Source organism: Rutilus rutilus, assembly GCF_951802725.1.
Source record: "Rutilus rutilus genome assembly, chromosome: 15".
Lineage (NCBI taxonomy): Eukaryota > Metazoa > Chordata > Actinopteri > Cypriniformes > Leuciscidae > Rutilus > Rutilus rutilus.
In genome coordinates, this window is record NC_140220.1 from 26318540 (window position 1) to 26390628 (window position 72089).

A 72089-nucleotide genomic window follows, 5' to 3' on the forward strand; every position below is an offset into this window, starting at 1 on the left:
TGATTTTTTAACTATTTATTTGTATGATACAGCTGCAAATAAGTATTTGACCACCTGAGAAAATCAATGTTAATATTTGGTACAGTAGCCTTTGTTTGCAATTACAGAGGTCAAACGTTTCCTGTAGTTTTTCACCAGGTTTGCACACACTGCAGGAGGGATTTTGGCCCACTCCTCCACACAGATCTTCTCTAGATCAATCAGGTTTCTGGGCTGTCGTTGAGAAACACGGAGTTTGAGCTCCCTCCAAAGATTCTCTATTGGGTTTAGGTCTGGAGACTGGCTAGGCCACGCCAGAACCTTGATATGCTTCTTACAGAGCCACTCCTTGGTTATCCTGGCTGTGTGCTTCGGGTCATTGTCATGTTGGAAGACCCAGCCTCGACCCATCTTCAATGCTCTAACTGAGGGAAGGAGGTTGTTCCCCAAAATCTCGCAATACATGGCCCCGGTCATCCTCTCCTTAATACAGTGCAGTCGCCCTGTCCCATGTGCAGAAAAACACCCCCAAAGCATGATGCTACCACCCCCATGCTTCACAGTAGGGATGGTGTTCTTGGGATGGTACTCATCATTCTTCTTCCTCCAAACACGTTTAGTGGAATTATGACCAAAAAGTTCTATTTTGGTCTCATCTGACCACATGACTTTCTCCCATGACTCCTCTGGATCATCCAAATGGTCATTGGCAAACTTAAGACGGGCCTTGACATGTGCTGGTTTAAGCAGGGGAACCTTCCGTGCCATGCATGATTTCAAACCATGACGTCTTAGTGTATTACCAACAGTAACCTTGGAAACGGTGGTCCCAGCTCTTTTCAGGTCATTGACCAGCTCCTCCCGTGTAGTTCTGGGCTGATTTCTCACCTTTCTTAGGATCATTGAGACCCCACGAGGTGAGATCTTGCATGAAGCCCCAGTCAGAGGGAGATTGACAGTCATGTTTAGCTTCTTCTATTTTCTAATGATTGCTCCAACAGTGGACCTTTTTTCACCAAGCTGCTTGGCAATTTCCCCGTAGCCCTTTCCAGCCTTGTGGAGGTGTACAATTTTGTCTGTAGTGTCTTTGGACAGCTCTTTGGTCTTGGCCATGTTAGTAGTTGGATTCTTACTGATTGTATGGGGTGGACAGGTGTCTTTATGCAGCTAACGACCTCAAACAGGTGCATCTAATTTAGGATAATAAATGGAGTGGAGGTGGACATTTTAAAGGCAGACTAACAGGTCTTTGAGGGTCAGAATTCTAGCTGATAGACAGGTGTCCAAATACTTATTTGCAGCTATCACACAAATAAATAGTTAAAAAATCATATATTGTGATTTCTGGATTTTTTTTTTTTGATTATGTCTCTCACAGTGGACATGCACCTACGATGACAATTTCAGACCCCTCCATGATTTCCAAGTGGGAGAACTTGCAAAATAGCAGGGTGTTCAAATACTTATTTTCCTCACTGTAATACAAATTATTATATCTGGATTCTTAGCATCAAGCTCTAACTGTTGAGCTGCAGGAGTGAACTGAGAAACAATTGAATCCCCAGTGTAAGCAAATACATACAAAACACGCAAGTAAAAAAAAAAAAAAAAAAAAAAAGCCTTAAACAATAACTATTAGCATTAAGCTGGTGCTGATTTACTTTCATTCTTTTATAGTAAAGGACCCATCTCGTTACAAGTGATTTATTCTTTTCATGACACACTCATTAGATTTTGTTGAAGATTTCGACCCTGATTCTGTCACAAACTGAGATAGATTACTCTATAAAACCTTGTATCTGTACTGACACTTAAAAGATGACCAGTAAAAATTATAGAAAACTCTGAAAATGCCCTTGAAAATGCAATAAGTGAAAATGGAGTTACCAGAGAGCATTGAGTATTGTGACTTTCACTGTTGGAAGAGGTGAAGATTACTTTATTGCAGTTGTAAAAGTCATGTTACATGCAATCAGGGAGCTGATTGGTCAAAATAAATCATCCTGGATTCCTCATTAATTTTCCCATATAGGGACAGTAAAACAGCTTCATTCTATCACTTACTTGATGAGGATGAATTAAAGGCATGCTTGAATGTGTGAAATCAATGGCACTTTAACAGCATGTAGCATGAAGCAATTAGGCAGTATGCAACACAAATGACAACACCTGCAGTACAGCATTGAAAAACAGCCTGTCTATATCTTCACAGTGTGTGTGCATAGTGTCAAGAAATCAAAAACAGATTGCTTGGTGATAAATATACATCAGTATAACTTAAACATTAACATGAAGTTCACTTTCATGTTCAGGTCCATATCCTTGACTCAGATCAGCTCAACCTGTCAATCAATGAAGCCTGTCAAGCATAGTCATGCACACTGCAAAAAGCCAAAACAGTGTGTTGGTGTTTAATTTGATACTCATTTAGACAGTGTAGCATAAATTGGAATATTATTTGCCATTTTCCGACCGTGTGTGTGTGTGTGTGTGTGTGTGTGTGTGTGTGTGTGTGTGTAATGAATATCCATTTTTCATACACATATATAATGTTGTGATGCTTAAATTATTAAACATGTAGCATTTTACATAATTCATTTTAGATTTTAGTGTTTGATTTTAAATGTAATTAGACAGTATACAGACCCTTTCCAAAAAATTAGAATATCATGGAAAAGTTTATTTATTTCCATAATTCCATTCAAAACGTTAAACTTCCATAGATTATAGAATCAGGGCCCACAACTTAAACGATTTCAAGTATTTAGTTGTTTATTTGTACATCATTTGGGCTTCCAGCTCATAAAACCCACGAAAACAGGATTGCAAAAAATTTGAATATTACATGAAATCACACAGTAATTACACAGTGATACCATGGTCATTGAACCAGGTTTTGGTTATTTTGGCAGTGTGGGCAGGTGCAAATCCTGCTGGAAAATGATGGAAGCATGAAGTGCTCTGAAAATGTCCTGCAGACGGCTGCGTTGACTCTGGATTTAATAAAGCACAGTGGACCAAAGTCCTCTTTTCTGATGAGAGCAAATTTTGCATCTCATTTGGAAACCAAGGTCCCAGAGTCTGGAGGAAGAATGGAGAGGCACACAATCCAAGATGCTTGAAGTCCAGTGTGAAGTTTCCACAGTCTGTGTTGGTTTGGGGAGCCATGTCATCGGCTGGTGTTGGTCCACTGTGCTGTCCACTCAACGCAGCCGTCTACCAGGACATTTTCAGAGCACTTCATGCTTCCTTCAGCAGACAAGCTTTATGGAGATGCTGACTTCATTTTCCAGCAGGATTTGCACCTGCCCACACTGCCAAACACTGTAATATCGGTAGCCTACATCCCTAATTTTTATTTTATTTGAATAAAACCAGTTAATTTAGATGTTACCAAATAAAGCAAATTTTTAGGTTACGTGACAACATTTTCCTACTTTATGACCTTACAATCGTCACAAAACGAGATGCCATGTTTGCATAAGTGATGCCTCTCTTTTAGAGCTGGATGCCAACAGTAGCGGTCTAATGCTCATGAGCAGCAGCTTGCCTACCCCATTAATCTTGGACTTCATTGTCTGGCAATAAAAAGGTGTGTCTGAACATAAAAGATCCCTCCTATCCATCAGTCTTAGTGCCACTCAATAAATGGCCACAGATTTAAACAAAGTACGGTGCCGTGATAAAACCTTGTTTGTAGTCTGTCTTTCCAATTGACAAGGCCAGATAACCATCTAAAGCTTTTTAAACCTGTGGGCTCTGTAAGGTTACCACAGCACACAATAAGATGGTGACAAATTTCAAACTTATCCGCAGTGACATATATGTCTGATGTTAAGAGGTTTCAGGGGGAAATTGAACAAACAATCTGTTGATCCTATATACCTCCGGATATACAAAGAAAATCAATATAAAACCAAATGAGATCTACTGCATTATATAACACTTTAAGGTAGCAACGTTACAGATTGGCTATGACTTTGGAGAGGATTAATTGCATTGGCGTTCCCATAAAGCATAGCAATGAGTGATTGAACCCAGCTGTGTCAATCAAATCATGGTCATCCATCACCACCAACAACTGAACAACTCAAACTTGTTTTAGACACAACAATGTCATAAAATCACAAGAAAAACTACAAAAATACACATTATGGCATGGTTTGTCAAAGGCAGACACAAATATCAAACTCATAGTTGTACATTTTCAGCGTTCATGTCTGGGACGGCATTTGATGCCTTTGCCAGCGTCCAGTATAAACGGAGGAGCGGCAATCAGCCTAATGTACTCGAGTGTGTCCAGCGCACAAAGCCTTCTCACTGAAGCATTAGCTCAGCAATCTCCCAAAGTGAAACACTCCTCATTAACATGAACGACCAGAATTTATCATCATCAATAGATTGTGTTCTTTGTAGACATTTCCACAATAACAAAAACAGGTGAGGGCAAGGGTGAATTCTCCTTCAGTCTAACTATATGATTGATCTGTCTACTGTACTAAAAGCAGGCTCACTATGTTTGCTCCAGTTTTGTCCGGAATGTAAATGTAAATGTAAAATATCTAAAAGCCAATTTCTCTCTATTTATATCTTAATGTTCTTACATCAGGCACAAAGCAAAGCCACATTGATGATACATGTTATAAATGTGTGTGTGCAAAATGGCTTTTAATGAAATCAAATGAAATATATATCAAGCGCAGCTCTATAGTTCTGAGATATATTTAGGGAGATTAATAATGTCCCCATTTAATCCTTTCAGTTGAATTAAACGTGATATGGCGATAGCTGTTTGACTGTGAGCAGATCCCTACCATCAGCTAGTTTAGCATCCAAGCATAGTAATGTGAGATGCTTCTATAGACAGCATTGTTCTCTTCTGAACCCATGACACTTTCATTTACAGCGCAGGTGCAGTCTGATAATGGCTGAGCAGACCACACATCCCAAGGTGAACAAGGAGACTGTCTGGACATTTACCCTATTGACACTGTGCAGACAAAATGCTAAACATAGAAAGTAGAGGACAAGGTCTGTTGTAGCACCAAATTGCTGTGACAGCACAGTACAAAATACACCGGAGGTGAAGCGGACTTGCATAAGATCTGTAAGCCAGTATTTATTACAGCAGACACAAGACAGCACAATTGAGAATTTTGCTGAGAATTCTGGGAATTCTCCATGGCCTGCTGACTTAGAAAACTGTTTTATGATACTGTTGATCCGCTGAGAGGAAACCATGAAGATATTATGTTCAGGCTGAGCAGCTGCTTCTCCAGTTGCCATGGCACTTTAACACACAATTAATATTAAGAATCCATTTCGATCCCTTGTAGATAAAATACCATGTTCTGTCATGAAAGAGATGGTGCAGGCTAATAAGTCTTTTAACTCAACCTGCTCGTAATCACATCATAGGGCACAGCTGATTGGTTCCTGCTGTATCAGTAGCCAATGAGCTTGCATGCTCAACCTTCAACTACTTGGGTAGCATTTGCCTTAGCAGTGCAGCGCACTTCAGAAACCCTCCACCTTCCCCAGCTCCACCTGTATAGATCTGCTACGGGTAATTCATGTATGCTATATTGTACAGCAGCGTGTCGTGTATGTATTGGCAGTAGCAAGTCCCGTACTCGCTCTGCAGCAGCAGCGTAGCAGATCTATTACGCCAAGACCAAACATACAACATTGTCATACTGTATCTATTACCATGTCAAACACTCCGAGAGTTCTCATGACAGAACTGATCTCTATGTGACCTGTGTGAAGTATTTTTAAACTAAACTAAATTTGAACACTCAAAAAACAAGTAATATATTATGTCAAGAGTGTTTTAACACTATAACTATAATATACTGTACTAATACAATATAATACAGTGTACTAATTTAATACAATATAATACTAATATTACTATAACATTACATCATGCAAAATTGCACACTACACAAAATGCTCCCAAAAGTATTGATACTCATGTAAATCTAGAGGAAGAGCTCAAGGCCAGAACAGTGTAAAATAAAATAAAATAAGTCAAAAAGTCACCAATAAGTCAAGTGATCCACAGGGTTTTTATGGATTATTGAAGAATCAACTATGAAGGACCCATCCACTCACAGCAAAAAAGCCAGTGTACATTTAACTCAATTTGAGTCAAATTTAACACTCCTGAAATGTATATATGACTCCCTCCATTTTGGAGTTAAAATAACACTTTTGAAAGTGTGAAATATATACATTACTCATGGAGTACATTTGAACTCTTACAGTGTTTAAAATGTACTCCGTGAGTAATGTGCATATTTCACACTTTCAAAAGTGTTATTTTAACTCCAAAATGGAGGGAGTCATATATACATTTCAGGAGTGTTAAATTTGACTCAAATTGAGTTTGTATTTATGAGATGTGCTTTTTGACAAAAGGAATCTTTTCAGAAATAAAAGCAAAGCATTTAACCTATTGATAACATTGAATGCACATCAAAACAATCCAGAAAGTTAGAATTCGGTTCATTGTAAAGTTAAAAATAAAGGCAAAATGCAAACAGTTGTTTTAACAAACTAGTTTTTATTAACGAACAAGTCCCTTTACATATGTTAACTTTTAAAATAAATGAAGGCAAAATATAGGCATTTCTGTCATCAGAATTATGTGAAAGCTGCTCATCAAATGGTCTGTATCTCTGTAATACTTCAAATCCTGTACATGTCAGTGAATGTAAGTCCTGTGTCAGTGAAGTTGAGTCAATACCTTCGACTTTGCAACAGTACAGCAACAACATTCAACAGATGAAAAACAGTTGCAGGATATGAGTGGATCAGTTGTGTCCAGTTGCTAACAGTAAAGTTCAGTGCATAGCCTAGTTGTTTCACAGAGCAGGAAAGGCTGTGCAGATCCAACTTTCTCAAAATCCTGGAGTGCTGGTTCCCTAGAGTAGACAACACAAAACCAGACCATTTACAATTAATACTATTTGTGTTTTATAAATACAGCAAGGTGACTCAAACAATAAACTATTTTAAACTATTAATAAACTGATTTCCAAGTAAATTAAAGACTTAATTCATCCAAAAATGTAAATTCTGTCATTATTCACCCTTATGTTGTTCCAAACCAGTAAGAGTTTTGCTCATCTTCGGAACACTTAAAGGGATAGTTCGGCCAAAAATGATATTTAACCCAATATTTACTCGCCCTCAAGCCGTTTGAGATGCATGTCGATCTTTTTTCAGACGAACACATTTTCAGTTATTTTAGAAAATGTCTTAGATCTTTCAGTGGTTATAGTGTGAAGCTATGGGGTCCACCTCCTTCAAGTCCAAAAATGTGCACGCATCCTTCACAAAAGTAATCCATCCGGCTCCAGGGGGATAAACGAAGGCCTTCTGAGGGTAATCCGTGCGGTTTAGTTTAATAAAATGTATGTTAAACCACTGGAGTCGCATGGAGTACTTTAATGATGTACCTTTACACCTTTCTGGGGCTTGAACATGGTATTTGCGTGGACTGTCAATGGAGGGACGGGAAACTCTCAGATTTAATTAAAAATATCCTAATTTGTGTTGTGAAGATGAAATAAAGTCTTGCATGTTTGGAACGAGATGAGGGTAAGTAATGACATAATTTCCATTTGTAGGTGAACTAACCCTTTAGGAATAAATTTAGACACGCACCTTAAGAAATCTCTCTAAATAGTCAGCTGACGGAAGAATCTTTGTTCCCTTCTTGTGGCTTTGTGATGTTGGAGGCAGGTGATGGGCAGAGATTTCCCAATCAGTTGAGTCTAAAATTAAAAACCAAGAAAACATCTACCTATCAAATCATGAAAACAATTGGTTTGAAAACTAATTTTATTTAAGGAAAAGGAAAAGTAACTTTTGTAAAGTAATTTGACTGGACAAATTCAAAATGACTGTTATGAAACACAAAAAATCTAGTTATACCAAATAGCAACAAAGCTAGAATTTTTTATTTATGTTTATGCACATGATTATCTCATGTTATCTGTAAAATCTGACCCTCACCAGGTTCTAGTCTGTAACGTTACAGCCTTTAAAGACCAAGCCTGGTTAGCCTTAGCCACTTGGTGCAGCATGGAAATACTCCTAGCAAACACAAATAACACAATCAATACATTTAAACATGAAAGCATATTCAAATATCAACCAAAATTGAATCTGATAAATACATTTTCATAAACATAATCTTAAAGAATTACTTACACATTCTAAGAAAGTTTGTTTTTCAGATAAAATGAAAGTAAAAGATAGTTTGAGGATAAATACATTATGATATTTGCACATCACAAATATTGTCATAAAACAAAATAACATTATAAAATACGTATTGTACGTTAAATGAGTTAAAACACTTACTCTGTGTTCTCACCGTTAAAAGCAAACCCCGCGTCTGCACTGCGTCACGAGCCAAAGAAGATGCAGGGCATAATGTTAGTCTGTGAGAAAGGTTTAGGCGCACATCACATAAATATCGTTATAAAACATTATAATGCCATGAAATACATGTTGTAAATTAGGTTAAAAACACTTACTTTGGGTGTTTTCCCTGTTGACGTTACAAGCAAACCTTCTCGTCGTCAGCTCCGTATTGAGTCAAAGATGTCGCCTTTGAGAAAGGTTTCGGCTCGTTTAAGCACGCAGAGCATTTAAATTTCTCTATAAATCAATATGTTATAAAATACATATTGTAAATTAGATAAAACACTTACTTTCGTCGTTTCTCTGTTTAAAAGCAACCTCATCCTGGTCTGCTCCGCATCGCGCGTCAACGAAAATGCCTTTCTGAGAACGATTTAGCCGTTCACACAGCACATACATATTGTAATAAAACAATATGATGTAATAAAAGTTTATAAAATGCATATATAAATGCGATAAAACACTTCATATCTGCGTTTTCCCTCCTCGTATGCCTTGCATCGCGAGTCAAAGAAAATGGCGTCTGTGAAAAAAGTTTCAGGTGGTTTCGTCGCGCCCAGCGCGTAAATGTCCCGGATGTAACTAATAACACTCTCTCGGTGTAAATTTAGTAACTCTACATATTTACACCAGCCAGAGGGTGCGGTTTACACTAGCAGTGTTAATCCCTTGAAATTCAACACCAGAAATTTAACTCTTTACTCTAAGAGTCCTTAACACCAGGATTTCAACACTGGAGATTTTTTCACGGGATGGATTATTTTTTATTCTTTGTTTGTGTTCCACAGAAGAAAGTAAGTCATACATCTGGGATGCATGAGAGAATTTTCATTTTTGGATGGAGTATCCCTTTAACTTATTGTTAACTGTTGAATAAAATGCATCCACGTGATGTTGCCAACATCTCTGAAATGCTTGAAGAGACACATGATATATTAAAGAGATATTGAAGAGATCTCATTTGTGATTTTTCTTGCTTTTGTGTTCTACTATATATATTAGATGTTCAGCTAGGCCAATCCGTTGACCAATCCTGGATATCGAATATACCATAAAATGTTTCCAATCTCAGCAAAAGGTTTTACAGCTTAGCCAAAGGCAACTAGTTGTCCTTGAGGAGAAGACTGACAGAAGCAAAGTGGTTTAGTGGTTTATAAGAGCCTGTATTTCACTGGTCATTTCATGTTACAAATGTTACACAGCATCTTCCTCCTTTTGCAATGATTTAGGGAGGACATAAATCACTGGCTAATAAGTTTTATTTCTTTTCCTTGGCCGAGATTTTTTGCCATATGCAGTGGTTTCATCATGTGAATAACACACCGTTGTATCCTGTCAGCGGCGCTCTTTAGGATACTCAGCCATTTATTGATCCAAAAGATTATGATCCGAGTAAAAGATTTAGTTTGGAGCACTACTTACAACAGCACTTGGGAATTTTAAATGGTTTTCTTCTCTTTTAAACATCTTTGATCCTGAACTGCGAGGGGGCCAAGGGTAAAAGCAATTAATTTGTGTTTACAAAATGAGATCGGATTACCTAACTGTTTGCACAATCAAGCTCCCATTCAATTTTGCCCACAACACACTTGTTCTCAATTGTACTGAATTTCAGGTTGAATTAGTAATGTGGGCTTCTTTAGGCTGTGAGATGTAAGAGGAACGTCACGTAAAAACAGACTGAAAAGGAAATAAATAAATACAATTATTCTTAATGGATAGAGAGAAGCAGCCATGAAATCATGAACAGAAGCCAATCAGCCCATTCAATCTCTTGTGGTTTATGAGCCGTGCAAGTTTTTAGCACTCTGCGCAATGAAGTGGGACACAATTAGCATGCCAGCAATTAGATATGAAGTTCTTACACTGCATTTAAGCAGCCAACTCTTTGCTTTAAGGGATTTGGTGAGGTGGTTTGCAGCATAATTGGTTTCAAAAGTGTATCACATCAACGTACATGCTTGGTTTGGTCATATTTTCTGCTGCTTGTTAGCTGTCTTTGAGAACCTCTGTTTGATTTAGGACTGTCAATTTAACGTGTTCATTTAATTAAATGGATGGATTTATGTGGACTGCAGGTTTATGTTCAGTGAAATGGAAATAAAACAAAAGCACTTTTTTTCAATGGTTTCACCCATGCTGCCATAACGTAATTGCAGAATTATCTTTAGGAGCTTTTATTTGCAAACATTTATATACAGTATGTGATTAATTTCGGCTAATTAATCATAACTCAAACTGTCAATTGATTAATCAAAACAATTCATGTAATAAATTAAATTAACATATTTATTTAATTACTATTTACATTTTATTTGAATTGGCAGCCCTGGGTTAAGTGTTTTCTTTACCACTGGTGAATTTGAATTACCATTTACCAGTACTTTGTTTAGAGTGCATGCACGCAAGGACAATTGTATAGTGAACATGTGACTTGTAAAAAACAACCTATCTCAGTTTCATAATGCAAATGTGAATCAAATCTGACGCAGTACTTTAATAGATCCTGTCTGGCTCATGTTCCACCCCCTTTATGTTCACTGACCTCAGCATTAGAGGAAAGGATGCTGACTGGGACGCCCTTTGACTTTGACAGCCGGGGATGTGACACCCATATGTGTCCATTTAACAATGCTGACCCACTGGATTTTTTTACACAACAGGGCAGAAGTATGTACTATTCTGGGGTGAACTGTCTATTTATAAGCGACTTAAGAGACATGTTGCCATCACCTGACGGCATCAGTTGCACAAGACATTCATCGTAAGACAAAACTTCATGTGTGATCTTTTTAGCCCAACAATCTACAGTAGCAATTCTACATTTTAATTTATTTCTTAAATTCATTTTAATTCACATCAATATTTTTTTTCTATTTGATTATATATTGTTTATTACTTGCAGCACAGTTATTCCAGCCGCTGCAAAACACTACACTGCAGGTGAGTAACATTTCACATCACACAGAGAGTAGATATGAGATGGTTTAAATATTAGCTACGGAAATCATGCACAATTAATTCAGTAGGAAATAAACACAGGAAATGGTTCTAGATAGAGAAAATATGATGAGTCAAACATCCTGTGAGCACTCAGGACCACCAGCCCAATTATAGCTCTCCACTGGCCGCTCAACTGCTTAGTGGTCCAAACTATTATTTCCCAGACAGAGAACAGTGATCCCAGCTGAAATATATGAGGTTTTCAAATCGAATTTGGAGATTGACTAAATTAAATCCTTTTATCTACCTATTTTTTTTCTTTCAGCCAATTCCAAAACCCTTCTGTTCCAAACGAGTGTCAAAATGATATCTTTATTACAGAAAGATCAGAAATGTATACATTTATGATAGAATTAGAATCACAAAGCTACTTTTACATCTATTTGGCTTAATACAGGTATAATGACAATTAGAAGCATTGCATACAACAGATCTATAAATCGGAAAACATCTGGTTTGTGTAGTCTGCTTCTTAGTTGCACCCCTCTGAGGCAAATGGCAAGTAAATTCAATAAAATCTGATTTACAAGGAGTTTTAAAATTGAGTTTAGATAACTGAGTGCAGATGGACTGGCTCCTAAATAAATAAAGCCAACAAACACACAATAGAGTATGTCTGTATAAAAGAAAAATCCGGTCACTTAAATTATATATATTCAAGTCAGTTGCCTTATACAGAACATCAGAATAGTAAGCATAACAATTAAACAGACCTTTTTTTGTTGTGTGTGTGTGTGTGTGTGTGAGTGTGTGTGTGTGTGTGTTTTGTTATTCATTTATTTTAAAAAGCTAGTTTCGCAGTGAATATTGAATGTTTAGGCATACAATTTACCTTACCTCATCTCATAAAACCATGTCACTTTTTTTATTTGCTCTCCAAAGATGACCAGAGGTCCACGATTGTGGAAGACACTGAATAATTCATCTTGATTAAAAAAAGTGTATATTCTTGTATCCTTCCAGGTTACACTTTTAGCCATTGTTATTGCTTCATCGCTGCAATCTACAGCTGAATTGTGCCGTTAACAAACAAAGTTACAGTTTACAGTCAAAGTCTTAAGTGTGGGTTGGCAAAAAGCATATTCTCATTCATCTAACATGCGTCCTGTTTTTGACCTACATTAATTGTGTTAAAAGAATGTAGTTTATAGAATATAGTTTCAGTTGTTTAATTCTCTGTGCTGAGAACATTACAGTATTTAATGACATTCACGTACATTTCTCATCCAAAATCTAAAGCACATTGGCAAGTTTACACAATGAATAAACAGTGTCCATCTGAAACTGCCTGAACAACTTTGCAATCAGAGTGATGACAAAATATAAACAATGAGGAGAAGAGGAACATGATTCTATCCTGTTTCCATCCTGCATTGGCCCAGGGAGCTAGTTAATCAAAATAAATCAATTATTTTTAATATACTTTCAAACTTGTTCTTTTGTGTCTCTGTATGAACTGTACAATGTTTGCAGGTAGGTTTGGCATGTCCATCATTGTTTTTGGCAGTAAACGCCATCATGTCTTTTTAAAATTGCTGTTTTCAATTTAGGAGTGAAATAAGTCTGCGATTAACATTACTTTAAGAGACTTTCACGTGTTTGACTTTCCCTTTTCATGTGTTTGACAAATTGTTCCTTTATTTTTCAAAGAAGTCTCTTATGCTCACAAAGGCTGCAATTATTTGATCAAAATTACAATAAAGACAATAATATTGTGAACGTCTCGGCTACTGATGTAACCCTCGTACCCTAAAGGAGGGAACGGGGACGTTACGTCGATGCTGACGTATTGGGGTCCCTGTGTTACGAGTGTCGGAGACGCAGATGCTTGCAAGCCGTAGCGTGCCTTTTGGCCACACAGTTGTAACCTACCCAGCGCCCCATGTAAGCCCAAGGAGAGTAGTCCTCCATACCAAAGGGATGGAAGGGACAGGGCTTACTCTGGAGACGGTCGTAGCTGCTGTTCATCTTATCGTGATACTTCAAGGGGAAGTGCTTTCGGATCTCGATTCCCATCATTTTCAGCCATGAAAATGCGTTGTTAACGCTGGGGAAGCATGCCTAGTCCTACGAAGGCCATACCCTACCAAAAGGGAAGTAGATTGTGGTGGATACACATATGGACAGACCCGTGGGGCAGTATTACATATGGAAGATCTCTCCTGCCTAGCCAGGGAGGAGCTACTACCAATGCAGAGCAGAACTGCCCAGGAAAAGACATGGGTTTACCGACAGGGAAACCGTATCATGGACAGTACTTAAATGGGATTACCCAAGGGGAATCACAGCATATGGGCATCTAGCCCAGGGCTGACCGGTTGGGCAAAGAGCTGCTCTGAGCTTCTGAAGCTCTGCGTGTGGTCCATGTAAACACTCAATGCGGAAAAAAGGACACAGCAACACGAGGGCTGGGTCTGCCTCCTCCGGGGGCATTGCTTGCAAGTTCACCACCTGGTCCATGAAAGGAGTGGTGGGAACTTTGGGCACGTGTCCGGGACGCGGTCTCAGGTCCGTGGGGACTGACCCGGCGGAAGAGCTCCCACTGTAACCCTCAGTTCTCCCAAAGTGTTGACCAGACCGCGGCTCCGCTATGAGAAGTGGCGGCAGACAAGGTAACTGCAGAGGGGACTCGTGCCTCTGTGAAGAAGGAAAGTCATGGCCGCAATGCAAACATGCACATGCACACCTCGCAGTGAGAGCATGAACCGTTAACAAACACATGTGAGACAGCGATCATGGCGGTCAGATGAAGCCAGGATACGAGAGCATCCAGAAACACACGGACAGAACTGCACTTCTCCGTGCACAGCTCTCTCAAGAGGCGAATCACTGCTGGATGCGCCCTCAGACCGGCAGGAGAGATCTCCACAGGATAAGCTCTCTAAAGCAATTTAAATCGCTGTTTCTCTGCCACAGGAATCCACTCAGATGAGGGATGACTGGAATGAGCGATCGCTGCCACAACCGATCGGCTCCGAAGCAAAGTATGAATGAGTGAGCGTGTGCCGGCCGGCCGTATTTATTGAGTGGTACTAACTGCAGAGTCAAATGACGTCCAGCTCCACCTCTCTGGATGTCTGATGGTAGGGGAATAGTCCAGCTGTAAAAAAAGATGGACGACGACCCTTCACTCTCTTCCATTGGTGAAAAGTGAAGCTGCCAAAGTCCTAATATGACGCTGACATCTTTACGCTGAGTCTGCGCAGTAGTGAGCGTGAAGTGGAGCTGCGATATCAAGTCCGCACTCTACAGAAACGGTTAGTGCAGTTTACTGCAGAGCAACTCATTGTGAAATAAACAGTTATGGACATGTAGAAATTAAAGTTGAAGCTCCAATCTCCTACTACTTTGTTCAGAGAAGCTGTCAATCACAACTGTCAATCATGACATCACATTCTTGTTTTTATAGCATCAAATGACTAACTAAGACCAAACGTATTTCAAAAAACGAACACTTAAACTTACATTAGCGTGATTAAAACTACCAAACATCTTTAGAAATTATTTTTTTTAAGTGAAATTTGATTGTTTAGTTTCCATCGCCCATTAGACTGCATGGGGAGGGCGGGGTTTATGATCTATACTGGGACCAACCACCTGGGGGCGATCGAGACGCTTTGGCTTCACTTTTCAGGACTTGTGCGGCACACTTGGTCCACCTCTTCGGAGTCGGACGTCTAATTGGGTGGAGGGATAGAGTTGTAGATAGGGATAGTGTGTGGTTGAATATTCTAGCTCCACCCATTAGGCCCAAATTACATTCGCTCCTCCTCGCTGGACATTTAGTGAGGGGGAGCTAGACGTATAGATATCGCTATCAATAGAGTTGTACAGCCATATATACATAAAAACATTTATAAAAATAAAAATACAAAAAGCCAACCATGTGTCATAAATAATCTGTGAGTAAATATACAACTGAAACAAAGTAATTGTTATAGGATTGTACGTTTAAATGCATTTAATTTTAGGGTTGCTTATCTGACTGACATTGGCTGACCGAGTAAGCGTTAAATCCCTTCAGTTGTTGCAAAGAGAGCTTTATGTTCTTATCTTTTAACAGGTAATGATGGATAAACTTTGTGTTTGAAAAGCTCATGTGATGTTTTTATAACTGGTTTTCACCCTTGTGAAGTTGGGGGGAAATGTATTGTGGAGTTCAGAGCCAAAATATCTTTTTGTGTTTTTAGCAGCTTTCATTGACTCATATCTCAACATTCTCACTATTAAAATGAATGGCTGAGTGAAAATCCGGCATGGTCATGAAAAGACTTTTCCCTATTTCTACGAAACTCTCGTACTTTATCAGACATCAGGGCACAGATGTGAACTAGATTACCACACACTCCCCCTAATATTCTTTTCCTGCACTCTCTCTCTCTCTCTCTCTCTCTCCCTCACTCACTCTCCTGACCACAAAAGAAAGAAATCATTGAGTTTCACCCTTTTTATAAACACTCCCTCCCCTTCCAGTAGTCTCCAAATAGGGGCACAGACTTTCAGGTTCCCAAACTTTGTTGGAAGAAGTGAAAATAGGTTTAAGGCAGGCTGATTATGTGCTCCACTTCTCTGCCTTTGAATGGCAAAGTAAAGAATGGAGCTTTGAACATTTGACCAGACACATGGCTCTAACTTGTGACATGGCAGAAGATTCTGGTGAGTTCTGTCAGTTTTTGGCTTTGTGAATTTGATTTTATTCTTGTTTCTACCTTGAAAAACAAGACATGTCTTGATGAATATGGCAGAGCTATGCAGTTTTTCTGCATTCTGCGAAACTGACCACTGACTGATTGCATGGTTCATTGATTTAGTGATTTGTGTAAATATATCCAGTTTTAAATATATCCTGTTACTCTGTTTCTACTTTTTTTTGGTGTGTTTACTTTTTGCTTTCGGCACACGTGATGAGTTGTTATGGGTAATTACAAAAATGCTCTTTCATTTCATAAGTTTACATTAAGCCAAAAACTGTAAAAGCAACTTTTGTACTTTCCATTCAAAGAGACTTGTGGCTTATTTGCATAGTCTTCCAATAGTGCAATTTTGCAAATGTTTCATCTGCTCTGATGGATGAGTTTCAGCACAAGGGTAAACATGAAAACTTCCAGACACTTGGCATTAATACTGAAGGTTAATTGTGCCCTTTTTATTTGGACTGAGCATTAGACTTTGTTATCATTAAAAATATACTGCATTTCCTCTGCTTTGAACTGGTTTGGCATTTATTTTTGGAATGAAACAATGATACTATTAAAGATTCCTGAAGGAATCATAAAGGTTAAAAGTGCTGTTTAAATGGGCTTTTATTGTTCCAATAGTATCATTTAAGTGTCTAAAATGTTTAATTGTTTTCTCCGTTGTAAAAAATTACAAGCTCTGGATTGGCAGTGCGGGGAGTTGTGTGTGATAAAAATGGAGCTGCTAATCAAATCAAGGCATTTGTGCACATTGTTGATCACTACATCTAAAAATGATGTCTGCACATGACTGCATTTGGTTTACGAATAATATGCATCATTCAAAGATATGAAAAACAGTTTTAATATTTCTCATCTCAATACATTTTACACATTAAGTGAGAGGCACTGAAAGTGAGAGGTGAGAGGCACAGATGCTCCTGATGATACTCGTTTACTAAAAGAGCTTGATAAACACTGATAGTGTCTTTGTTCATTTTAAATGTAAAAAAAAAAAAAAAAAAAGGATTATAGGATTTGATAGGATAGGTAACCATTGACTTAAAATTAAATAAAAAAAATGTTTTATTTGTCCGACTGCAGCAGAACCTGATTTCACCAACATCTTTGTTGATCCTGGAACAACATTCCAATCAAACAAACAGGATTTGAGGAACAAGTTTACAGTTTATATTAAATTTAAGCTTACAACCAGGGTTAGGTGCTTCTACATCTGTGTTAATCACCTATCATTTCCCTCTGATCTTAGGAATAAATTATGGATTGGGATAGGGATATGGTTAGGATTAAATTAGGGAGATGACCCCCAGAGAAAAAAGACGACTGCAGATTTGATATTCTACACTAATGCAATATATATCCATATTTTTTCTGAACTTTGCTATACCGCAGAAGCCAAAGCTCACTTTGTGGAAAAGAGCTGCTTTCTACCCTTGAAGACAGATATCGCATTTCACATGTTTCCAGATGTTGAGAGGAGTGTTGGGATACCCTGGAGTAGACAGGACACTGAAAGAAATTGTGTGTGTTCAGTTCAGTCACATCTGGAGACATGAGGGATGAGGAGATGAGTCCTCCCTACATCAGAAAGCAGGAGCTATAATAACTTCACTACATTTTTGCTGCAAAAATAACTAAACATCCTAAGCTTTACTTAAGATGCAAAATTGATAAGACTTGTTTTCAGAGAACATAGCCCATATATATATATAAGATTTTTTTTTTAACACAAACCTCTCTAAATGTTCTTTGCAACTACATATCTGCAGTTTTGCTTGTTTTCGTGAGTATTTGCTCTAAATACTCACAAAAACAACGGTCAACATTATATTTATGTATTTAACTTTTTTAGATTATAAAACCATTGTAAAAACGTTTTGGTGACATAGTGGTGGCCACTGTCCACTACGCATTGTAGAATCAGTATTAACAAGAGCCTGTGTGATTGTATTATCTAAAATGGGACTCACACTTTTTCTTTGAAAGAGCGAAGAATGAGAGAGCGAGAGCAGTAGAGAGCACTCATCCTTGCACATGCAAGACTAAACAAACAGCACTCCCTTTCTCAGAGGGTCATGTGCTACACCTCAGGGCCCTCACATAAATGAATGTGCTCACTACAAACACCAGCAGGAAGCCCCCCACCACATGCTCCGGAAAACCCTGTAAAAATGACTGGTTGATTTCACTTTCACAGTAGGCTACAGTTGGCAGACAGTATAGTTTCACAAATAAATAAACTTCTTTCATCCCCTGACCTCTCAATTATCTGTAACATTTTAACATACATTACAGGAAATTATTGGAAGATATGTGTATTTTTCTTTTTAGTCAGTTTGGTACCTACAGTATAATATACAATATAATACCCATTTTTTGCACACACATATACTACTGTTTATTCATTAAAATGTTTATTCAGCAAGGAATGCATTAAATTAATTAAAAGTGACAGTCAAGACTTTTTTAGATTGTTATGTTCAGGTAGTTTTTTTGTTTTAAAAAAATGCAGTTCAGAACTTTCTATTCATCCAAGAATCCTGAAAAAGAAAAGTATCACAGTTTTAAAGGAGTCATAATGTAGAAATTTCACTTTTCCACGAGAATCAATGTATGTTATGATTGCATAATGATTGTACACTGGCCGGGAAGCCGATATTTAAAAGTGAAGCGTTTGTTTACCTCAGGGTTTGTAAAATAGGCCACGTGCACGCGCACGAAAAAACGAGATTTTGATTTCTTCCCCCTCTTGACGTCAAGACGGGGGAGGATATACCAAATATGGACACCGCAAACCTATGCCGCGGGAAGCCCGCCCCTCTCCCCCTCTCCCCCTCAGATTCAGTTTAGTCGACTCGAGAAAGATGGAGAAACCGAGTGCACACCTGAGATGCTCTGTGGTTGACTGCCACAAACAACATGCAAATGTGTTTTATCTACCAAAAACGGACGAAACTATCAGGGAACAGTGGAGGAAATTCATTTTTAATGACGCTGTCCCAACAACTCTTTCAAGTGGCGTATCGTTAGGTGTGTGCGCTAAACATTTTACACCGGAATCATTTACAAATTTGGGGCAATATCAGGCGAACTTGGCCTCGAAGCTCCGTTTGGGAAAAGGTGCCATCCCCACCATCAGGGACTTGCCAGAAATTGAAAAGGTAAAACTGTGTTTTTATTGCTCTACTGTGGTTAACAAATAGCAGCTAACTGCTAATGCGGCTATTGTATGTAACGTTACCTTCGAGGTAAACACGGGGAATGGACTCTACGAATGCTAGCCACATCTTTCCACTTTGTTTTACACTAGCAGCTACAGTAGTGACGGTACAGGAGTCCATGCTCAGTGGCTAAAACTGTTTAAATGCAAGTATGAAAACAATATACCACTAAACATTATTAGCCAAACTCATGCAAAACATGCAGTTTGAAAATAGCTTTCAGTTAGTGGGGCTTCTGTAAGAATGTATCTGGAAATGGTGTATTTTTTCTACGACCAATCAACGCGCCCCTCATTTGCATTATTATAATGACCGTCCACGACAGCCAAAACATCGCATCAGATCTCGCGAGACAATAATGCCTTTAGAAATAAGGGTCTGAGGGGCTCTGTGTTGATTTTTTTTTCCACTTTTCTTTTTTAGAAGTGCCTGAAAGACTATAATAGAGCATTGGGTATCCAAGGTAACACAACATTATGACTCCTTTAAAAATGCAAAAATCAGCATATTAGAAGGATTTCTGAAGGATCATGTGACTGAAGACTGGAGTAGTGATGCTGAAAATTCACCATCATAGGAACAAATGACTTGTTAAAATATATTAAAATAGAAAAGCGATTTTAAATTGTAAAAATATTTTACAATATTACTGTTTTACTGTACGTAGTCAAATAAATGCAGCCTTAGCGAGCATAAGAGACTTCTTTATAAAAAAATGTACCCACTCAAAACTTTTTAAGAGTAATGTATATTTTCACTTGAGGAGACTTAAGAATCAGACTTTTTAGGGATTTGAGCTTCTGTTTATTTCTTCACAGATGAGGTCAGAGCTTTGCAGCAGTGGTGATTGTGTGAAAAAGCTTTGAGAGGGTCAAGAGGGACCTCACATTTCTCATCGCTCGGGTTCTCATCCATCACTCCATCAAGTCCCAGGTCATAGAGGTTATTCCGGGACTCTTCTGGGTCATGATGAGGCTGCACTCAACACTGGGCACTTTGCTCTTCACACTCCTAGTGATGCCAGTCTACTGCCAGAGTGGTGACGATGGAGAGTTGGGATCAGGTGACGTCTCCGGGCCTGTGGTCACTGGCAACTCCTCTGCTCCAATCTTCCATGCAGCCGGGGATGAGCCAGACAGAACCAGGCCACTTTTTCAAACCCTGCCAGAGACGGAAGCCGGCGACTGTTATGTCAACTTCCACACCGGCCAAGTCATGTCTAGACGGTTACGAGCTTTCAGAGAGGAAGTTGCATATCTAAAGGCTGTTCAACATGGGAACCAGGCAGTGATGGAGAATCTGGTCCAGTTTGTTGGAGCAGAAATGGGAGATCAACGCTATGAGGAGGTGATCCAAGAAAACATTGTTGGAATCAGGGAGGATCATGTGAGCTGTGAGAGTGTGGTGACAAAAGCAGCAGAGGAGATGGAGAGTCAGCTGGAGGGAGACGCACTAGACACTTCGGCTGGAATTCAGAAGTAAGATGAGTTGAATCCTAATAAGACATTCATATCCTCTTATCTTCCAGGCAAAACTCCAAGGCTTTTAAAAATGTAAGATGCTTAAAGGCAACAACCCTGAATCTGAAGAAAATTTTGAGTCAAAATTATGTGATTTGGTTCTCTCAGATAAGAAATGGTGATGGAAGATCAGAGGTCATTCTTTTATTATTGTAATTTAGGAATTCTTTTATTTAGATTTTGTGGATGCACCAGTATTAAAATGGTCAATATGAAAATCTCTAAACTAATTTGTCTGATACTGTCACGTGATCCTTCAGAAATCATTCTAATATGCTGATTTGCTGCTCAAAATCAACATTTCATATTATTATCAATGTTTAAAACTAAATATTTTTGTGGAAACTGATACTTTTTTTCAGGATTCTTGGATAGATAGTTCAAAATAACAGCATTTAGGCCAATATGAAATATAAATCTTTTATGTCTTTAATGTCACTTTTGATCAATGTAATACTTTCTAATAATTTATCATTCAAATTGTGTAAAGAATTAAAGTTAATTTCAAGACCACTCACTAAATATTGCAGCTTAAGAGTCTGCATATACATAAACACTTTCCAGGCAAAAGATAGTAAATACATAACCAAGTAAACCTGTAAAAAAGATCCCAAACAAGAAATATATATATGCTTATAAACACAGTGATGAGTTGCATAGAAACATATAACCTCAGACTAGCCACAATTATGATTCTGGTTTCTGGGTTTTCCATCACCAGCCTGGACAGTTGGAAGGAATGTGAAGCCCCTCAGAGGCCCCTGGTTTAAGAAAAACTAAACTGAGGCCCTGAGGAGGCCCCTGTTCATTTCCTCCTTCTCCTCCATCCCTCTCTCTCTCTCTCTCTCTCTCTATGTCTGTCTGTCTTGGATTATTTCTGATGTTGTGTCTGCTTTATGTCTTTATCTAAGAATAAAAGAGGAGTCCCTTTCCTTTGAAGAAATGCTGCGTACCGCGTCAGACATCGCCACTCGACTGGAGAGTTCTTCAAGAGCCCTGCATGTGGAGATGATCGCACAGCTGAGGAAGAACATGAGACAGCCACGCTAAAATAAATGACTTGGTGGGAAGCCGTCCAACCTGGAAAAATAGAAAAATTCTGTATTTATCCACAATGTTTTAATAACAGTGATACCATGTCATCACTTTAAACAGTCTATATATGTTATCTCCCATCCTTACATTGTATTTTTGTGAAACAGAATTATTGTCAGAGGACTGAAACGCAAACTATATTTTTCCTCTCTTGTCCAATGTTCATTTGTGAGCCATAATGAAAACATAATGGCTCTGTGTACAAGGAAATTGAAAAAATGATCTTGGCAGTGTGGTGACATCTTAAAAGAATATACTCTTTCCAAGTACAGACAACCCCGCAGCTATGGTCTGGCTGTCTTGGCGCTAGGGAGCAGATGGTGAAAAGACTGTATGAGGGGTTTGGAAATCAACAAGCATGAACTCATATACATTGGAAAGAGAGAGAAAGGCGGAGAAAGAAAAAGAGAGCAAAATATCACAGTGATGTCACTAAGGAATAAATGAAAACATAACTTGGCAGCTTGGAGCCAGAACCTAAAGAAGCAGATGAAGAAAGAGTATGAAATCTTTGTGACCAAAGAATGTTAATTTTCAGTGTAGTCAGTTGTTGTCACTTTTGCTGTATGCATATTTTGACCCAATTCTGAGTGTATTGTAATATTTGTATGGTCACAGATACAGCCTGTGTGAGTGAATGAATTACAGGGACATGACATATATATACATATCCTATATATTGAGTGTTTTATACTTAAATAAATACTATTGATGCTAGTCAGTCTTGATGTGCCATTGTTGAAAATGATATTCACAAAAATTCAGCTTTGTCAAAGAATAGCAGGGTTCCCACGGTCATGTAAAATGCAAATGTAAAAGGTCGTGGAAACTTCTATAGCCAATATAGATTTTTCAAGTAATTCCTCAGATATACATTGCTCTTTGTGTGTTAACTCTTTAATTGGATTAAGAATAAAATCCAGATATCACAAATGACAGTAAAAGTCACTGAAAAGCCAATCGGCTTACAACTTACAGAATTGTAACAATTAGTAAAAATGGCAATGAGAAATATTACTGCCTACTTGTATGTCTGAAATATATTTATGTATAGGCTATACATAAAAAATAAAGTATAAATCTAAACAATTCTGTCATTAATTACCCTCATTCCAAACCCATAAGCCTTTCATTCATTTTCTGAATACAAATTAAGATGATTTTGAGTGGTTCAATAGGCTATGCAACTGCCATGCCACTTTGACGCTTCAAAAGGTTCAAAAAGAGATCATAAAAACTAATATGAATTGAGCAGTTTAGTCCAAATTTTCTGAAGAGGCTCAATCGCTTTATATGATTAACATATTCAACCGAACCTGCTTGACACGCGAGAACAAACCTCTTTGAAGCTCAAACGAGAATGAATCTCATTGGTTCTTGTCAAGCAAAAATATTTGAGCTTTCCTTTACCACAACTGATGAATTTTTAGGCTAGATGTGAATATAAAAGCCTAAATTCAGTCTGTTCATCATTAAGCGATCGTGCATCTTCAGAAATGTTTGGACTAAAATGCTCAATTCATATTGATTAGTTTTACGATCTTTTTATGAACTTTTTGAAGTGTCCTGAAGTGTCAGTTGAATAACTGTCAATGGAGGGACAGAAAGCTCTCAGATTGCATCAAAAAAGATCTTCATTTGTTTTCCGAAGATGAACGAAAGTCTTACTGGTTTGGGACAACATGAGGGTGAGTAGCTAAGAAAGAATTTTCATTTTTGGATGAACTATCCCTTTAATAGTCATATTGTCACGGTAATGTTCCGTTCTGTTTGCTTTTATTTTGACATTCAGTTTCTTTATTTGACTATTGTTATACTGTGATCTCCTACGTAGGCCTATTCCATCCTGTTGCATTTTAATAAAGTCTTATACATGCGTGCTGACAATAGGCTATTCCTCTATCCATAATCGGCTCACAGAATCTTTCAGTATTCCGGTCCTGTGTGTTTAATCAGCATAAATGTTAATATGAATAGATTCTAATAGAGTCTCGCCTCTTAAAAAAAAAGTCAGTTGCACCGAATTCTGCCTGAGTTCTCGCTTTCCTTCAGCATTTATTCAGCTACCATGACCTCTAGCGGTCATAAGATGCAATTCAATTGATTAACATTTTAATCACTTAAAATCCAATAGGTTTAATTGGCCCAGGATGTTTGTTATACGAGTTCGCGCACGTATCCATTAAATGTGTGTTCATTGTTTATATAAGAGAGAGGGGGAAAAAATGACATTTAGATTAGTTGCTAATTGAATTTGAAATCGGGTCACGCTCGTGAACTTGTGATGAGGTCCCTCCCTCCCCTTTCTGCCTGACATGAAAGTGGATAGGCGGACTGAGAGAGAGATGCTCAGTCTGGAGTAAACCCTGGAAACAGCAGGAGCCAGGTCATGAGTGCATCTATGCATTTTTTGACACAGATGGAGATACTCTGGGATATATCTGCTTCTAAAAATCATTATTTTTGGATGCATATGGAAATAAATAATCATTTTGCAGCACCGAATCTGTGTTCCTGATCTTCAGCTGAACAGGTGCGCAAAACTTAATCTTATCATCGTGCCTTTTCACGTAGAAGAGCAGGAAACTTCGAGTTTGGAGAAATATGGATAAGCACGGGATTTATGCAACTTAAATCTAAACATATTTATGAAAAACGACAATTCTGCCAGCATTTAAAATAGCCTACACGTGATTTTGTTTTTTTGTTTTTAAAAAAAAAAAACCTTGTGTGAGAGCAGAACATCTCACCCCAAATAGCCTACAACCACCAGCCCCAGATGTAGAATGAATATGACAACACTATAGAGAACACAGAAGCCATGAGAAAAACTGAATTATACGGAAACTGTCGCGTGGAATTGGCTGTATGATGGAGCGCTTTGAGAAGCAGCGGTTCTTCCTGCGGATTACTCTTCTCTTCACTATCCTATGTGAGTCAAGTAAGTTCCACTTCTGTTTTTGTTTTGTTTGGGTTTTTTTTCTCACATTTTCCCACAAATATAGCTATTGTTTAAGAAATGGAGAGACTCATGGAACTGGTCATTAACTGTCAGTCCAAACTGCTTTTGGCAGGTCAAACAGTTGGCATTTGCCCAAAACACTTAGCCTACCACCTGAATCTGGTAGCCTATAATCAGTAGCTCTTTGCTGGTCTAAATTGGTCCGTCAACTTAAACCAGCTATATAGCCACCCTGGACCAGAAACAAAAAAGTTCATCTTAAGATACATTTTCTATAAAGTTTATATTTGTTTGCTTTATGTGTGTTTTAGGCATTAACGTGCAGTGGTGACTGATCAATTTGCTTTCTCTGCTGTTTTTTTTAAAAAAGCTGTTTTTTTTTAAAGGTGGTTATCTTAGCTAAGACCAGCATATCATCGTGAGGGGTATACGAAGGTAGCCTACAGTGTAGCTTTTTGGCTTTCACTTCCACATTCAGAGATGTATAGGCATTAGAATGGCACGCACGATTGCCAGTAAAATGAAACGTCCTCTCCACGGCCAAGTGTCCAATGTCGCTTAAATCAAGGCAGATTTATTGGGCTTGCTCATCACTCTGCGTTTACGCTCGCACTCTTCATTTACGTGTCCGCTCGCTGTCAGCAGCCGCTGGACTCCTGATGAATGAATATCACTGCGGGCATCTCATCTGACACCTCCCGAGCACTCGAGCTGCAGCTGGATGCACTTTACCACCGCTATTTGCATCGGGTTGGTTTAAGAACATCCCCGCGCTTTGGAAAGTTTCCAAAGTTGAACGGAGATACACGAAGAAGCGGGTTGCCAATCAATTTCAGGTCCGAGGCTTTGATCTACTACAGTCTGTAGACTGTATAGTCGAACCTGTCCACCTGCTGTGCTCCTCACACTCACACTGGAGAACAGATGCGCTGTTGGAGAGGCTGCAGAACTGACGCAGGCGTCACCATTCCAAACTGGAATTCTGATCGAGGCTATAGGATTCTGACGTTCATTACACAAAATAAAAATATTATATAATTTCTATAGTAGGCTTTTGTTACTTGAGAAAAAAACATCTCATTTAAACGTTGTACACTGTGTGTGTGTGTGTGTGTGTGGGTGGGTGTACAATTGTCTAGTGTAATTTTATAACTTTATTATAAAATTTAGACAATTAGAAGACAATTAGTGGAAGCATTGAAAACTCATAAAATCAAGACAATATGATAAAAATGATTGTAGCAAGTGGAATGTATGGACAAAAAGTTTTAAAAATGCAGTGTAAAAGAAGGATTCTCAATCTTGCATCATTTTGTTTATTGTTATGACAATGGTGAGTAATACAAAGTTACCAAGGGGCTATCTGTGCTTTATTTTAGTGGATATATGGTTAAAAAAATTGAATAATAATAATAATATGACGACTAAAGAGAAATAGTTCTTTAAGAAAACATCTGCATATTTTTGACCAATTAAACCATATTGCCGGTTGGTTAATGAACACCTCTTTTATTTTAAGCTATAAATTAATCATTTGGGTTATATATTTAGATATAGGCTGTTTTCTTCTAAAAAATATAAAATTCCTGCCAATAATAGCTTTGAACCACATGGCCTGGCCATGCTTTAAAAAAGCAAGAAATGTGCCAGAGGTGAGAAAATATTTCTCTCCCCATCTGCAGGTCACTGACTGTATTCGTTGGCTGTGCTTGGGTTTCACATCATGTCCCACTGTGCTAATACCCTGTGGTGCAGACCCTAAATCTGACTTGTTAATGGCATGTTGTCATTCGCCCAGAGTGTGACTCATTGTGCCAGCATGACCCATGGGAGCTCACTTCACCACACAGCAAATGAATGCGCTCAGAGAGCAACTCCAGCCACGCTACAGCACTCAAATATAGCAGGCCTGACACATACTATCTGTCCTCAGGGTTCTGTGTTAATGCCTCCTCAGACCTCAGCTCAGACATGAGACCGGAGTTGGCCGGCTTAATGGTGTCTACGCTCTGTTACAGGGCATCTCCTCCTGGAAAATGAAGAGAATCAATCTCATTCAGTTAGCCACACTGGCCCATATCATTAAAAACTGTTGGCTTTTTCACATATCAGGTGTTTGAAGCAATGTTCTTGAGATAGCTTTTTTCATACTCTAAGTCTATAGGAAAACTTAAATAAAGAACAGTGAATAGCAATTCTCAAGCAGCGTTCCAGTGTACCAGGCAGCACTGAAACTTTTCACTGTTTGAATCACTCCGCTTGTCCGTGTTAGCACATTCCAGACAGCCCGTCACTCGTTTCTGCATTTAAACATGAGAGCCTCATTGCAGTGAAATATGAAAAAGGGCTATATATAGGGCTGGGCGATATGGACCAAAAGTCATATCCCGATATATTTAGGATGAATATCGATATACGATATATATCCCGATATTTTTTCCGCAAAGTGAGAGCAAATGTTCAGTCAAAGTCAAAGCCAAATATGACATGTTAAAAGTAGTTTTATTGAAACCGGCTATTTCAGTGAACAGTTGCAAAATCAAATGAATAAATAATAAACAGGTTTCTTCACCTTAGGGCTGCACGATTATGACCAAAATCATAATTGCCGATTATTCCCTTTGAATTGTTATTTGCGATTTATTAATTATGATTATCAAAGTTTACTTTGAATATATATAAACAAATTTTGTGTAAATATGTTATAATTTGCCTATATACACACATATACTTTTCCCCTTTACTTAACATGAATTGTAAGAATATGACTAATAGTAAAGACTAGTACTAATAAATAAACATTAGGCCTATGCTAAAGCTATTAAATAGCAGTCCCAAACTAGTTTTTGTTAATACAATGTTGGTATGAGCCACTACAGTCATTTAAAAATATAAAAAATAACACAAAGAAAAATAGTGGCATTTTGGGGTTAATATGGAAGCGACAGTTACCATGGTGAATACACAATATTAACAATAACTGTTGATGAAACATGGAAACTGCTCCTGGTGAATAGAATGAAAATCATACCTGCATTACTTTTATTTCGTGTAATTTACAACGTAACGGCGTTGCATGCTCGTAGTTTATTTTGCACTTGATCAGTGAGGCGATACACAGCGCGCGCGCGCCGCCGCATTTGCGCGTGCAATTGAGTGTGCGCTCCGAGCACAGGATAACGGCTGACAGGACAATAAAGTCCGTTTTTCGGAGGTGAAAGACTTTATTTCAGCGTACACTTATGTCACTGCCTGGTAGTTCCTATTGTGCTGGGGTTTCTGAAGTAGTCATGATTCGCCTCTAGTAACATAACGTGCTCTAAACACGCACGCAGAGTGGAAAAGGAGGAGGAGGGGCGGGGAGCAGAGCGCAAATTTGAACTAACGTTATATCGATATATGCGATATGGTCTAATTTCATATCGCATTTAAAAATATATCGATATATTTTTTATATCGATATATCGCCCAGCCCTAGCTATATATATATATATATTTACTACACTATCTTTGTATGATTGGCTATAGTAAGAGTAACTAAGTAGGCCTGTGATAAGAGTGTGATATTTTGAATGGGTCATTGAATCATTTACTCAACCAATTCCTTAAAACGCACTGATTCATTCAGGAACGAAACACCTGCTGCTGTGTTTTGTGTTGCTCAGAGATGTGCAGGGGTTCTTTGTTTGGAAGTATTTTCATTGTTGGATCAACAACAGACAAAGTAACTGGCAATATTGTTGCCTAAAATGTAAGTTACTCAATATTAACTTTTTATTGTTCAGGTAATATTACACTGGCAAATCATGGTGTTTCCAGCTGGGATTACCTGCGGCACTCAGCAGATACCGTACCGTTGATTTTCGGAAACGCAGCACTCTTGCTCGTGTGATATTGCTTAAGTTTAAGCGTGTGAAATAATTCGCCTGGAAACATTTTTGAGCAAATCCATTACCAGTCGACGGATGAGAAGTTATGGTGCGTGTAATTATAAATGATTAGAGAAATGAATGAGAGTTAATCCCCTGCTTTAATACTATATGTTTTACTTATTTAACATGCAAATAGTGCGCACAGTGAACCCTAGATAAATGAATAGACTCTCTGTCCCATTAGTTCATTAAGTATTTAGAGTCCAGCTTGCTGAATTCACACTCGCCTAATGATTTCACGAGTTCACATCTACATATAATTATTACGGTAAAGGTTATGCGTATTTGGCGTGCTGTCCGGGTGGAGGGCTCCGAGCTCGGAATTTCTGCCCGAACCCAGAGTACTCCCCCCGTTGGTGAGAGTAGATGGAACTAGAAGTGAGGAGATGGAACTAAAAGTGAGGAGATGGGGTGGAGGTGGGATGCTGAATAAACTGTCAAGGAACAGAGGTAGGTTCTGCTGTTATTTATATTGTCCTGAGTTGATTACTGATTGATCTCCACTTGTGCTAATTGGGTTAATTATCTGCACCTGCTCCTCCCGAACCTTGTTAATAAAACATCATTTGTCATGCCATTCTCAAATCTATAAGAAAACTTTCAAAACGCTGAGCGTGTGAAACTGCTTTAAGCTTCTCTACCACTCGGGATGTTTTGTAGTTTACATGTGTGCATGACTGACACAAGCTGTGGATAGGACAATAAAACAAAATGAGTTGTCTCCACTGCCTCATGCTTGTGTGTGTGTTAACCAGGAGTCACATGAACACAGATTATATGAGTTATTTGAAATTCTCACTGTGTACCAGGGTTTCTCAAACTCGGTCCTGGAGGGCCACTGTCCTGCACAGTTTAGGTCCAACTAGGGGTGTCGCAATATACCGGTATTGACGATAATCGTGATATTCAAAGCATGAAATATCGACATCGTGTTAATTTAGAGCAATACAATATACCGGTATTGGCGATATTGGCGTTTTCTAGACGCAGCGCTCGTCCGCGCCCGCGCAGCTAGAGTGAAACACTCTGTCCACACCCGAAAAAAGTAAGCTGAGCTCGCCAGTATTAACAACAGAGTTCTTCGGCTTCAAAGAAAACAGCACCTTAGAGGTGATCGCACACCGGACGGGACGAGAAGCGCAGCGCCACGTCTTTAAAAATTCGAACACATTCTGTATGAGTGTACACACACCGGACGAGAAGCACAGCGCGGTTCTATTCGGCGTCTGTCCGCGGCGCCAGCAACGGCTCAGGACCTTGTTCAAAATCCTGCCGCGACACAGAGCGCAGAAAAAAGTGTTCAGATCACAGACTCAGCAACTATTGTATTTAATTGTACAGTATAATCATAACATAGTACAGACATTATCTCAATTCCATAATGTCCTTAAACATAATGATATTGCTGGCCATAAACTGAGAAAGTGCGTGTCCGGTGTGCAATACCTGGAGTTGTCATAGACGCGACGCGGCTATTATTTTACTAGTCATCATGGAATGGGAAACGTGACATTAACTGTTAACAGGGGGTTTCTGTGTTCATATATTTAATAAAGGGTGATTATTAAAATTAAGAACCCCGTTTTCTTTACTCATCTTATTTTTGTATTTGTATTTGCACTTGATTTTTTTATTCAAATCTGCTATCTGCATGACTTTATTGGCGCCAGTGCAACAACAGGTTTAAGAGCTTTTCAGTTCTTCAGGAAACCTTCAGACAGTGTTTGGCTTCAGTTTGAAACCAGATAAACTTCACATGCTTGTCTTCCTTCACAAAAATTTGCCATAGATTGAGTACCATCCATAGATTCTATAGATATCGCGATATATCGATATCGTGAATTATTTTGGCCACAATAACCGTGGTGTGAAAAATCTAACATCGTGACAGCCCTAGGTCCAACCCTGATCAAACACACCTGAGCAAGCTAATCAATGTCTTCAGGATCACTAGAAACTCACAGCTAGGGACAGTGGCCCTCCAGGACCGAGTTTGAGAAACCCTGCACCAAGTCTAAACATATCAAGTTTTTTGTTGTTGTCGTTGTTCACTAAAAAGTTGCAGTATTAGATCATCAAAAATGTTACTCTTATAAGATATATTATTATATTTTGGAATTTATTTTGAAACAGTTTATTTGACGAATCTAATCTAATGTCTGTAAATGTTTTTAAAAGTTTAAATGTCTTTTCCACTGACAGTTTCTTGTTGTGAGAGGACTCACTCACATGCTGAAGATGATCTCTTCAAAAAGCTCTTTGATGGCTACAACAAGTGGTCAAGGCCTGTACCAAACACCTCAGATGTTGTCATCGTCAAGTTCGGTTTATCTATCGCCCAGCTGATTGATGTGGTAAGGTACTACAGGCTATATCTTGAAAAGAGGGAATAAAAAGTATGTGTGGGTCAGTGGCACCCAAATGTTAACACCTGGAAATTCCTACTAATTGTTCTAACTGCACTAACAATGCTATATTATATAGGACTTACATACAGTTATAGTTAAACCTATATATGCTCATGTGTCTAAATGTGTATAAAAAAAAATAAAAAATAAAATGTATTAAGAGTTAAGAGTAAGACTCTTAAGTTGCATTTATTTGATCAAGAACATGGTCAAAACAATAATATTGTGAAATATTATTACAATTTAAAATATTTTTTATTTTATTTTATTATATATTTTAAAATGTAGGCTACTTTATTCGTGTGATGGCAAAGCTGAATTTTCAGTGTCACATGATCCTTCAGAAATCATTCTAATATGATGATTTGCTGCTCAAGAAACATTTCTTATTATTATCAATGTTGAAAACAGTTTATATGTTATAAATGCTTAATGTATTTATGTGAAATAGAAATCTTATTATAAATGCTGACCCCAAACTTTTGAATGGCACTGTAGTAAACATATTACTATTTTTATGCTATTACTATTATACAACTACTACTTTGTCAGATTGCAATTGAGATAAATTGAAGAAAAAACTGAGAAGTCCCTGTCCCTGTCATTAGCTTACACAACTTCAGACTTCCATTCATTTCAAACCTTTAAAAAAAATATATGTACACTTGAAGTGCATCCTTGATCAATATTGGGGAACAATGGTCTGTTTTGGCCCAAGGCATTTAAAGCTTAGTGTACTTATAATCACAATAAATAACAAAATGCCGGTTGTTGTTTGTTTCGCTTACAGATGTCATGAAATATTCATTTAATAGAAGAAGTGCCAGTAATTTCCTACAGTAAATTGCCATATTAAGAGCCCTAAAACCTTAGAATCTGGATGAATTAGGGTACATGGTCCTTGAAGTATCCAAGTCCATCCGAAGATTAAATTTATAAGGTGTTTGTGACCTTTCTGAACCAAAAGCTTTCTGCTGGAGCAAACCCAGCATCCTGACTCATCTAATACCCACTGTCCTTCCTTCTTTTCCCCCTCCACAGGACGAGAAGAATCAGATGATGACAACAAATGTCTGGCTAAAGCAGGTATGTTTAACAGGAAAGTTAATATGAGTAACTGAGAATTTTTTTAATATCTGGCACCATAAATAAGAGCAAAGTTGGTTAATTAATAAAATGATTATAATAATAACCTCAAATTGGCAAATAATGGTGGTAGACATCTTGTAATGAATTAGTTTTAATTTCTTAAATATGTGTGGCCTCTCTCTCAGGAGTGGAATGACTATAAACTACGCTGGAAGCCTTCAGACTATGACAATGTGACTTCTATCAGGGTTCCGTCTGAACTCATCTGGGTCCCGGATATAGTCTTGTACAACAAGTGAGTGAAAATTGATCTAAGCTAAACAACACTTCGCATGAATTCCCACAAGTTAAATGCAAAGAAATCAAGCCAGAGCGTAAAAGGCTGTTTGAAATGCAGAGTCGGAAGCGCACAAGCAGTGACATGATCTATAAGGTGCACTGTATGTAATACAATGCCATTAGAGTTGCACTTAAACTAAAATGAACTCACACGTTTGTTTAGACTACCACCTACTGTTTGAAAGTGGTAATGCAGAGGCAGTTCATACACTGTTTACTGCTGGATCATTATTAATATATAGGAACAAATCTGTCCTGTCTGAAAAAGATTTCATTGTCAGGAAACTCCATGTGAAAGGGATATGGCATGACATAGCTTATAAATTAATACGAAAATAGCTTTGCAAATTATTTATTTATTTAAAGCATCATTAATCCTGTTATTTATCTTTTAGATATGATATAAATAAAATAGAAAAAATAAAGTCTATAAAAATCCTATAATCAAAGTGTGTATATTTAGTGTAAAACTTATTAAAAACATCAGCTATTATTACTATCATTGTAGCTGCAAGCATGCTGAAATACCTCTCGTCCCCTTCATCTGGTACCACTTATGCATTTATATATTACATCACATTAATTAATTAATTAAATAATATTGCTTGGGTTTATTTTATCAGTTAAAAGTCCTATAACCAAACAGTGTATATTTAGTGTAAAAAAAAACGGTTTTGTAAATAAAACATCACATCCATTGTAACAGTCATTGTATCTGCAAGCATAGTTTTAATTGCTTCAAAGCCAATTTAAAATGTAAGATGCATGAAACCATTTTCCTGCTTTTCCTGCAGTAAAGCGACAACTGCTGAAATAAATGTTGTTGTCCTTTTCAGTGCAGATGGGGAGTTTGCGGTGACCCACATGACCAAAGCCCACCTCTTCCACACAGGTAAAGTGCGCTGGGTTCCACCTGCCATCTACAAGAGCTCATGCAGCATCGATGTCACCTTCTTCCCCTTTGACCAGCAGAACTGCAAGATGAAATTCGGCTCGTGGACTTACGACAAAGCCAAGATCGACCTGGAGCCCACAGAGAACACGGTGGACTTGAAAGATTACTGGGAGAGCGGTGAGTGGGCCATCATCAATGCTGTTGGCACCTACAACACCAAGAAGTATGACTGCTGCCATGAGATCTACCCAGACATCACCTACTTCTTCATCATTCGCCGTCTCCCGCTCTTCTACACCATCAACCTCATCATTCCCTGCCTGCTCATCTCCTGCCTAACCGTGCTGGTTTTCTACCTCCCGTCAGACTGCGGTGAGAAGATCACACTGTGTATCTCAGTCCTCCTCTCGCTCACCGTCTTCCTTCTGCTCATCACAGAAATCATCCCGTCCACCTCGCTCGTGATCCCGCTCATCGGCGAATATCTGCTCTTCACTATGATCTTCGTCACCCTGTCCATCGTTATCACCGTCTTCGTGCTCAACGTCCATCACCGCTCGCCCAGCACTCATAAGATGCCCCATTGGGTTCACTCGGTCTTCTTGGATTTGATCCCACGGTGGCTGTTTATGCGCAGACCTGCACCGGACAGCCGTCGCAGGCAGAAACTCCTCCTCCTGCAGCGGCAGGGCCAAGGAATGACGTCCCGGGTGCTTGGACCGGCAAACACAACCCTCAGTACGTCTACTAGCTGGTTCAGAGGGGATGACTCTGGGGAGGAGTCCCGCAGGCGCTTATGTTATAAGGACTTAGAACTGGGGACGCTGTCCTCCGCGATCTCACTTTCACTCCAAACTGCTTCGCCCTGCCCTCTTGGCTCAATTCCACCTCCTCTACAGAATTTCGGTCCCTCCCCTAGACTGGAGATGGGCATGACTTCCAGGCAGCCCAGTGGAAGAGCTACTGTCACGAAGCGGCCTGACAACCTGATAGCAGACAAGCCAGGGTTTCCTCTGTCCCCCAGTGTCCTGCAAGCTCTGGAGGGGGTCCACTACATAGCAGACCACCTGAGAGCAGAAGACGCTGACTTTAGTGTAAGTTTCTTTCAGATTTCTGAGGTCTGTATGCTACCGTTCAAAAGTGTTGGGGTGGGTACGATTTTATTATGGTTTTGAAAGAATTCTCTTACCAGGGCTGCATTCATTTGATCAAAAATACAGTTATATTGTGAAGTATTACCATTTCAAATAACTGTGTAAAATAAATCTATTTTAATATTGTAAAAAAAAAAAAAATTCTTGTGTTGTCAAAGCTGAATTTTCAGCATCATTAGGCTACTCCAGTTTTCAGTGTCACATGATCCTTCAGAGATCATTCTAATATGATGATTTGCTGCTCAATAAACATTTCATATTATTATCAATGTTGAAAACAGTTTTTAGTTTTTTTTACATATTTACATCAGGATAATATATTTTATATGATATATCAAGTATAATATAAAGTTAAAAATAACAGCATGTATTTGACATCTTTTGTAACATTATAAATCATGATGCATTTCACATATAAATCATCCTGCTCCTAAACTTTTGAACGGTAGTATATAATATTTTTCAAATTATTTTGTTTTATAATATTTCAAGCTACAGTAGATCAATCAATCTTGGCACAGACCTATTAACTATTTCAAACGTCCGAGAAAGGATTTGTCAAGTCAACGTCAAAGTTTGACTCCAGCTTTTATTTTCTAGTTGTGTTACTGCTATAAGAATCCACTCATTTGTCTTATCTCTTTACACAGGTAAAAGAGGACTGGAAGTATGTTGCTATGGTAATAGACAGAATCTTCTTATGGATGTTCATCATAGTGTGTTTGCTGGGCACAATCGGGCTGTTTCTCCCGCCCTGGCTCGCAGGCATGATCTAGAAAACACTTCTAATAAGGACTTCTAACTTATGGGCTTCCACTGGAAGAACCAGCATGGGGACACAACGCCAATCCTAGCAGGGATATTTCCCCTGCATGGGGTAAGAAAATGCATGTTTGACATCAGGAATGTGGCACCAAACGCCTGTTGTTTTTCTTTTTTAGGACAGAAATTGAGAGGACATAAGCTTGTATATGAGAAAGCTTGTATTTGAATGTACTGTATAACCTTGAATATTATTGTCCAAATTAAAAGTGCCAACTGGACAAGATACACGGTGACTTCCTTTAATCAGTTACACAAATAAAATCACTGCGGTTGGTATTTCTCATATCTTGTTACTGTTCATATCAAGGAGTGCACACTAAAAAGATATAGAAACAAAGTGGTTTGTTGGTATGTGGCATCAGTCCGTAACTTTTGGCGCTCTAGCGGTTAATAAACAGACCTGCATGAGTCTTGCGGAAGAACATTGTAGCAGGAGCTACTTCTCTCTGTCTATGACGGGTCACACACGTACTGGGCTCCTCCGGAGCAAAATAACCGATCTAAAATAATCTGAATATAAACACTTATTACAGGTGTACCGTAGTGATGAGTACCCAAATCACTCCGCCCAAGTAGCAGTGCTTCGCCTTCTGAGAATATAGTTCCCAGTATGTATACGGTTAGAAGATGGCTGTGTCTCATGTGACCTTGTTATTTGTACACATTGTGACTACAAATCACAACATGTAAAATAAATAGGCATTATTTTGTCACTTATTGGGAGCAGTATGCTAGCTGGAGCCATTTACCTCCAGTCTTTGTGCTAAGCTAGGCTAGCGGTGGGTGCGTCAGACAGAGTTACGGCACGCACGGAGATGAAAAGGGTATGTATGGACTTATCTAACTCTGGGGGATACGGTGAATAAGCTAAAGTCCCAAAAAGTCGGCGTGTTCCTTAAAGTTGCTGGATGCAGTTCACCAAACGGCCACCGGTGTCGCGAATAACAAGGGTTTCTGAATTCTACAAATAGCCCCTTTCATACAGATACACATATAAAGGGTTATATTTGCACTTTTGACCTGTGGTGTTTTAGGAAGACAACGTTTACCAATAACAACATATTTTAATGCTGTTTGCAAACATAAAAAGCATATTAGCTTATATGTGATTCTCTTATAAAGCTTTGGTCTACAATTCATAAAAATGTAATTAATAAGACAAGATGTCCAGAGCAATGTTAGGTCATGTAGAGGGTTCAGCAAGCTAGCTGTTATTAACAGTAGCCTGAATTTCTATTGGATGTTTCATGTCCCATACTGGTGTTTGTGTTGCCCTGTTATAACACTGAGAACTGAATCTTATGCAAAAAAAGATTCAATCTGTCCTGTACTCAAGCTGCGGGTCGGCATGTCCCGAGCTGCTCCTCTAGTCAGTCTGTGAGTCTGCTTCCTCAGGTTTGGGTCTGGCCAGGTTCGAGCGCACCCGTGCCTGGTCTACAGAATCTAACAGGTTCTTGGCATCCATGGCCAAACCGTGGGCCGCTGTCAGCATCTGTTTCTTGCACTCTTCCTTCAGAGAGGTGATGGCGTTCTGCTGGGCCAGACGCATCTTGCTGATGAGCTCGGCCAAGTCCTTATTCAACAACTTCTGAGTGCCTTCGATCTGAGAGCAGAGACAAAGAAATGTTGAGTTCACCTTTGTGCTCTTAAAGTCTAATCTGTATTGGAGAAGATTAAACTCACTTTTAGCAACACTTAGAAAATGAGTGTGGAATGAATTTTCCAAATTTTTCACTTGGAAAATGCAAACATTTATTTTTATACTTTATATTGTTAGTGTCATGAAATCAGGTCTGATACCTCTGTTCTACAGGAAACATGCAGAGTTGGTAGTATATCATCCACACTGTTGATCAGATTTCTTAATGAGAGTCCGACAGTCTGCAAATGAATGATATACATTAATACACAAATACATTCATTTTAAATTTAGGCCTAAATATTTTTTTTCACTGTATGAATTAAATATAAACTGATTCTTATTAGATATAACATACAAAATTCCTTCAGTCTAGAACAGTGAGTAATTTTCTCTTTGTCTTTTATTGTTTTAACACTAATGACACAGACGGCACAAGGTATATTAGGCTGTCAGTCAGTGTGAGTAATGCATCTAGTTCTTTTTTTCCACAGCTTATTGCACTTAATAACTCTTTTTAACATCATGCACGTCCTGTTCTTTATTTTCTCATCCATGCACGTTTCTTTATCACTCTAATAAGTGCCAATAAATTTTAGTACTCAAGTAGAAATATCTCTATATAGACACTTTATATTGTCACTTTGATATATCCTCATACCGCCCAGGCCTAATCTCACTTTGACAGAAGAGATGTATTCAGTAGATGGCAGTGTGTTAATGTCATTTTTCAGCTGCACCACCACTTTCACCACCTCCATGACACACTGGTACACATTATCCTCTGAGCGGTCCAGCTCTGCTGTAGGTGTAGGCTGAAAGACAGATGACAGACAGAAGACACATTAAACTGAATAATTGTTACTACCATTGTCAATTATTTACACATTAAACATATACAACATGCATACTGTACATGAGTGTAAACAAGTCTTTACTTGCACTGTAGTTCTGGGTGGTTTCGAAGGAGGATGATGCAGTTCAGCTTTAAGTGGATACAGGAAACAGTCAGTATAGGAGGTAACAAGTTAATCTGGCACAATAATTACATTAGTTTTCTCATCAAATATAAATACATGTACATCCGTATCTTGACTTTTTACTAGAGTCCAGAGGACTTACCATAACTAAGTGGTGGTTCAGGTGCCTGATAATTAATAAATAAAAAAAATGATTGGGGTTGTCAAATTTTAGACTCAGGTGGTAGTCATTTTTTTACATAGTACATCAGATCTATGAACTGGAATGAAAATGTAATTGATAAAACATGTGATATGGGTTTTAAAAATTAAAGAACATACACACCTCAGGAATATCTGTGCCCTCGTGAACCATTGGGTCCTTAGAAAGAACAGCAAGCATGCAATGTGTATTATAACAAATATTAAAGACAGACCTATAATACATAAGAGATTGTTAAAAATGTTTTCCTCCTTACCAGTAGCTTCTCCTCCTTCTTTAACCATTTGGTGTCCTCCTCCATCTGCTCTTTCTGCATCTTCATAGTATCCTGCATGCGCTCCTTCTCCGACTGCCACAGCCTCTGGGCATCTTCCATACTGGATGGACCGAAGCTGAACTCGCCCTCCTGCCACGTACACACACAATAAAAGTTCTAATAAAAGTCTACAATTATTTTTATATTTTATTTATTTTATTATTATAATTTTTTTATTAAAAATAAAAAACAAATACAATAATGAAATTAAATGAAAATACATTTAAAATAGACACCATGGCTTAATTTTACCCCAAGACTGAGGCGACGGGGCGAGGCCTTGGGAACGGACAGGAAGTTGGTTGAGTCCACAGGTGACTGGTAATCACACGGGCTGGCCAGGTCAGGTGAACTGGCACATAAAGCCTCATTAAGCTAGTGAAATAAGAGCAGAATACATTAAATAAATATAAAATATAATCATTTACAATTATTATTATGTACAATATTATTAAATATTATAGTAATACATCATATACAGTATATATATTCAATTAAATATTCATTGATTCTATATTTACAACAAATCAGTGCTTAGTGTGTTAAACTTAAAACTATACATTTCCTATATATGACATTTAAACAAAAAGAACACACTACCTGGAGATGTAGGCCGACTCCAAGGGTATTTCCGAAGCGGCTAGTATTGACTCTGGAAGGCTGGAGGTGTAAACAAAATACACTGACTGTTAAGAGGAATGTGCTGCTGTAACTGAGTGTAAGGGCAAACAAAAAGCCAATGAAAGCTGACAGCTACCTTTGGTGGAGGTTCACTAATGTTAAACTTGGGCTCCAGGAACCGGGTGTTACGACCTTTGTCTCTCTCTCTCTCCACCTCCGCCTCCTTCTCCATTTGGTGGACATCACTGTTAAAAAAAAAAGAGTGCGTTAGTTACAATGAATGTAAACACAATGGAAAAAGATGGATAAAATGTCAGTTAATGCAATGTTCTGAACCATTTTATATAATTAGAGAGAAAAAAGCAAGATATTATATCAATAACAGTGATTATTATTGGGAAGAAACCTGATGTTGCAGGCTAGTTCAGTGAAGGTGGGTCTCTCGCGAGGGTCGTAGCTCCAGCAGCGGGTCATGAGTGAGTACAGGGCAGGAGGGCACTGTTCAGGTTTGGGCAGCCTGTTGCCCTGTTCCAGCTGGTTAATCACATCACGATTGTCCAGCCAGTGGAACGGCTGTTTACCTCGGTTCGTAATCTCCCACACGCACACAGCTGAACGGGAGCAACATGAGAGAATAAAATGGACATGAGGAGGAATCACATTTTACTCTTCTCAGAAGAAATTAATACTTATATTCCGCAAATATGCAATAAATTGATACAACTGAACATTTAAGACATTTAATTCAGAATATTTTTTTTTTTTTTTTTTTTTTTTTTTTTCTGAAAAGTGAGGCCAAAGATGGGGTAAATGTTGGGATCATCTGGTCACCTTTCTCCTGCTTCAGTACTGATGATGGTGCATCTGCACTCTTATGTGAAGCCATCAATCAGAGAGACTGAGTGACAGGTGATGATTTACAGAACGTGGCAGCTGAGGTCCACGAACAGAGGGGTCTCTGTCTCTCTAGTCATGTGTTATTTACCCCATGTGTCAGTGAGGGGCGTCAGAAATAAAATAAAATCTGCTGACGTCTCAAGCTATCAGTTGATCAATGACTAATATAAATACAGTACAGAAAAATTATTACAGATATGTTTTATTCCAATATGATTATTTAGTAAACCAGGAAATTAGTTTAAAATGAAAAATTGGCAAATTGTTGTGAAGGAAATGAAAGTCAGTTATTGTATGGTAATTTGTCTAAATTAAGTTTGATAGTGGGCCTGGAGCACTGAATAATGTTTTCAAGTAGGGGATGGTTAAGCATGCCAAAACAGAAAATTGGATTCATAAAAAAGAATTATGTGCCCTCCGAGAACTTTATGATGACTAATAAAGAGAGAGGGAATTTTAGAAATATTTGTTTCTAACCTGGCAATATATAAGCGATTGTCTGTCTATATTACTGTCACAGTGTCATTGGTTGGTACACTGGCCTTGTGTTAAAATCTGATGATTTTCTTCTATTCACTCACCAAACATCCACACATCACTGGCCGCGGTGAAGCGTCTGAAGTTAATGGATTCAGGAGCCATCCATTTGATCGGTAAACGAGTAACAGATGCTGCAGACATAATGCAAGGTAATGAGAAATTTCCAATGCCTGCTAAACAAAATATAAACATCAACACAGCTAAGAATATTTTCGAAGATTTATATAACGTGGCACTAGTGGAGTTAAGATGCAGTTTCAACAGGGAATGAAACGATGAATCATGCAATGATTAAAAAAATCACAACTTTTATGAGTGTGTAAAACAGCTGAGGTAACCTTTGTAATATTCTTCATCCTCTATGTATCTGGAAAGGCCAAAGTCACCCAGCTTCACAGACTCAGGAGTGGCAACAAGCACATTTCGTACAGCTATGTCCCTGTCAGCCAGATGACAAAAACACATTAGACAAACAGCAACAATAATGAAAATCTAAGATTAATGCATAGATTTCAGAATGTCTTAGTATTTGTTTTGTTTCTTTTTCTTTAATGACAGTAGCACTCGAGCTGCATGATGATCATGATGAAACCTGATGATCACATTATCCAGCATTTATTGAGTATTTTTGTCAGTAAAATTTGAATTTATTTATTTCAAATAAATGCTGTTCTTCATTTTACACGGTTTTCCAAAAAATTATAAAACAGCACAATTGTTTCCAACATTGATAATAATAATAAAAAAATATATTTCTTGCACACAAATTCAGCATTTTAGAATGATTTCTGAAGGATCATGTGACAAGACTGAAAATTCAGCTTTGCTATCTCAGAAATGAATTACATGTATGTAGTAAATTTAAAACAAATATTTTACATTGTAATAATATTTCACAATATTGTTGTTATTATTGTATTTTTGATCAAATAAATGCAGCCATGGTGAACAAAGTAAATTAAAAATACAGAATTGAATGTCACACCGGTGGACCATGTTCATTCCCTGTAGGTAAACAAGCGCTTTGCAGATCTGTAGGCTGAAGAGAACCAGAGTCACGCTGGTCAGACTCTGCTGATTTTTTGTCAAGTACTTCCCCAGCTGTAAGCACAAAAGAAAGTATTTTAGAAAAGGATTAGTGTGGCAATTTCCACTTTATTAAAGTGGAGCATTACACATCATATAGGAATACAGTCTTTCTGCTGCCCTGGTTTCTAAAGCATTTAGTTACTGTATTAAATCGTAACCATGTTTGCTTACCACTACTTGACTTCTGTACTTGACAAGATAATACTGAACTTCCTGTGAGTTTGTAAACAGTTTATGACAGTTTTACAGAGCCTGTAAATGTTAATAGAGCCATATCTATGGCATTCACTTAATTGAGTTTGCTACATCAATCACTGCCTTTCTGGCAAATGGAATTACACTATGGATTGAAAGGAAATTTTATTGATTTAATTTAAAAGTTACGTAAACCCCTCTATCTCATATAATATATAACCACCCTTGCCAAAATAATCCCTCATAGTGACAACATTATTGGCCCTGCAATTTTCCAAAAGACGTGTTTTGACATATAATAAAAATAAGAGTGATATCATCCAGCATCAGAGCTGTTGCTTACTTCTCCGTGCTGACAGAGCTCCATGACGATCCATACCGGGTCTTCCTCAATGACACCAATCAGCCGCACTATGTGTGGATGGTCAAGGTTCTTCATGATAACTAGATGGGTGGGATGTTATAATGCAAAAAAAGAATACAGTTACTTATTATGATTATTTAACATTTTATCATGTCTTTATAGTTTATTTTTGCTTGATTTCAAATGTCTGTATCATCAGTGAATTAACTAACATGATTATGATTTTTTTTATATATAATTAGCATTTTTTATAATTGTCACGGTGGACCCAGAGAATATGAAAATCCATCATTAAAACCATTATATACAATTACAATATCTCTTGTGTGAAAACTTTTTATTATATTATTGAATATTTTTTTATGACTTTTTTTATTTCTAACAGATAAAATATTTCAGCCAAGTTTGACAACTAGAAACATGTATATTCATTATTTAAAAAATAAATAATTGCATGGCATGTTTTATAATTTTTTATTAATTGACATGACTTTTTCACTTTTAAAATTAGGCTTCCTCATATATCACATAACAAAATCTGTGGTTCTTCAAATAATAATAATTAAAAAAAACAGATCAAAACAAAAACAAATATTGCTTTGTCTTATTTTAAATAATTTTAAGTCATTTTGAGGCCCCCTTGGAAGTTTGTTGAAGGCCCCTAGTGGGCCCCGGGCCCCTGGATGAGATCAACTGGTGTAGAACAAAAATGCAAGGAAATAAAGAAAAAGCAAGGTAAATATCACTTTTTTTTCTTGTGCACAACTTCTAATCAAGCTGAAATTTTATAAAATTATACAAAAATATTTATTAATTGTATGTAAGATACATAAAATACTAGCAATGATATTAGCCTTAGCAAGACAAATGAGTCCCATTTTTTGATTCCAAAAATATTTAAAATGCTATTTCCACCAGAGAATGTTATTAAACAATGTATCATTTGAGATATGCTTGAAAAGGTTGACAGTTGTGACAGACAAAGACAGAATTCTCTGGTGATTGATATGTAAATACTCTTGTTGTATATACACAAGTTAAATATTTATTGTCTAAAAGTCCACAGGTCCAAAAGTGCCCACAGTTGAAGAAACACCCATCTCTTGACATTTACATTCACATACCTGCTTCACCCACAAACTTCTCTCTGACGTCAGGTGCACACTCCTTACAGGTCTTCACCGCAACACTGATCTTCTCCCCAGTCTAACCACGACAATTATTGAAAATTCAAATTATTCAATTAAAAAAATTCAGAATCATGTTAGTTAATTCACTGATGATAAGATGTATTGATGTTATTGTGAGACATCTAACAATATTATGCTAAATGTAAAAGGAAAACATTTTAGTATTTGTTGCATCATAACACATCTAAAGTGTCTGGAAGTACTGCTTGCCTTTTTATGATAAACTCCTTCATGAACCTCCCCAAAGAAGCCTTCGCCCAGCATACGTTTCAGGATAATATCTTTCCTGTACAGGCCAACCTTTGCTATTGCGATACGCATGACAAACTATGAGAGGACTTGAACATCAAATGATTTTACAGTGATACAAAAAACAATTCCGTTACATACCAGGTGGTGGCGGCTTTTCATCTGCGATTTCACAATATATATCAGAGTCTGAAACATGGAGTTGATGTTATTCACATTGTCAAGAAGATGTTAGAATAATACAGTAAATATCAAGCTGGGTTCCTGAATGGGAGGGTCTGATACTCACTGCTGTCTCTGAAGCTTTCTTTCTGCTCCCTAACATCGGGAAAGAGTGAACAGCATTGAGGACAGTGAAAAAAAGTCTCTAAAAAATGTGCAACGTTTAATCAGCAGGTCCAGATCCATTTCACTTATTGTAAATGATTCCATATGAGATCACTTTAGAGTTATAGTGATTAATATTAATTCTGTGGAGAACAAAACAGAGATATAGGAATGTTGATGTACTTACCCAGAGGGAATTTCAGGAAGAGAGTTGCGCAACTGCACACCTAAGATAGCAAAGATAAATCTCAGTTTACAACACAGAGAAATATGGCAATACCCAAACCCACATTAATCACAAAAGTCATGATTCAAAACGCACAACGTTCAGAAGAACGCTGCCCGAAGCTCTATTCTCAGATCAACTCCAAAACTATTAGTCATTTATCTCCTTGGTAAATGCCTCTGAAACTACCTCGCACAAACTCTTTTAATTGACACTTTGCCAGATGACTATTGACATTTGCAGACATACATTAATTGGGACTTACCTTGAGATTTACTTTTATTTGGTCCAGCTATCAAAGATGAGTCTGTGTGGTTAAGCAACCGACAGTAGCCATCGATCAGTTCAGCCATGTTCTCAGCAATGGCCAGAGACGCCACGCTGACAGAGAGAGGCTATGAATGGAAAAAAACATCACAGCTAGTTAAGTACATGAGTGGCATTGTGCATACAAAGTTTAACAACCCCTAATACTGAGCATAGTGAGCACATTCTTACCTGTTTGGCACCCTCGATATCAATAAGTAACAATGTTCTGCCATCAATTTGTGCGTTATACTTGATACTTCGGATCTGTTTAAATTCAGCAAGGCAGACAGCCTGGGTAGAGTAAAAGAGAATGAACTTGAAAAAACATTTGGACACTGACAACTACTAAAGTTTATTTCACCACAAAATAATACTATTAAAAAGGTCATTGCGACTTTTTATTTCACAATTCTGACTTTTTTTCTCCCAATTGCAAGTTTATATATCACAATGTTGACTTTTTTGCAGAATACTGACTTTTAAAGGTATAGCGGAGGATTTTCACGAATTTTAGAAAAGAACCGCCAAAAATAACTTTTTGAAAAAATGCACATGCGCAACACTCTACCTGCTCCCGAGAGGGAACGCCTATTAAACGTGTGCACGAGAGAGCATGGACGAGCTAATCATAGCTTACATTAACTTTTACTAGCAGTGATTTTAAACGGATTTCTCCAAATAGCATGCCAAACTTTACCTGTCAAGTAGAAACTTCGCGACTGAGGCATCAGTGGGAAGCCCAAGCTGTGTTTTGAGCGCACGCCATCGTGTGAATCGTGTGCACGACGGCCTTACATAAACATATCACCAGAATGATTGACACTTAGGAGGACCAATAGTCTTGATGATCCACCCGGAAAAAGAAAATCCTCCGCTATACCTTTAAAGGGTTAGTTCACCCCAAAATGTGTCAGTAATTACTCACCCTCATGTTGTTCCAACCCCGTAAGACCTTCGTTCATCTGAAGGTGGGTCCTTTAGCTAACACTACGAGTTAGTTCACGTAGTGTTTTTGCGCAGCGTGTCTGTGTTGTACGTCACACGCATCACACACATGACAAGCGTCGGCCAATAGTGAGCCTACGTGGTGACGTGTAACACAGACGCGCTGCGCAAAAACACTACGTGAACTAACTCGAGGCCCAGAGAGAAGGAAATGAATAGTGGAATAAAGTCTTTATTTTTGTTTGTTTTTGAGCACAAAAAGTATTCTCGTCACTTGATATACTTAAGATTGAGCCACTGTAGTCACTTGGACTATATGAACGATCTCTTTAATACATTTTCTGGGCCAGCAAGTTTCAGTCACCTAGAAGTCTATGGAGGAGTGAGCCAGCTCTCAGATTTCATCAAAAATATCTTAATTTGTGTTCCGAAGATGAACGAAGGTCTTACGGGGTTGGAACAACATGAGGGTGAGTAATTACTGACAGAATTTTCATTTTTGGGTGAACTAACCCTTTAAGTTATACATCTTGCAATTCATACTTTTTTCTTAGAATTATTATTTACATTTTTCAATTCTGACTTTTTTACTCAGAATTCTGCATGTGTATGAGATCAGGTCAGGTGTCTAAAAATTTGGGAATAAAAACAGAATTGTGAGATGTAAACTCAGAATTCTGAGAAGAAGAAAAAAGAATTGCGAGATGCAATTGCAATTCTGCGATAGTTTACTTCATATAACTAGCAATTGCGGGATATAAATATGCCATTCAGATTTTTAAGTCAGAATTGAGATCAAAACTCAACTTTTGCAAGACAAAAACTCACAATTAACTTTTTAAAAAATGCGTAGCAATTATATAGTATGACGTTGCTCACCGTGGAGTCTGATTTGGTGCGTTGACGAATGCCTTTGACACCAATGACTAAATCCACTGCTAAACTCCAGCCTTGCTGTGTAGATTAAGAAGGACTTCAGTAAATTAAGTAGTACATTACATCTGAGTTCATTTTCTAACATGGCCACAATTCTTTGCATAATCCCAATATTTTTTAACACCTAAATTGGGGAACTTGTGGAAACTTACCACTAGCTCACAAGGGAATATTTCCTCGTCAAAGTTGGAGAATTCTCCATAGGTCTCGAAGAACTTGATCATACACTCGTCCTCTTTTAGTGTAGCATACTGCTGAAACGTCTGCTGGATGAGCTTCCGAAGTTGCTTAGGCTGTTAAAACCAAAATTGTACAGTTTAGATGTAGAATTTCAGTGTGTTGAGCTCTCATAAGCTGCCACTTTTTTATTTTTCTGTTTATTTAATCAGGGTCCTGATCGCCCTGAGAGGGTTTACTTTTCCGCACTTCATCCACTCAGTCAAAAATACATGAGCCAATCTGAATTTATGCTGAGTTTAAATGTCTTATCGGTAAACATTTTGCAATTGGTATTATAGGTTGTGCCGAACAGCTGGTTAAGGAGAAATGATTACTAGAACTATTTAACACAGACAACATTAACTTGGGAAATGGCCATTCAATCAACTATTGTCACCTCTTGAAAAGCAGAACACAAATCTAACCTTCATACTGTCAATAAGTCCCTTAGGAAAGAACAGGTCCAGACCAACATCTTTTCTAAATAAAAAAGCCACGATATTAGCAAACAAAATCACCTTTTTAAAATGACTTTTGTACAAATGAAAAATATAAACTTACTCTAGCAAGTCAAAATTTGTCTTTTTCTCTAGACCTTTGGCATTCATGTCTTTATAAAATCTCCTGAAAGACAGAACAAACCACATATGTCATTCAATGCTCTGACATTACCTCTCCCAATTCAACACAGTTCAACAAAAAAATAATTCTCAGTTGTTGCTCATGAAACCCTGCAGTTACACTCGATAACAGACAAACAGAGTCTGCTGTTCTTTACCTGATCTCTAAACAGCCTAGCTGAAGTGCCATGCCGTCGCTAACTTTGCTAGCATGATGCTGCATGTAGTCACAGCGCACCTGCCACAAGAGAAACAGTATTTTCATGGACTGAGCAACAAAAGGTGACTACATACAAGTTACAACCACAGAGACGAAGCAAATCTGGAGATGTTTGCTGACCTGTTGATAGAAATACAAAAGGAAGGTTCTGTCTTCTTTTAACCTCTTCATGAAATCAACAGGAATGTAGCGAATTCTAAGGTCATATCTGAAATAAAACACACATATATAATATATATATATGCAACATTAAAATAACAGCCAGTTTATTTGGTGATGTGGGTGGGAGTGTTGACCAGCGTCATTGTACCTCACCTCCACTCTGCCTCAGCATGATGGCTCTCGTAGCGTGTCTCAACCTCTCCTACAGTCAGGTCTGGGTGAAGCCAGTGGAGCTCCTCAGATTTGAGGTGTTTGAGCCTCAGCCCAAAGCAGCCTGCGTTCTGCACATTTGGACCCAAACGCCCACTGATCAGAATAGACTGGATGATAGTCTGACGGATAAGCAAAATACAAAATGTTTAGACAACGTATTCCAACATTTGGGATAGTGTTACTAGAAATACTATGAATTAGTTTTGCCAATCATATATTCTGCCGTTCAAAAGTTTAGGATCAGTAAAAAATTAAATTCTTTCATTCAGCAAGGATGCATTAAATCGATTAAATTGATAAAGTGACAGTAAAGACATTTATAATGTAACAAAAGATTTCTATTTTAAATTTCTATTCTATTAAAAACGTACCAGCCCCAAACTTTTGAACAGCAGTGTATGTATACCTTGATCTGCCATGAGCTGTCACATTTGACCAGTTTGAAGTTTTTGCTGAGGTTGTTGCTGCTACTGAAGCACACTTTGATAATCTTCACAGGGCCACCATCTCCAACAGGACCAAAGTCAGGGCTTTTGATGCCCCCATCCCAGTCCTGTGTGGGTACCTTCCAGGAAAGGGTGCTTGCATCACTCGCCATGTCCAAGTTACGTCCTCAAAGATATTCACACACCATTACACAATCATCTCATCTGGTAGTAAGGCCAGTTTGGAAAAACAAGAACATTGTTTATAGTTAGATGAATCATTTGTGGCATGTGCTAAGGCTTTAAAGGGATAGTTCACCCAAAAATGAAAATTATGTCATCATTTACTCACCCTCAAGTTGTTCCAAACCTGTATGAGTTTCTTTGTTCTGCTGAACACAAAGGAAGATATTTGGAAGAATGTTTGTAATCAAACAGATCTCGGTCCCCATTGACTTCCATAGTAGGAAAAAATATATACTATGGTAGTCAATGGGGACCGAGATCTGTTTGATTACAAACATTCTTCCAAATATCTTCCTTTGTGTTCAGCAGAACAAAGAAACTCATACAGGTTTGGAACAACTTGAGGGAGAGTAAACGATGATAGAATTTTCATTTTTGGGTGAACTAACCCTTTAACAATTAATGACATTGCATATAATACTTTTATATCACTTTTACCATTTTTCAGCAGGAATTGTAATTACAGTGGGATATTTCATTTTGAGAATTGCTGAAGATTACATTTAAGTGTTAATACATTATTAGTGTTTTTAAAGATTACATTTAAGTAACCATTGGATGATGAGGCACTTCTGTGTCCACAACAAAATGATGGAAAATGTAATCTTCATGTAAAAATAAGGGAAATTAGCATGCACAATTAAATATACAATATCAACAATTTTTTTTTTAAATCAGCTGATAACTGATATATGGTAGGCTAGCCATATACTGTGCATTGTTATTAGACAACCTGAAAAAAAGCATATTCAAAATGGATGTTATATGTCCACATCCTTAAAAATCCATTAGACCAAAGTTTACACTGTGTTTGCTCACACTGGTTGTGTTTCTGTGCTCAAATAATCGCATCTCTTTGTCCCCACACCCATGTGATTGTATTTTCTGGAATATAGCGCTGACACAATATTGATTTGTTCTGAGATTATCAGAGGGTGTTTGACAAAATCAAAAGGCACAGCAAGATTGTAGTTTATAGGAGGTTTATAAATGTATGTGGGCATATGTATCCATCTGTGTTTTCTCTTTTAGGGCCTGTCTTGCTGTTTTGTTTGCCTGAGGTAATGAATTCCTAGAAGTAAAGCAAACTTTTTTCTTTTTCTTTTTTTTTACTCGCTCAAAGCACAACTGCCACGCTACCTGTGTTTGTGCACAAGCAACTGAAACAGTCCTGTGCAATGCACGCATATGACAAAACTTTATGTGCTGTTTCTTTAAGTGTGAGATTATAATCCCTTGCAGTTACTGTTGCAAAATGAGTCATAAATGGCTAAATAAAGTACCAGCTTTACTTGGTTTCAGTTAAGCCTTTATTTTAAGTGACTAATCATTTGTTTACACAGGGCTAAAGTTTCAGTGTCACATCAGTAAAGTGAGCATTGTTTTTAAAGTCTGGTTAGTTGAAAAAAGAACAAAACATTAGTGTAGAGACCAGAACGACTTGACTAGTTGTTCTGAAATAGTTAATCTAACACAGATAACAAGTATGTGGCATTTGACCTCTGGAGGCTTTAGTTTTTTACAAGCTAACACTAGCTCAGAGCAACAGAGCACACACACACACACACACACACACACAAAACAGAACTAGCACAAGGGAGGAGGTCTACGTGCAAACAGCATGTTCAAATACCTGGATAAAGTATTTCAATGTTAAGTTCTAAAACAATAAAGAAAATACAGATTTTAGTTTGTTTTATGTCAAACATTTTTTTTTATTACACTTTTATAAGTCACTGAATTATATAGCTCCATGCTTTGTTTATATAGTGAAGCACATGCCCTGACTGAGAGCAGACAGCAAGAACGAATGAATAAAAAAATAATTTATAGGCTAAATGATACATTTCGCTACACACTCTTGTGTTCTTCTGGTATTGTTATTTTACACTTGACACAATAATTAACATTTTCTGTCTGAAAAAAAAGTCTGATAGTCTTGATATTTTCACTATCAACTCTAATGGAATAATAAAATATGCACTTATATGTTTAGCATTTAATTATATAATTGTGTGTGTGGTTTCCTGAATCCTCCTTTCCCAAAACAGGCCAAAAACTGAAGTAGGCTACTGTACTGACTTGCTGTAAACGCCTATCAAAGGGTGAATACTTAGTTAAGAAACTGACAACTATAAACCCTTCTAAAGACGAAATAAACACTAAGTAAAGGCAGACCTACTATTCCTAAATTGCAGCAGGTTGCGTGGCCATGCACTATGTATGTAGACAATGGAATGCGCGTGCACGTAACCGTACCTGCGCAGACTTGCCCTCCCAAAACACCACACATAGACTAAATATAAATGCCAGTAAAAGAGTTGTAATGTAAAACTGTATTTGAATTAATAACATGTCCATATATTACAACACTTCGGAATTTATTGCACGTTTGGTGATTTTAATGAGTGTCTTTTACTATTTAATTAACAACCTGACCTGACAGTATGGAAACAACAGCTCGTAAGATGTTTTGCCCGTCGCCGTTAAGGCAGTATTAATTCAAGTTGCTCACTAACCTTGCAAAGTTGTGGTCTTATTGTGTTGTTGTTGTTTTTCTTTTTCTTTTCTTATTTCCTTTAAGATCCCCAGTCAAAGTCCAGCTCTCAGAGTCAGGTAGATAGAGAGAATGTTCAAGCCACTCCCTTCGCTTGAGAGTGCACTTCCTAGCAGTGTCGAATGCTCTCCGTTATAGGTGAGACTGAGCAAACGGTCACCTCTTTTAACACGTTCTCACATTTGTAATATGCACACATTTGATTTGAAACGCCATCCAGTTTTCAAAAGTCACAATATGTTTTAACTGATGTTTTATGAGCAATGATGGGAATAATCAGGAATAATAGGGAATAATAATACAAATAATCAATTAAACATTTCTGAGAAATAAAATATTTTATTTTTCATCAAATACTTCGATGTTGTTTTACATAAGACACGACTGACATCTAGTGGCCAAGTATAGGAACCACTAGGCTACTTTAGACTTTGCTCTTTCGTAAAGTGACCCAAAAAAGTATCTGTCCTGAACAATAACTGCTGATGTTTACATTGTAAATCCATTAAAATAACCATTAGAGACATTTGAATTGTATGTAACACATTTGAATAAAGGAGTGACAATGTAACATAGTAGAGAGGTGAACTATAGCTTTGGTTGGTCGTTAACATGTTTTTTTTTTTTTTTTCAGAACAATTAGACTGAAATCTAAAGTTAAAATAAAGCTTTAAATCTAGGTGAATAGTGAACAGTAGCTATATAGCCTTATTATTACTAAAATACCACTGCCATGGATCACCCGTTGAAGACCGTCTGCTCTATAACTGCTCAGCCAATCAGATTATGTCACCGTCCGGAATAACTGTTATGTGTTATATGTTAGTTTATTACTGTAATATCTGTGCACCAGAAATACACCACAAAAGTTCTGCAACAAATATATTCAAATTTGTCATTGAACCATAAATTATTTGCCTCAGTAGATGGCAGTATATTCACAGCAACACTGGGGGGGGACATCCCTTCGTCCTCTGTAATGAAACACAGAGTTACCATCCGCCATTGCACAGCTGAACATAGTTCTTTGTGCAGTGTCTAGAAAATGACAATACGGTTGACTTCCTGGTCACAGACACTGCATGGACCTTAAACTTATTTCTGACAGCTTGACCCCTTATGGATGAATGAGCCATGCGTGATGGACTTGTGCAGAATCCAGTGCTGTGGCAGATGGAAGTCACACTGATCAGATGTTAATAATAAAACTGTTTAATGTGCAGAAGAATCACAGTACAGACACGCACAACAAGAGCAGACGCATTTTACAGAGCTTCCTGTAAAAAAAAAAAAGAAGTATACTTTTATAAATACTATTAAGTGTACTTAAGTAAAGTTAAAGTATATTTTTAAGTGGACAATATTTATATGTAAGTACAGACTACTAATATCAATGTACTAGATATACTTGCGTTTCAATCCTACTTGGGACTACATATTTAGTGTAGGCCTATAAAAGTAAACTCTTAAGAATACTGCAACAGTAGTACACAACTAGTTTACAGCCAAGTTTTTCTTTTGCACTGCAACTATACTACTTGTGTTATTGTAATGAATCCAAAGGGAAGAACCCTAAGCAGACCTTGCCATACACGAACACTCACCATACAGTGTTTACACAAACAATACTTGACCAAGACACATGGCAAACATGGGCTTAAATACACAAACTACTAATGACATGACAAGACAAGACAAGGGACACCTGTGCACAATCAAGAAACAATAAGCCAATGAGAACATGACAACATAGAACACATGGCGAGGGGAGCACATGGCAGGATCACATGACTAAGACATGGCACAAACAAGGGTAGCACAAGGAAAACAGGGACATGATTTAGCTACAAAAGGACATGAAACATGAACAAAACCGTGACAGTTATAGGTACACTGATAGTTAGTCAAATACTTGTAGCACGTTTTATAGTTTATGAAAATACACTTTGAAGCACAAAAATTCACATATCCTATTCAGAATTACCTATATCTGTTTTCTTTATAAAATCAATATTTCAAACAATGTAAGTTTATAAGATGGTATTTAAACCTATGAGAATTTTTTTTTTCTATTTAATAGGTTACTCAATCAAAAGAGTAAACATAACTAGAAGCCAAGTATAGCCTACTTAGAAAAAAAGACTTGAGTATTAGGCCAAATATACTTAGACATTTCTATCAGTGTAAGTCAAGTATACTTAAGGCCTATTTTTCTGAGAAGTACATAAACTGAAAGTATACTTTCTTTTTTTTTTGTTTAAAAGAAGTATACTAATAGCACACTTGAATAAACTTCGTTTTCGTAGGGTTACTGCTTCAGTTAGGTTAGATTTACCACACATTGTAAATTAACAATATTTTGTTCAGCGATTTTAAAAGTCAGTTCCATTCTTGGATCTTTAATGTGTGTCCGACTATATAATGACTGAAATTAGAGCTGTTCCTGCATCAGAGGTTCAGCATTGGAGGCCTGTTCTGAAGTAACTCAACCAAGAAGAATTCCAACTGTGAAGCTTTAATGGGACACATTTAAATGCTCATTATATTGATGGTCACACCTATTGCTCTTTTCGCTGTCATTCTGTCTCCACATTGACATAAACGGGTCAAGCAGTCATTTAACACAGTGCACACACCCTTTCTCATGGTGGTACACTGTAAAAAAAAATAAAAAAAACATGGATCCTTTGTCATTTTATTCATAGAAGTAGTTCTCCAGTTTAGTTCATGACAACTGCATTGTGACTTCACACACACTCTAAAGAAACCTGTACTGTGTTAATATGAAGGAATTTTCCGTATTGATTTTTTCACACCTGTTTTACCTGTAATTTTTAATTTGTGTTAAAGAAATAGGGGAGTCTGAGGATGGAAGTAACAGGTTTTGTTTAAATATCAGTAACTCAGTGTTTGTTTGTGCTAGATCTCTCAAACTTTGATTCACGGTAGCTATATTTGTCCAATACAAATTAAACTCACAGATTATGTTAATGTCAAATACAAAGAGTTGTTACAACCTACCCACCTACTGGGGTGAGAGTTGTAACACTAGTTGGGAATTGATGTAACAATGAGAGGTAGGCTAATCATTTGCTGAAATAAGATCACACTATCTAATTTATGCGAGAACTTGATAACTGTATTTCAGTCACATAAGGGTTCAGTCATATGTTGCCATCCACCTATTTTTAAGTGAATTTTGGGATATTACATAAAAAAGCTCTGGATGGAAAGGCCAAGATCCGCATAATATAAATATAAAAAAAAATTGAGGAGGCTAATGTTTTTATACAACAAGAAGTCATGCGCATAAATTACGTTGGAAACACATTACCTTGATGCGCAAAAACAAACTCACTTGACTTTGCCTTAACAGAGGAAGGGATTGGATAACTGGATTCATTAGGGGTTGGTTGTTACATTTTTAATGAACTGTTACAACTATCCCCACTTAGCATAGCTAACTGTTTATTGAAGTTGGCATAGTGGAAAGCATACAATTTAACTAAACAGCTTAGGTTATGTGAATCAAATAATTGTATCTACAATACAATGCTAGGCAAAAATAATCTTGATAAAAAAAATTACTTTCTTTCCTGAAAATAAATTTTTTTGGTCATAAAATCTACAATGTTTCTGACAGTCACATGCCACTTCTCCTCTAAAAGGTGATGGGAGTGTATGATATTGATGACATCACCACAACTCTTTTCTGATTTGTCAAACTGACTGTTACATCTTCTAAGTCTATCCCATTATATACAAATCATTTAAAGGAGTCATAACCTGCAATTTTCACTTTTCCACGAGAATCAATGTATGTTATGATCGACTAACGATTATACACTGGCCGGGAAGCCGATATTTAAAAGTGAAGCGTTTGTTTACCTCAGGGTAAATAAACCAGCGCGCGTGCACGCGCACTCAAATACGAGATTTTGATTTCAGCTCCCTCTTGACGTCATGAGGTAGTAGGATATACCATATATGGACACCGCAGCAGGAAGCCCTGCTTCCCCTCTCCCCCTCATAGTCAGTTCAGTCGAGAAAGATGGAGAAACCGAGTGCACACCGGACTTGCTCTGTGGTTGATTGCCATAAAAAACATGTAAATGTGTTTTATCTCCCAAAATCGGACGAAACTATCAGAGACCAGTGGATGAAATTCATTTTTAATGACGCTGTCCCAACAACCCTTTCAACTGGCGTGCAGAGCCATATAGAGCGTCCACGACAGCCAAAACATCGCATTGATCTCGCGAGACAATAATGCCTTCAGAAATAAGGGTAAAAGTAGGTCTGTGTTTATTTTTTTTTTCCACTTTTCTTTTTTAGAAGGGCCTGAAAGACTATAATACAGCAGTAGGTATCCAATGTAATACTAGGTTATGACTCCTTTAAGTATTAATGGTGTGAAAAATATAGATAATAAATGTGATAACATTTATATTAAAGAAAGTATGTAGAACTACATTATTGCCTAAATGCAAACCGTTTTGGAACTCAATGTATAACAAGATTGATTGGAAAGAGGTTGAGTTTACCCAGTAAATACTGTCTAACCAATAAAGCTAAAGAAGTTACAGATGAGGTTATTCATTTGATTTACCCAGTGAGACAGATTTTTCAGAGACATAGAGACTAAATGCGTCTTTTGTAATTTAGAAGAAGAAACCATAAAACATTTATTCTTTGAATGTGTATTTACCCAATTGTTTCGGATTGATATTGAACATCTAATATTTAAATTCACAAATGTAAAGATTTGACTATCTGGTAAAGATATAATTTTGTTATATAGAAGTAAGTGTTTGGATCAAAATTTGGTGATTAACTTAATAATTATGAATGGAAAATACCATATCCACAAACAGAAATGGACTAATAATAAAAATTATATAAAAAATTGAACTTAAGCATTATATTGAGGCCTTAAAAGATGCAAGAAATAAAAAAAGCAAAAAAGATTTTTTTCTTTTTGAATTGTTTGTAAGTTAATAAGATTTAATTTTTCCAGTTTCCTTTGATGCTATTATGAATGTAATAGATAATATTTGAATACATTGTGATCCTCTGAATGCGTATGTTGTTACTGTTCTGTTATAATAAAATATTGTAAAATCCCACCATTTGTTTTTAAAGCTTAATGTTTCTCATTAGGATCAGGATGATGAATGCACACGACAATGCATTACAGTGTAAGTAATCCATGTGCTGATCCGCAAGCAAACATAGCGAGATCTTCCTGAACTGGCTCATTTTAATTAGAGTCAGGTATCTCATGTCTATACAGAATCATCCTAAATTGCTCATTGAAACATGCGGGAGGATATCACACCTGTGGCTCATGACACCCCAATTACTGCTTTGTTGCATTTCAGAGTACAGGCTGGCTATTGCTGCTGCTTCCCATTGTACCACTGAGGGCAAAGTAGGCTGTGCTGAGTCTCCTTTGTCATAATTAAATTAGACTTTAATACAGTGACATCGAGCTTGTGCGCAAACACAAACACGTGTGCTTAAATGTCAAGCAATGTTTTAATGAGAGCTACACAATCACATCTGCCATTTGTGTTGTTACATATAAACCTCTCTAAGGGTAGCCTACGTTTACACGACAACGATGTACAAAAAACAAAAACATTTTTCCTTTGTACAGGCGACAACGTTGTCAAAATGGTCCCCATTCACACAGATCTGTGAAAATTACTAAAAATACTGTGTTATGCTGCCAGGCCAGTAGTTGGCGATGTCACTTTGTAAAGAAACACGACGCGCCTTTAGACTGGACACATAATGCGCATGTGCTGACGTCTTCACAGATTTGCATTTAGTTTACTCAGAGATGATGAGGGTGTTGTTTTCAAAAACGTGCACTTTGAAACCCGTTTTCAAAAGTTTGCATTTTCAGGCCCCCAAAACGCTGTTATCGTGTAAATAGGCTATAACAAGGCCACAACGCATAAAAAGTGTTCCGGTTTTAGTTTAAAACAGTGACGTGTAAACAACCTCTAAAATAGAGGTTCACAAGCAGTGGGGACTTATAATATTTATAATATTATATAATATTGAAAATATTTATACATTTTAATATGGTCATAATTTATGTGCCAAAAATTGTATATGATTTTTTTTACTGTTTTGAAATACTCTATGTGACATATTGAACCAGACGGGTCTATTTGCTTAGTAAAAACTGAAATGTAAACCATAATATTTTGACTTTATATGCAATAAATAATTAAATAACCATTTCTGTTCTTTTCAAACAATTAACCTAAAATTGCTTTTGCATTTTATACATTAATAGTCATATTAAAGCGACAGTGAGAGTAAAGACATTTCTAATATTTCAAAAGATTTTCTTTGTTTGTTTTTCAACTTTTTATTCATCAAAGAATCCTGAATAATGTACCACATAAGCAGCATGACTTTTTCAACATTGATAATATTAATAAATGTTTCTTGAGCAGCAAATCAGCATATTAGAATGATTTCTGAAGGATCATGAGACACTAAAGACTGGAGTAATGATGCTGAAAATTCATCACAGGAATACATTACATTTTTAAATAAATTCAAATAGAAAAATATTTCATAATATTACTGTTTTTACTGTATTTTCTTATCAAATAAATGCAGCCTTCTTGATACATCTTTTCAAAAACACCTAAATTGTAGCTGTACCTCATTAATTTGCCACAAATTCCAGCACATGGTCATCACACTACACCTCACACAAACAAAATGGAAACCCCTGCTTGACAGTTTCCGCATTTTGCCATAAGTGTAGTGTAGGGGGCAAAACCTGCCATGGTAAAAAGAGGTGTTGACATGTCCCTGTCATCACAGATGCCTATGGACAGACACTTCACACTGAAAAAGCACAGTTGATTTAGCACATCAGGCCACATTAATGTTAGCAGAAATGAGACACAAGGTGAAGTCTCTTTTCCCTGTTGTTCATGGCTGATTATGTGTGTTGCTGTTCTGCACATTTAAACTAATTCTGGAGACGCTGCACAGACACACAACCACGGCACAATAGCTAGCGGGAGATCGGAAAAGACAGAAAAAAACAGGGAGAGAGATTGATAGACAGAGGGCGAGGGTAAAAACTTTTGTTGAAAGTATTTTATATGCAGAAAGTATTCAAACCCGATATATCTGAAAGAAAGAGACAGGCCCTTACTTGAAAATTGAGCAAGGCATGCAAGTATTAGCCCTAAGTCATTTTCACAAAGACAAAGACTAATCAAACATTTGGCAAACCTCTAACCTTACCAAGCCAATTCCTAGATATAAAACGGTTTTATTTCTCAATGTCCTGGTGGCTTTCTGGACGGATTAGACAGTAGTGGGACTTCTGGGACAGGAGACTGTAGAGGGAATATGGCTGAGAGACTCTGTGACTCCCGTCACAGTCATGCCTTGAGACACGCACACATGCACAGGGGACCAGAAACGCACTGATGTGTATCAGATTTGAATTCCCCTCCCTCCAATACACAAGGGCCCAAGTGTGTGTGTGTGTGTGTCTGGAGGCGTACTTCTCACAAAAGTGTACGCATATCTCTCCTAAGGCTGTAGAGCATGTGACTTTTTTCACAGAGAATATGTTTCTTGTCTAACACAAGCTAAACTAACAATGTTTCTATGTTGTTGTTTTTTCATAATTATTGACAGATTTATACATTTAATTGAGATTATTCACCCAGGATGTTATAAAAATGGTCTACATAATAATGTTATACTGCACCTGATCATTAGCACAGTTCTTTGACGACTTCACAAAGCAATAAGTTCACTGTTTAAACCATAAGTAGAATATTGTGCCATGCATGTTAGTCTTTAAGTACACTGTAATTTAAAATCAATAATCTTTTTATTTAAATTGTCTCTGCTGTTCAACAAGCGTCACACCTTCAAATCACACCAGCATTCTTCAAACATAAGGGCAGTCATTCAATTTCACTTTTGTTATTGAAACAAGGTGCCATTTTGCATAATAAGATACAACATCCCAAATGTATTATCACAGATTCACAATTAACGGTTGCCCGATTAAAGACACCATGTCTTTGTCACCATTTTTAAAGTAAAGTGTCTACTTTCATCTTTCAAATAACTTCTGTGAAAATAAAATCTGAGTGAAATAATGTTCCATTATTTTAATATTTTAATATGTCACCAAATGAGTCTTGTTTTTGTTCTGTTTAGTTCTGTTCTTAGTCCTTGTCATTGGCTGCGTCCGAAATCTTAGGCAGCTGACTTGTTGCCTCGCTGCCCTATCAGACAATAGGCTTGTTCGACTTGAACCGGCGCTGCACAGACCGATCGGTTTATTACATCAAAGTACCGCGAGAGCAATTGAAAAGCATAAGGAGCCGTCTACTTTCTATTCGCTCTCGCGGTACTTTGATGTCATTCACCGATCGGTCTGTGCAGCGCCGGTTCAAGTCGAACAAGCCTGATGACTTTGTGGCCCGCGTTTGCGCGTTTGCGCATGAAGACACCTCACGAAACTGATTTCGGACAGACTTCTGAGCCAGTGTAACGGTTTAATGATCTACAGCAAAACAGAGAGAGCTTTGGTGAAAACTAAGCAAATATTGAATTACTACAATAGTAATTTCCCGCTAGAAATGACATAAAAAGTGGAAAACATTGGTCAAAAATTTACATTTACACACAAACTGACCACCAACCTCAACTTTCAGACACCGTCTTCGTTTTTTAGTTCAGCTGTCACAGAACGGAAAGCACAGGTTTGTGGGATATCAAAGGCAGTGAATGATACATCTATGCTGCCTTTAAAGATCGATCTGATGAAGGTATCTCAGGAGACAAGAAGTGAAGCTAACTTTAGATTCGGACGTGCCTTGATGCATTTTTCACTTTTCTGACGCAGCCATTGTCTTTGCCTCTAGTTTGTGTCAATGGTTTTTGATTAGTCCTCACCTTCTTCCACTGTGTATTTATACCCTCAGTTCTGTTTAAAGGTTGTATCAGTGATTTCAGGCCCCACTTTTTTTTTTATCGCATTCATCTAATCTTTCCTAACGATCCGCTAGCTGCCCGCCCCATAAGCATGCCGTCAAAAAAACGCGTCTCTGTAGGCAGCCTATAGGCTCTGAGATCTGCTCACAAAAACAATTGGTTTCACCAACCACTCAAAACCAAAACAAATAGTGTTCCAACCAATCACTGACAGGGGGAGGGTGTTGTGAGGTTTTGAGCCAGCTTCTTCTTCAGCTCCGACTTCGAGTGCAGCTGTGCACGAGCACAAAACCTCACAACACCCACCCCCTGTCTGTGATTGGTTGGAACACTATTTGTTTTGGTTTTGAGTGGTTGGTGAAACCAATTGTTTTTGTGTGCAGATCTCAGAGCCTATAGGCTGCTTACAGAGACGCGTTTTTTTGACGGCATGCTTATGGGGCGGTCAGCTAGCGGATCGTTAGGAAAAATTAGATGAATGTGATAAAAAAAAATTGGGGCCTGAAATCACTGATACAACCTTTAATCGTTTTTCTGTGTCGTCTTTTTATGGTTGTGTTAACCCATGATCTCCAGTTATTGTGTTGGATTATTATTTTAAAGACTGTCTCTATGAGTTCCTCGTTTTCGTGCACGTACTACTGCAACCAACAGTGACAGTTTTAAATATGCCTTAGTTTTATTCGGTATACTGTAAACCCTTTTCGTCTTTGACCCTGCCTTGTTCACTAGCCTTTTGTTTTGTGCCACTTTGTATGTATTGCACATTTTTGTGTATCATTTGTGCATGTTTAAGGATGTCAAACCTCTGAAACGGCAGCTTTGTTTGTTGCTAAAGATGATAATAATGAACTGGAATCGCTTGATAATGATGACAGCATGTCTGTTCATATTCATCTCTTTCATTTCTTGTTACCTTGATGTTCAATACCACCATAACAACACCATGACAATTACGCAAGATAATTACATCAAGCTTGGACAAGTTTCACACAATGACTTTTTGTCTACCTCTTATGTGGCATTTTCTTTCTTTTCTAAACCAAAAGTGTTTTTAATTAAAGCCTGAACCCCCTCAAAGGAAATCAAAACCAAACGTTTGAGTGGGCATTATTTATAAATATTTTACTTAATTTATGTAAAGTATTTTTCAATTGAGCTTCAAACATTTCAGTATAACCTCAAACAATCACATCTCAGGCCACATTTTTTTCGTGATGGTAAATAGACAAGAACAGAAATCGTGTTTTCCTGAGGAACTGTGGCAATACGCTTAAGCTTTCAAAAAATTGACGAAACAAATACTTAGGCTACATTTAATCAAAAATATTTTATAATAAATATATCACAATTGTTAGGGTGCGGTCGCATTTTTTGAATTTTCCTTGATGAAATCCAGTCATGTCAATAGGAATCCACGCAAGTATTTCCCCACATGGGTTTAAGCAAATTTGCCACATTGTTCAAGAAAGTTGCTTAGTTTGAAAGTGACTTTTGTGTGAGCTGTGCTTTATACGTTGACAACCTACAAATTACCACCCAAACTTCGTTAATGTGACCGCAAAGTCTTTATGGTAGGCTAGTTGACATTTGACTAACAAAAAATCCTTTAAAATGTTAACCCCCTCGATTTCGAAGTTATTGTACAATATGCTAAGAACCCAAAGCTGTTTCACCCCTGGTCTTATTTTGTCTATTATTTCTATCTGTAGTCTCTCTTAATGTCGCCATCCTCGTTTCTTTCTTCTTCAGCTCTTCTTTCACTGCAGAGCCCGAAGTCAGCGGGGAAGTATTTGGAGCAAACCCAAAAGCTTAGCCAAACTGAGTCCTTACAGTACTTTCTCTTATTCTGCTCTCTCTCCACTGCTCCATTCATTCAAAACACAGTTGGGGTCTCCAAGAGATCTCAGCAATGGTCCCTGACCTTCCCAGCCTTCTGTTTGCGCACTCAGGGGTAAATGAATGGGCAGCACTCAAAACTGAATGATTACTTTCACAGACGACTGCTTACCGACTCCCCCATTGCAATTAAATAACATTAAAGTTTAAGGGGAATTGACATCTTTAAAAAATTAATGAGGCAACCATATTGATCTTCTACTGTCCAGTATGGGGTGCTGGGGGGGTATCAGTCTTTATCAGTGTGGAAGTTTCAAATGTGGCTGGTGGGTAATGAGCAAATATCACTGTGACTGTTCATTACTAATATTTAGACTCAATGAAAAAATAGAAGAAAAAAATACCACAATGTAGCAACAAAAAAAGGCATTTCAAGCTTTGCTGACAAATTAAGCTAATTTTATTTATTTATTTATTGCAAAAAGTAAGAATAGTGTAGGCCTACAGCATTATTACTTACTGAAACAAAATATGGCTGAAAAAACAACCTCGGCAATTTATGCTGAGAACAAAAACAATGTCCGTTTCCACTGGTTAGGGTGTTTGTAAAACGAGACTGTTTTTCTTTAGGGAAGAATGTTGCAGAAAGTAATTGCATGTTGTCTTGGCAGAACTGGGTAATTAGTAAGTTTATATGACAGATAAGACACTGGGAATGTTTGTTTTTTTCTAATCTGCCACTGAATATAGTTTAGTTGCAGCACCTCAGATTCTTCTTGTTCCAGCACACATGTTAGGCTTGTTCGACTTAACCGGCGCTGCACAGACCGATCGGTGAATGACATCAAAATACCGCGAGAGCGAATAGAGAGTAGACGGCTCCTTATGAGGCTTTAGGTTTGTTTGAGATGAGCAAAATCTGCGCAGAATCGATCACCGGTGATCAGCGCGAGATGCATGCCGGTTAGAAATGTGTCCGAGTGCGGTCCGCCTTGCTCTGATGTCATGCTGACGTATGTCAAAAATCTCTCGCGAGCGCAAGGCACACCTGTCGGATTCTGCAGTCGAGCGCAGTTGCTCTCCACCGACTGCGCTGATCAAAAGCATGATGGGAAACGACTTGCTGACGACACAGCTTAATGTTCATTGGTTTAAACAACCGTGATGTATTGTTCTCTTTTAAAATGTTTGATTTTAAAACTCTGATATCATGTTTTATGTATATGTTGTGAATATTCCCAAACTATCTAACAGTGCGATCTCTATGGATTATGCAATGTATTTTTTATAAAAAATAAATAAAATAAAAAACATGTCTGTATTAAAGAAAAAAAGACTGATAAACATGTATTTAATGGAATTAAATAAGTAGGCTACTTTGGGTGTCTTGTTCATTATATTTATTTTCATATAAAAGCAATAGAACTTAAATTCCATCCAGTTTATTAGCAACACTGTGCACGAGCGTGAATCCCGCGATATCCATCTTTGATCTCACAGGTGTAAGATCCACTGCGAGAAGAGAGATCTGTCCGGCTTGCCGGCGCTTTTTTCACTCCTCCTCTCACTGCAGCCGCCTACTCTCGGCTACATTTCAGGCGAGGCAAGGCGCATCTCAAACAAGCCTTTTGAGATGAGCAAAATCTGCGCAGAACCAGAGAATAGGCTTGTTTGAGATGCGCCTTGCCTCGCCTGAAATGTAGCCGAGAGTAGGCGGCTGCAGTGAGAGGAGGAGTGAAAAAAGCGCAGGCAAGCCGGACACTTCTCTCTTCTCGCAGTGGATCAGACACCTGTGAGATCAAAGATGGATATCGCGGGATTCACGCTCGTGCACAGTGTTGCCAATAAACTGGATGTAATTCGAGTTCTGTTGCTTTTATATGAAAATAAATAAAATGGACAAGACACCCAAAGTACTTGTTATTTAATTCCATTCCAAATACATGTTTATCAATATTTTTTTCTTTAATACAGACATGTGTTTTTATTTATTTTATTTTTTTATAAAAATGAAATTGCATAACCCAAAGAGATCGCACTGTCAGATAGTTTGGGAATATTCACACATAACATATACACATAAAACATGATATTAGAGTTTTAAAATCAAACATTTTAAAAGAGAACAATACATCACAGTTGTTTAAACCAATGAGCATTAAGCAGTGTCGTCAGCAAGTCGTTTCCCATCATGCTTTTGATCAGCGCAGTCGGTGGAGAGCAACTGCGCTCGACTGCAGAATCCGACACCTCCGCCTAGCGCTCGCGAGAGATTTTTGACATACGTCCGCATGACATCAGAGCAAGGCGGACCGCACTCGGACACATTTCTAACCGGCATGCATCTCGCGCTGATCACCGGTGATCGGTTCTGCGCAGATTTTGCTCATCTCAAACAAGCCTAATGTCTAATATGGCGAGAAGTTTCACTCTCAGTACACTTCCGGCTTCTGAACTGGTTGCAGTTCCTCTCTGATTCCATATGAGGGCGCTCACAGGACGAGTGCAGAATGAATGGAGGTCTATGGCGCTATACCAATAAAAATCCACTTTTCTCAGGATATAATTTTTTGTCTAGTAATTTGAATGTTGTATTCGAAAGGAGATGCAAATAAATTACACATTGCTGGGTGTTAGATTTTTTTGAGTCACTTATTTGCTTTAAAAAGTCTTTTAAAGTGTCAATGACGTCATACACATGTACGACCAGAGATACTGCTTCACGGCAATCCTTCACTCACTCTGGTGCGTTCGCGCTCTGCACTTTCTTTTCACTCGAGGCATCGACAACACAGCTGACACAGGTAAATACACGTGCTAGAAGAGTTTTTGTTTTGTTTGTTTCTGGTCCGGCTGCGGATGACACGATGCCATCAAGCGGTATCTCTGGTCGTAATCAGTCCTTCACTGACCAATCAGCGTTCATTAGCAAAATGCTAGCGTGTTATGGGCAACAACAACTCAACCTGTAAGAAATCAAAAGGACATAAGTACTCGTTCATTCAACTTTCGACCTAAAACCCATGTTGAACTTGTAAAATCTACAATCAGATCTGAGATTTCTCAACGGCAATCGGGTGAAAGAGACAAATTTAGCTGTCTAGCCCCATTGACTCCCATTCATTTTGCACTCATGGCGATCGCCCCCAGTGGAACTCTGGTGGAACTACAACCAAAATTCGGTACAATATATAGAGCTTAATAGGGAGTGGGCAGGCTCTCCGTAGACGGGCTCTGGCAGAACCGATCACCGGTGATCAGCGCGAGATGCATGCCGGTTAGAAATGTGTCTGAGTGCGGTCCGCCTTGCTCTGATGTCATGCTGACGTATGTCAAAAATCTCTCGCGAGCGCTAGGCGGAGGTGTCGGATTCTGCAGTCGAGCGCAGTTGCTCTCCACCGACTGCGCTGATCAAAAGCATGATGGGAAACGACTTGCTGACGACACTGCTTAATGCTCATTGGCTTAAACAACTGTGATGTATTGTTCTCTTTTAAAATGTTTGATTTTAAAACTCTAATATCATGTTTTATGTGTATATGTTATGTGTGAATATTCCCAAACTATCTGACAGTGCGATCTCTTTGGGTTATGCAATTTAATTTTTATAAAAAAATAAAATAAATAAAAACACATATGTCTGTATTAAAGAAAAATGTATTTCGAATTGAATTAAATAACAAGTACTTTGGGTGTCTTGTTCATTTTATTTATTTTCATATAAAAGCAACAGAACTCGAATTACATCCAGTTTATTAGCAACACTGTGCACGAGCGTGAATCCCGCGATATCCATCTTTGATCTCACAGGTGTCTGATCCACTGCGAGAAGAGATAAGTGTCCGGCTTGCCTGCGCTTTTTTCACTCCTCCCCTCACTGCAGCCGCCTACTCTCGGCTACATTTCAGGCGAGGCAAGGCGCATCTCAAACAAGCCTATAGGTGTGTTCGACATCGGCTGCGGCTGGATGTAACCGATCGGCGAGAGTAGCCGCGTGCAGGCGGGGAGGAGCTGCAAACGGAGACGTGAAGTCGGACACTTTCTGGTTCCCGTAGTGACCGCTCACGTGGTGTTTGCATACTTTACCACAGCTGAAGTGAAATAAATGCAATTTTTGCCAAATAATGTTTCAGAGACATTTTAATTCAATACTTTATGTACAGCTTCATGCAACGTCTGTTTGAACAAGAATAAAGTTCAACATAAGTTACTATCAATGAAGTGGAGTCTACGTTTTTAATCAGTTTTAATTTAATAAACATGACACAATATAACATCGCAACTACATGAAAAGTTATAAAAAACTGATTTGTGAGCGTTAGAGGAACTAAAGGTGTTCGGATAAACACGAAACACACGTGATCGTTGTCATGCAGTGAATCCGGCCAATCGTGGAACAGCTGTGTCGTCATCAGCCCTCGTGCAGCCGCTCTTGAGAAGCTGCGCTGGCTGAGTTCTCTGGCTACTCTCGAATCACTCTCGCGGTACTTTGATGGCATACGTCACAGTCATGTGGCGTCGGCGCTGGATCAAGTCGGACACAATTTCTAACCGGCATGCACTGCTTCAAGTCAGCCACCGATCGGATTGCGCAGAGCTGCATGAAGTCGAACAAGCCTGTGAAGTCGGAAGGTGTGTTCGACATCGGCTGCGGCTGGATGTAACCGATCGGCGAGAGTAGCCGCGTGCAGGCGGGGAGGAGCTGCAAACGGAGACGTGAAGTCGGACACTTTCTGGTTCCCGTGGTGACCGCTCACGTGGTGTTTGCATACTTTGCCACAGCTGCAGTGAAATAAATGCAATATTTGCCAAATAATACACAGATGTTTCAGAGACATTTTCATTCAATACTTTAAATGTACTGCTTCATACAGCGTCTGTTTGAACAAGAATAAAGTTCAACTATCAATGAAGTGGAGTCTACGTTTTTTAAGCAGTTTTAATTTGATAAACATGACACAATATAACATGACAACGACATAAAAAGAGTGTTTACTGTTATAATAAACTGATATGAGAGCTTTAGAGGAACTAAAGGTGTTCGAATAAACACGAAACACACGTGATCGTTGTCATGCGGTGAATCCGGCCAATCGTGGAACAGCTGTGTCGTCATCAGCCCACATGCAGCCCAGTGCAGCCGCTCTTGAGAAGCTGCGCTGGCTGAGTTCTCCGGCTACTCTCGAATTGCTCTCGTGGTACTTTGATGGCATACGTCACAGTCACGTGGCGTCGGCGCTGTATCAAGTCGGACAAAATTTCTAACCGGCATGCACTGCTTTAAGTCAGCCGCCGATCGGTCTGCGCAGAGCTGCATGAAGTCGAACAAGCCTTATGTTTTTGAATTGCTCTCGCGGTACTTTGATGTCATAAACTGATCGGTCTGTGCAGCGCCGATTCAAGTCGAACAAGCCTAATGTGACTGGCTGCTGCCTCTCCCTTGTAATTAGCGCCACCCCGTCCCTTAACACGCCGCCCTTCGCAGGTTCCCGACTGGAGTGAGTGTGATTGGAGAGGAGGGGCGCTGAAGAGGTGAACTGGCGGCGTGTGATGATGCACACCTGAAGATAATGAAGCCTCATCACCGCCGCTGTTAAATGCTGAGCGCGCCTCTCCTCGAGAGACACTGCACACTGGTGCCCTCGTGGGTCCAGGAAGGGAGTGCGGAGGGATTCCCGCGTTGTGAGACGCTGGACCCGCGGTCCGAACGGAGAACCATGCGTGATGCCACTGACAGGCTAGGATGCCGGGCCGCTTCTCCTCAAATGGATGAAGAGGATCAAGCCGCGATGCTGAAGCCGCCGCCCCTCGCGCCTCAGACCAGAGAGAGAAGCTCGACACCGCCCCCTTACCTGGACCATCCCACCTCTTTACTACTCATCCTTCACGATTTCCTGGCACGACGAGGACACCAGATCCCCTTTTATTTTAACACTTTATTTCCCCATTTTTGGACATTTTATGTTTATTTCTGTTAATTAATGCCTCTACTAGGCTTGGACATAACTACCACTGTCTGTCTGCTCCTCCCGCCACGATATGCAAACATGCACATGTAACGGGTATATATTACCTAAAAATCATTATTATTTTTGGCAGACTTTTATTTTGACGGGTGGATTAGTTTTCGGCGTTGAGGTGCGCGGCAAGAGAAGAAGAAGAAGAGCGGAGTGTATGAGAGTGTGGCAGAGAAGAGAAAGTGAGCGTTGTGTCGTGTTCGAGAAGCTTGTCCGATAAAGTAACTTAAACGGAAGTTAATCGGGGCTTTAGTCGAATAAAGGACGACATCAAGTGATTTTTGTGAGCTGTATCCCACGTTTTCGTAGTTTTGTGTGTAGTTTTGATCCGTGAACCGCATTGGATTGGGCTGCTAGAGTGACGCAGTAATGTTTTGTGAAGGCTACGAGAACTGTGAGTGCATTTAAAGTTGCGTTTGATTGGTGACGATTGAAGAGATTTTTGTCATTTTTTTGTTGATTTTTTTTTTGGACTCCTTTCATCTTGATTGAGAAGCACCCTTACGAACTAACGTTTCAACCAGACTGATCGCGCGAGTGTTCGGCCCGTGTCGTCGCACGTGAGATGGGAATTGCTGTTTGCAGTTGGTGCTGAACATAGTTTTTCCGAGAAGATTTGAGTTTAAGACTATTTTGTATTACCCTGCCATCCAACGACATCTTAATTTGACTCATCTCAGTTTGTGTATCTCAGTTTGATATATTCCAGTTGATACATTTCATTCTGATTCATGAATCTGAGTTTGATTCATTTGCTTTTTGACTCATTTTTGATTCATTAATAGTTATCTTTTGTGGAACATTTCATTGAGCCTGAGTGATATTGCTACGAAAGTTAATTTCAACGCACGCTACGTCAAGACAACTCATCTCAACTCTTTTTTTTTTTTTATATACTTTGATCCGATGAACATTGAACTGTGAGAGTTCAGTTGAGTCACAGAACCTAAAGTGAACTGTGAGTGAACACATAAAGGGACGTTTCACGTAAGTGCTCTTCCAGATGTGAAATTTCATTGTGTATACCATTGTTGTTTTTCAAAAATGTGATTGTTTGATCATTTGGAAACTGATCATTAAGTGGTGATAACAAGTGTTTTTTTATTTTGAAGTGAGACTTACCACTGTACAACTGAATGGTTTAAAGCTTTTACATTGAAAGTGGTTGTGTTGTAGTGAGTTTAAAAGAAAACACAAAGACTATACATTTTATTTATTTTCTTTTATTTTGTGATTATTAGTCCAGAATTAACGCTTGATTACAAGAAAGAAAAGTACACAGAGAATAAATATTGTTAAATTTTTGTACTTACCTGCATTGTACCTTTTTGTTTAGAGCTGTCAAGGAGTAGGGGCATCTCAGCTACTTTATTAGACCAGGGGAGGGAGGAGTATATTAGACTGTCTCACACATTCACTTTTACTTCAGGAAGCCATCTTGTGACATTACACAAACTGAAGCCTACCCTCGTCGGTCTGTACATTCCAATAAAGTAGTACACAGCATACATACATTTAGTGTGTAATGAGATTAAAAGTACTGAAAGCGGAGACTAAGATCTTTTCGTTATTCAGTCTTCCGTGGCAGCGCTAACACATTTTCCCCTACAAGACGAGTTAAATACTCGTTTCATAAGTGGCGTCACGAACAGGATCATACTTAGCCTAGTTTTTTGTTGTTGTTGCACTATTCTGTCCCAGGTCTGTGAGCAAGAAGAAAAATGGCAGAACTGGAAGAATTGAAGAAGGAGTTCGCTGAAATGCAGAGGAGGTTAGCAGAGCAAGCTGGGGCATTGGATCATGCCAGAACGGAGCAGCGAGAAGCCCTGTCATTGGCCAGAGCAGTAATGGAGCAGCAAGCGGCCACTCGTGCACCCCCAGCAACGATCTATATCCCAAGAGATCATAAACTTAACGATTTCACTGGCACCACAAAGCCCGGAGAAGGAAGTGTAGAAGAGTGGATTGTCTCTATGAAATCAGCCTTTCGAGTCATGAAGGTGCCAGAAGAGGATCAGGTGGAGCTGATAAAGCAGCACTTAAAGGGAGAAGCTAAAGATACTGTGAAGTTCATGATGGAAGAAGTGGATAACAGTGTGGAGTCCATCTTCCAGCTGCTCCAGGAAACCTATGGAGACAAGGTACCTATTGGCACGAGGTTGAAAGATTTTTATGATCGAAAGCAAGCACCTGGTGAGACCATACGCGCCTATGCTTACGATTTACGAGAAAAGCTCCACAAGGTGAAACGCAGAGAGCCCAGACGAGTTTCAGATGAAGAGAGTGTTTTGAAAGAGCAGTTAGTCCTTGGACTGAGGGATGATTTCCTAAGAAGAGAGATGAAACGAAGGGTCAAGGAGGAGCGAAGCTTGACTTTTGCACAGCTGATGCAGGACGCCATCACATGGTCTGAGGAAGAGGAAGCACAGCCTGAAGGTAACTTGAAGACCCCTGTGCGTGCGAGAGTGGCAGCTCACACTACAGTTGAGACTGGTGACAATCCATCCTCATTGACATTAGAAAAGTTGCACGAGGCAATAGAGAAGATAGCTGCACGGCAGGAAGAATTGTACAGAATTGTCCATAGTCAAGGGAGAGTTGATCCCCAGCCGGGTGTTATGAGAAGACAGCCACTGAAAAACAGTGAAGGGCAATATATCTGTTACACATGTGGTGAACCAGGTCACACGAGTCGACGTTGTAGGCAGCTTAAGGAGCTGGGTAACCGGGGCACTGAGTCATCACAAATGGCGGAAGTATCTGAGGTGTTAAGAGGAGTTTCGTCGGGTGACTTGGCAAGCACCAATGGTCCTTCAGTTATACGGAGCCATACAGCTGACTGGAATGCAGATATAGCACCAGAAACACTTAGGGATAGTGCTTTTGGAGACTGTTTGACAGTGGATGTAAAAATAGCAGGGGTGCCCACCAAATGCCTTTTGGACACCGGTTCAGAGGTCACCACCATCTCGGAGTCTCACTTTAAACATAATTTCGGAGGACAAGAGATTCAGCTGTCGTCTGCTAACTGGGTGCGCCTCACTGCTGCAAACGGACTAGACATTCCTGTTCTTGGATGTCTACAGGCAGATATAGAGTGCATGGGAACTCTGCTTCCAGGGAAGTGTGTTTTCGTGCTCACAGACTCGAACCCCGACGTGAAGGAGATGAAGGGATTGGCTGGAATCGTGGGGATGAATGTGCTTAGTGAATTGAAAAACCTTGTACTGTCTGGAAAGGATTTGGATAAGGAGAGCAAAGTGAGCCAACGTGCAGATGCTAACGTCAGACGAGTGATAGCAAAGGTAAAAAAAGATGAAGGACTCTTGGGCCCAGAAGGAAGGATAGGATTTGTTAAGGTGTCTGGGAAGCAAGTTGTGATAATCCCACCCTTAAGTGAGAAGATTGTGGAAGGCCACTGCAGTATACCTCATCAAGTGAAGCATCAAGTGTTGGTGGAGTCCACAGGTTCTGTTACCCTTCCAAAAGGATTGTTAGTAGCCAATGTGCTTGCAAGCCCAGAAAAGGGTAAAGTTCCGGTGCGAGTGTTAAATCTATGTCAAGAAACCGTCAGGTTGATGCCGAGGTCCAGGATTGCAGTTGTGTCTAAGCCTCAAAAAGTAGTCCCAAAGCAAATTGTGGAATTCGAAAAGGATGATGATGAGCTACGTGTTAAACAACATGTACAGTGCAGCATTAAGATTGAGAGCCAGCCTGAACAACTGTCAATTCCTGTTCAGATGAATCAGGACGGATTGTCTGAGATGCAACGAGAGGAGTTAAATGCTCTGCTGACACGTTACAGTGATGTTTTCTCCAAGAGTGACACAGACTATGGATACACAACAACAGTGACACATAGCATACCTACCGGAGATGCACAGCCAATAAAACAACGCCATCGACGAGTCCCACCTCACGTTTTCCAAGAGTTTAAGAGACATGTGCAGGATCTTGTCAGTCAAGGTGTGCTGAACGAGAGTCGCAG

General features: G+C 38.5%; 3 protein-coding genes and 1 long non-coding RNA gene across 5 annotated transcripts; 2 read left to right on the forward strand and 2 right to left on the reverse strand.

Moving 5' to 3' along the window:
• Positions 1 to 6255: 6255 nt before the first annotated feature.
• Positions 6256 to 8221, reverse strand: LOC311304365. The gene is made up of 3 exons (XR_014629917.1): positions 8005 to 8221; positions 7654 to 7763; positions 6256 to 6908 (listed from the first exon to the last, which is right to left on the reverse strand). It is a non-coding gene; the product is annotated as an uncharacterized lncRNA (long non-coding RNA).
• A 7716-nt stretch (positions 8222 to 15937) lies between these two features.
• On the forward strand, positions 15938 to 22351 carry LOC311304920 (uncharacterized protein). The gene is made up of 3 exons (XM_084432276.1): positions 15938 to 16077; positions 20158 to 20817; positions 21771 to 22351. The coding sequence occupies exons 2-3, from the start codon at positions 20306 to 20308 to the stop codon at positions 21907 to 21909; spliced, it is 651 nt and encodes a 216-aa protein (XP_084288402.1). The 5' UTR covers positions 15938 to 16077; positions 20158 to 20305; the 3' UTR covers positions 21910 to 22351.
• Positions 22352 to 24298: 1947 nt separating this feature from the next.
• chrna2b (cholinergic receptor, nicotinic, alpha 2b (neuronal)) lies at positions 24299 to 35777 on the forward strand. 2 transcript variants are annotated; one of them, XM_084431682.1, is made up of 6 exons: positions 24299 to 24886; positions 31051 to 31202; positions 32298 to 32342; positions 32531 to 32640; positions 33521 to 34673; positions 35384 to 35777. In XM_084431682.1, the coding sequence occupies exons 1-6, from the start codon at positions 24823 to 24825 to the stop codon at positions 35507 to 35509; spliced, it is 1650 nt and encodes a 549-aa protein (XP_084287808.1). In that variant the 5' UTR covers positions 24299 to 24822; the 3' UTR covers positions 35510 to 35777. The 2 variants fall into 2 exon arrangements, with proteins under 2 accessions (XP_084287808.1, XP_084287807.1); XM_084431681.1 differs by having other exon boundaries at positions 24306 to 24895.
• Positions 35778 to 35783: 6 nt separating this feature from the next.
• Positions 35784 to 51385, reverse strand: ptk2bb (protein tyrosine kinase 2 beta, b). The gene is made up of 31 exons (XM_084431680.1): positions 51208 to 51385; positions 48424 to 48667; positions 47958 to 48136; positions 47763 to 47850; positions 47581 to 47660; positions 47364 to 47426; positions 47228 to 47282; positions 46736 to 46876; positions 46527 to 46601; positions 44892 to 44993; positions 44659 to 44788; positions 44355 to 44394; positions 44130 to 44158; positions 43982 to 44029; positions 43802 to 43896; positions 43526 to 43607; positions 42381 to 42481; positions 41739 to 41854; positions 41092 to 41192; positions 40795 to 40884; positions 39723 to 39927; positions 39453 to 39561; positions 39296 to 39355; positions 38948 to 39070; positions 38636 to 38785; positions 38503 to 38538; positions 38320 to 38344; positions 38136 to 38182; positions 37878 to 38012; positions 37359 to 37439; positions 35784 to 37161 (listed from the first exon to the last, which is right to left on the reverse strand). Exons 2-31 carry the CDS (start codon positions 48613 to 48615, stop codon positions 36925 to 36927), a joined length of 3015 nt encoding a protein of 1004 aa, XP_084287806.1. The 5' UTR covers positions 48616 to 48667; positions 51208 to 51385; the 3' UTR covers positions 35784 to 36924.
• Positions 51386 to 72089: the final 20704 nt, after the last annotated feature.

Bases quoted from the DNA above. Each gene is read 5' to 3' on its own strand.
- LOC311304920 (XM_084432276.1), top strand. From the start codon at position 20,306: ATGATGAGGCTGCACTCAACACTGGGCACTTTGCTCTTCACACTCCTA. The intron at 20,818-21,770 runs GTAAGATGAGTT...TCTTTATCTAAG, and splicing joins ACTTCGGCTGGAATTCAGAA to AATAAAAGAGGAGTCCCTTT.
- chrna2b (XM_084431681.1), top strand. From the start codon at position 24,823: ATGATGGAGCGCTTTGAGAAGCAGCGGTTCTTCCTGCGGATTACTCTT. The intron at 24,896-31,050 runs GTAAGTTCCACT...TTCCACTGACAG, and splicing joins CACTATCCTATGTGAGTCAA to TTTCTTGTTGTGAGAGGACT. The intron at 32,641-33,520 runs GTGAGTGAAAAT...TGTCCTTTTCAG, and splicing joins GATATAGTCTTGTACAACAA to TGCAGATGGGGAGTTTGCGG.
- ptk2bb (XM_084431680.1), bottom strand. From the start codon at position 48,615: ATGGCGAGTGATGCAAGCACCCTTTCCTGGAAGGTACCCACACAGGAC. The intron at 47,427-47,580 runs GTAAAGAACAGC...TCTGTCTTTCAG, and splicing joins CTAGGCTGTTTAGAGATCAG to GAGATTTTATAAAGACATGA. The intron at 46,877-47,227 runs GTTAGATTTGTG...TGGTTTTAACAG, and splicing joins GACTTATTGACAGTATGAAG to CCTAAGCAACTTCGGAAGCT.